At 48.9% G+C, this 70,462-nt stretch overlaps 3 protein-coding genes and 2 long non-coding RNA genes across 12 annotated transcripts; 1 reads left to right on the top strand and 4 right to left on the bottom strand.

The window, feature by feature from the left end:
• Nucleotides 1-2,916: 2,916 nt before the first annotated feature.
• Nucleotides 2,917-14,212, bottom strand: tmem116 (transmembrane protein 116). Of its 4 annotated transcripts, none has more exons than XM_035378969.1 (11): nucleotides 13,888-14,212; nucleotides 12,525-12,571; nucleotides 12,356-12,419; nucleotides 10,439-10,567; nucleotides 5,866-5,970; nucleotides 5,707-5,756; nucleotides 5,009-5,092; nucleotides 4,319-4,454; nucleotides 3,872-4,016; nucleotides 3,482-3,561; nucleotides 2,917-3,153 (listed from the first exon to the last, which is right to left on the bottom strand). In XM_035378969.1, exons 1-11 carry the CDS (start codon nucleotides 13,948-13,950, stop codon nucleotides 2,986-2,988), a joined length of 1,071 nt encoding a protein of 356 aa, XP_035234860.1. In that variant the 5' UTR covers nucleotides 13,951-14,212; the 3' UTR covers nucleotides 2,917-2,985. The 4 variants fall into 4 exon arrangements, with proteins under 4 accessions (XP_035234860.1, XP_035234861.1, XP_035234859.1 ...); XM_035378970.1 differs by lacking the exon at nucleotides 13,888-14,212 and adding an exon at nucleotides 12,701-13,105; XM_035378968.1 differs by lacking the exon at nucleotides 13,888-14,212 and adding an exon at nucleotides 12,915-13,105.
• Nucleotides 14,213-16,825: 2,613 nt separating this feature from the next.
• Nucleotides 16,826-36,876, bottom strand: LOC118206788 (N-alpha-acetyltransferase 25, NatB auxiliary subunit-like). Its single transcript, XM_035379862.1, is given in 25 exon segments — nucleotides 16,826-19,162; nucleotides 21,618-21,764; nucleotides 22,379-22,489; nucleotides 22,726-22,823; nucleotides 23,945-24,010; nucleotides 24,148-24,271; nucleotides 24,678-24,921; nucleotides 25,135-25,260; nucleotides 27,191-27,342; nucleotides 27,512-27,611; nucleotides 28,087-28,267; nucleotides 28,548-28,637; nucleotides 28,915-29,074; nucleotides 29,076-29,129; nucleotides 29,517-29,629; nucleotides 29,857-30,029; nucleotides 30,265-30,354; nucleotides 30,877-30,988; nucleotides 31,290-31,368; nucleotides 31,643-31,750; nucleotides 32,093-32,167; nucleotides 32,835-32,953; nucleotides 33,212-33,350; nucleotides 34,007-34,092; nucleotides 36,783-36,876. Coding segments are annotated over 25 exon segments (2,928 nt in total). The 5' UTR covers nucleotides 36,841-36,876; the 3' UTR covers nucleotides 16,826-19,039.
• Nucleotides 36,877-37,900: 1,024 nt separating this feature from the next.
• Nucleotides 37,901-40,594, bottom strand: zgc:153044 (uncharacterized protein LOC751678 homolog). 4 transcript variants are annotated; one of them, XM_035435957.1, is made up of 4 exons: nucleotides 40,510-40,592; nucleotides 40,026-40,136; nucleotides 39,225-39,371; nucleotides 37,901-38,580 (listed from the first exon to the last, which is right to left on the bottom strand). In XM_035435957.1, the coding sequence occupies exon 4, from the start codon at nucleotides 38,514-38,516 to the stop codon at nucleotides 37,938-37,940; it is 579 nt and encodes a 192-aa protein (XP_035291848.1). In that variant the 5' UTR covers nucleotides 38,517-38,580; nucleotides 39,225-39,371; nucleotides 40,026-40,136; nucleotides 40,510-40,592; the 3' UTR covers nucleotides 37,901-37,937. The 4 variants fall into 4 exon arrangements, with proteins under 4 accessions (XP_035291848.1, XP_035291851.1, XP_035291852.1 ...); XM_035435960.1 differs by lacking the exon at nucleotides 39,225-39,371 and having other exon boundaries at nucleotides 40,510-40,594; XM_035435961.1 differs by lacking the exons at nucleotides 39,225-39,371; nucleotides 40,026-40,136 and having other exon boundaries at nucleotides 40,510-40,575.
• A 5,644-nt stretch (nucleotides 40,595-46,238) lies between these two features.
• LOC118206803 lies at nucleotides 46,239-50,541 on the top strand. The gene is made up of 4 exons (XR_004761251.1): nucleotides 46,239-46,428; nucleotides 47,574-47,713; nucleotides 48,656-48,779; nucleotides 50,009-50,541. It is a non-coding gene; the product is annotated as an uncharacterized LOC118206803 (long non-coding RNA).
• A 4,225-nt stretch (nucleotides 50,542-54,766) lies between these two features.
• On the bottom strand, nucleotides 54,767-57,636 carry LOC118206804. 2 transcript variants are annotated; one of them, XR_004761253.1, is made up of 4 exons: nucleotides 56,754-57,636; nucleotides 56,626-56,689; nucleotides 56,500-56,563; nucleotides 54,767-56,450 (listed from the first exon to the last, which is right to left on the bottom strand). It is a non-coding gene; the product is annotated as an uncharacterized LOC118206804 (long non-coding RNA). The 2 variants fall into 2 exon arrangements; XR_004761252.1 differs by having other exon boundaries at nucleotides 54,767-56,514; nucleotides 56,641-56,689.
• Between the last annotated feature and the right edge of the window lie 12,826 nt (nucleotides 57,637-70,462).

Genomic DNA, 70,462 nt, shown 5'->3' with positions numbered 1-70,462 from the left:
TCAGCAACCCCTACACTGGGTCGTATGTCAGATGAGGGAACTTAGTGGATGAGACACAGAAGCGATGGAGCACGTTCCCTGTTGCCTGTGAGTCTGGGCGAGGTGCTGGCATGGGATACCAGGCTGAGCACTTTTTGCTCAAGGGTACAACGGCAGTGGCTAAGCTCCAGAGGCCAAGTCCCATAACCGCAGGCGTGATTTCTCTGATGTGTATAACGTCAGAAACGAACGCCTTGCAGGTTACCAGTGCACACGTAGCAGCATGGATGATAATAAGACTTCCTGCATAGCAGGAACAGTAGCCAGCGGGTGGCGCACTAGCATTACATCACTGTCATAAAGCTATGGCTTGTAATGGTCTTTCCGATAGACATTACAATAGAGTCATGAGACAGACCGCACTACCACCTCCCAACTCAATCAACCCGAGCTGCGCGGTGGAAGACCGATCGTGAACGACTGGAAAGTACACAGATGCTATTTTCATAACCTCGTGCAAAATGTTCCCCAAAATATGACTTCACCCCCCCCCCCCAGGAGAGTCCTCAAGTGAACGTTCTAATGCCGATGTAACAATCACTGCTGGTAATTGGGAGCGAAGCTCCAGAACACTTGGGTTATAATTGAAAAACAAACAAACAAAAAAAATTTCAAAAGAACCTAGTCTTCAAACTAAGAGACTAATTACTAATCACAAACTAATTTCATACGAGCACTGGCGACTGTGCTGTCACCCTGATGGGTGTTGCTGGGACATGTTTCTGAAGTGGCTCCATGACGCTTGGTGTGGCTAATCTGTGGCCAGACTCAGACTAAGCAGGATGTGACCTCGTTGACCCTCCGTCTCATCAGCAGTCAGGTGAGGCAATCGCGGTTCTCCCTTTCATCCTCTCCCCTGTTGCCGAGAGGAATGGAGGTGTAGTCGCTGAATGTTATCGCCTTTAGGATCGCTGGGTGAGATTCTGCAAACGCAGGCCCATTGTGCATGGAATTGGAAAATGAAAGTGTGTCACGTTCAAAGATAGAGATACAGTATTCTCACGCGTCTGTCAGCGTTTGATTTCATCAGCTGCGGCATACCAAATGCGAGAGATCGCAGCCGCGTCTCCAGTCGAGTTCATTGGCTCGAATGGAATCACCATTACGTTTGCCGTGAGATAAATGTGCGAGAGCGGGATTAAAAATGGAGATTATATTTAATGTAGTATTTAATGACCTACCCAAAAGCACAATACAACGTTCAAATGGAGCCCTAGCCTCGTATTCCAAGAACAATACGTGAAATTAATTTGTTGTTAATAAAAATATAGAATGCACTGGAAGGTCTAATTTAATATTTGGGAACTGGGCTCGAGTGTCAGAGGTTGCTGGTTCGACTCCCAGTTAGGGCCACTGCTGTTGTGTCCTTGAGCAAGGTACTCAACCAGAACTACTTCAGTGAATATCCAGCTGTATCACTGGATTGTATGTAAAAATTTTGTTCTGTGTAAACTGCTGTGGACAAGGACATCGGCTTCATGTCACAATGCACTTTCAAAACACTCATTATCAGTCAAAAAAGGACATTTCATTCTTAGAAAAGCAATGACAAAATTTTATTTTGGTGGTTTAAAAACGTCAATAAATGTGCCACCACTGTATCATATTTGTGAGATGGCTGCTGCTGCAAAAGATTCAATTCATTCATTGTCTCGTCAAATAAAGTAATTAAATTAAAAACAAAATGGCAAGTAACAACTTGAGAGTGCAGTTCATGCAGTCTCTACATAACAGTCAGATGGAAGGACAAACACAAACAATGTTAAATCAAGCACATCACTGTGACTGAACTAGGACAATAGCGGTCTGTCCACAGTCATATTCAGCACACATTTGGAAACACGAATCAAAGACATTCAGTTTATTTATGAATTTTTTTTTTTTTTTGTATGGCAACGATACAGGTCAGTTTTCTGAAAACGGGTCAAAGTGGCAGCTTGTGCTAAACTGGGTTAGCGACCACGGTCTGGGGGCAAACAAAAAAGCTTGCATCCCTTCCCAAATTGCTCTACCACAACGAGGCGGGACGACCCAGTTCCCTCCTCCGTCCTGCTGTGACCGAGGCCCAAATTTTAAAGGGTCACGGACTCTGAAAGCACGCACTCGAGCGCATAGCAGCGTGCGCGGGCGTACGCTAGTGGTAGCTAGCAAGGCAAAGTCTTGTGCTGCTCAGGCTAGCAAGGCTAGCAATGCTAGCGGTAGCCGGCAAGGCCTGCGCAATATTAGAAATAACGTGGGCTGTGGTTCCTCTTTTGTGTCAACACACAGGCGTGTTGACACATCTAAGGGATGTCCAGAAACAATCAGTAAAAAGTCCCTTGCAATCACAGAGGGGGAAAACTGAATCCCACTCTTCAAAAGAACCGTCTATTTAAAAAAAAATAAAAATAAAAATAAAAACTACGCAGGAATGGACCAGCTTCCTCTCCCCCCCCCCCCCCCCCCCCCATGTAACAAGACACTGTTCATATGCATCCTCGATTATAAACGTCTAAATAAAATAAAATAAAAAGTAATCATACAGCTTCTCGGTCTTACGATGACTATGAGACTAAAGCCCTCAGAGGCAGGCACCGCAATAACGAAGGTTTGGCACGGGTTGCCAGGTGCACTCTCATATCCTGTTTGCGCGGTGATTCTCTTTTTTTTTCCCTTTCTCTGTGATTCCCCCGCAGTCTGGCTCGGCTCCCGCCGGCGGTCGCCACGGTGATGTAGCAGTTTCCCTAGCGCCGCAGCCGGCGCCTAGGCGGTGCCGCCCCTTTAAGAAGAGGCTCCGCCCCTTTAAGAAGAGGCTCCGCCCTCTCAGACCTGTGGCAACCTAGCGAGTGGTCAGTCGCTCCCAGAGTCCTTTGGGAGGGGAAGGGGGGGGGGGGGGGGGGGGGGGATGCTGCGTGTTGCCGTGGCGTCGCCGTGGAGTTGGCGTGGCGTCGCCCTAGCGACCGCTCCCTAGGAGCGCAGGGTGGAGTAGGCGCTCTTCTGCGCGCGCAGCAGCGGCGTCTGCGTGTCGGCGTGCCGCACGTCGCCGCTGCTCGGCCGCCGGAGCCGCCGGAAGCGCCGCTGCGTCCAGCCGTACACCAGGCAGTTCAGCAGGCCCTGCGAGCCCGAGGTGAGCGCCTGGGGGAGGGGCAGGGCAGGGGCACAGCGGCCAATCAGAGACCCAGCAACACAGCGGCCACTCAGAGACCCAGCAACACAGCGGCCACTCAGAGACCAAGCAACACAGCGGCCAATCACATGCACACAAATACCACACACACACACACACACACACACACACACAAATACCACACGCACACCACTCACACACACACAAATACCACACGCACACCACACACACACACAAATACCACACGCACACCACATAGACAAATACCACGCGAATGCGCACGCACACGCACGCACAAGCACGCACGCACGCACGCACGCACACACACGCACGCACCTGTAATATGTAGAGCGCGTAGCCCAGGGCTCCTTGCACTGCGTCTCGGTCACTGAGGATGATGATGGCGAGGATGATGGCTGAGAGAAAGGGGAACGAGGCAGAGTCATTCTCAAGTGGCGGACAATCCAAAACAGGAAGTGTGGAAGCAGGGGCGGGAGGCCGAGCGTGCGGGAGAGCCTCTGGCCTTTCTGCTTCCTGTCACAGAAATCAGAAACATTCCCCGGCCACATGTGAGGAGAACTAAGGAAACACTCTCTACGGCAAGGCCCTTGAACTCCAGGGGGTGGGGGCATGGGGGTAAAGGGTTGAGGGTATGAGGGTGGGGTTAAGGGGTGGGGGTATGAGGGGCGGGGTTAGGGGGTACGGGGATGGGGCTAGGGGCAGTACCTGGGCCCCAGCAGAAGAAGAAGGCGGAGGGGTACAGCAGCATGCGCCTCTCCAGGAACCGCAGCACCTCCCACTGCCGCTCGCCCAGGAACCCGTTGGAGGTGGCACAGCGCTTGTACAGGGCCCGCGCCTTTCCCATGAGCACCTGGGAACGGAGCACACGCACGCCGCACACCGAGAGGTTAGCCACGCCCAGTGCCGGGAACACCCAGGGGCTTTTTTAAAAAAAAGGCCAATGTTTAGTTCTTCATTTACAGCAACACTTAGCGGAGTGATTTACACAGCTTCCAAACTGATTTATTATGCTATCACACGGCTGGGTAGTCATAAAAATCAACGAAGCTTCCGAAACTTTGCTCACGGGTACAACGGCTGTGCCTCAGCTGGGACCTGAACCCGCAGCCCCAGAGCCCGCAAGCCCGGCTCCCTGACCGCCGCGGCACTCACCACGATGCCCAGGAAGGTGAGGAGGAACGCGGAGAGGAAGATGGCGGTGCCGTAGACGTAGATGCCGTAGCAGGCGCCACTGACCGTCCGGTTGCCAGGGGAGGGGTACAGCGGGCCGGTGTGCATCAGGAGACACCTGCGCAGGCGGGACGGCCGGGGGAGAAAAGGACCAATCAGAACACACCGCTCAAACAGATCAGAAAACCCCGCGTGGTGATTCGTCCGAACGCTTCACGCACGTAGTCCCGCCCACTCTCAGTGAGTTAAAAAGACATGTCACTGGAGGCGGGGCGGAGGGGCGGGGGGGTTGGGATGTTCCTCCCCCAAATTTTCATACAGACAGTTCGTGCTGCAGCAGAGGAAATCCCCAATCATTTCTCGGCCGCAGTAATGGCTGATTTGCATGGGGTTCACTTGGGTCCTGGGAGTTTAAAATTAAATGACTGTCGATTTGAAACGCATTCCCAAAGACCACGGAGAGCGTCAGTCCCCTAGCATGTAGAAGGCGGAGCGTATGGGCCTTGGCGAGGCATGACAGGGTCCGCATTGTCCTGCAGGATTCGGTGCGGCACATTTGATGGTACAGTGACAGCTGTGTTGCTGTGTGGAGTGCTTTAACGGCACGCAGCGGCCTGTGTTCACACGGGACCGACAGAAACAGACACAGAGGGACGTCGGGGACGGACGTACTTGTAGGGCCGGCTGAAATTGGTGTAGCAGTGCTCCAAGTTCACCACGGCAAACACCGGCACCATCAGCATCACTGGTAGCAGACTGTGGGGGAAGGGGGGGGGGTCACAGAGGTCACATGGAAGACAGAGGTCACAAAGGTCAGACAGAACGGGAAATGAGTGCACCGAGATTCTCATTAAGGAGCAACGCCGAACAGACAGGGCTCAGATACCGTGTCTGAAACACTTTAACCCTTTAGACACCAGTAAAATTCCTGCAGATTACTGACATTAAAAAAAGAAACATTCTTTTGAAGTATTCAGAACAACATTTCCTATGATTCTATATTTTGTTAACATGTTTCACTGAAAATTCTCAGGCATTTTTTGCGGTAGAATTTTACAATTATATCAGCATTACTTTTTAAACATATATAATATTTAAAATTATTAATCCAGGTCCAAAGCAGAGAGATCATATATTCAAGTCTTTGTTATCATTTGGTCAATCAGCTCTGCCATTAACAACTTGTTCTTTCATACATTCATTTGTTTGATGCTTTACAAAATGCCATTGATATTCAAGCTATATTGTGACACAAAACCTAAATAAACACAGTAGTTTGTCGTATAATAATTTGGCTTGTGTGGAAGGAGTGTGGGCATCACAGCACGTGAATCAACACAAGGGTTGCCATGGACGACCATGATGCTCACCATGACAGGACGGCTACGACGCTTCTGAACGAACTCGCCCTCCTGGGAATCTGAAACCGACCAGGATTCGACCGTGTTAACCAGCAGAAGTGAACCATGTTAGGCAGCAGGATTTAAAGAGGAGTATGCTACAGTGTTTTAATAAAAACAGAGGCCTACCTGAGTGTTGTAGCCACCCTGATGACCGTGGTACTTCTCCTTCAGGCCCGTGTAGAGAACCCAGATGTAGTTCAGCGTGTAGAAGAACGAGGACAAGTAGAATATCTGGGGGGGGGGAGAGATAAAGGTAGGTGAGCTGTGAGCAAAGACAGTGGACTGAACAAGATGATCAACTCAGCTCATCAACGGGAGCGTACCAGCGCGGGGAGACTTTCACACAAGAATGGAGAGACACAGCTGCCATGCTGCAGCAAACAGGACTTTCAACAGTGCACTGTGGGAAGACTTAATTCTGCTGGTCCGTCTTTTGTGTTCGCACACCTATACCAACACCTAGCAGCAGGTATCTCAAACCTCCTCTAACCTTCCAGCGATTAGAGACGTTTTTTTTGCTGCCGATCGACACTCACAGCTCACCTCTAATCGGCACATCTAATATCCTGACTGACAGGTGTCACTAAAGATCCTGAGTGACAGGTGTCTCTGAGTGCTGAGGTTGGGTTGAAGTCAGTACACAAGGGTGCTCTCCTAACTGAGAGGTAAACACGTCCACATATGTTTTTGGCAAGAATTACAGGCACCAGGAAAATTGCCATTAGCACACGTGTTTCGAACCAGTATGAACTGCCAAGCTGACAAACATTTCCCACAACGTTGTGGAAGTGTTTAGAGTGTACACAACGTAGACTGACTTGACACAGGCAACCTGAAAAGCACACATGCCACACGAACTCCCCGTCCCTCTCCGAACCTCCCCCTCACTATCCATCTTCCGCCGCGGCCTGAAGACTCATCTCTTCAGACTATACCTAGAATAACCACCACCATGCTGTATATTAAAAAAAAAAAAAAAAAAAAAAAAAACCCTTTTTCCTGTCACTTGTTACATGTTGCCCCATCCCTGCACGTCTTGGTAAATTGTATTTGTCCTAATACTGTAGCTTATTCTTCTGCCTAGTTTGGCTTTGCAGATGTTAGACCAGGATAGTGTTCATTGTTCTCGGCTAGAAATAGCTGTACAAAATAAGTAATTGTACCTTACTGAACCTATGTTTAGCAGTTGTCTACGATCATGAAAATGCACTTTTTGTACGTCGCTTTGGATAAAAGCGTCTGCCAAATGAATGTAATGTAATGTAATGTAATGAGCCGTCAGCACAAATGTCCAGGCTATCGTAACTCCTTTGTTGCGACGTGAAATGGCACCAACACAGTGGCGCCTGAAAGCCACAGCTTGAGCAAACGTGTGTGTGTCTATTTCTGCAGGGACTGGAGGGTGTGGACGGCTAAAACCCTGAGTCATTCCAAAATGGCGTTTGCTGGTAAAATACCAGCAAGCAGTGGAGCGTGGCAGTGCACTAGCATATAAAGAAAACACGACTTTTAACCTACATTACAGGCATTTAAGAGATGCTCTAATCCAGCGTGACTTACACTACTTTTTTATTTATTTATTTATTTTTTTAGATAACATTTACATTGTATCCATTTACACAGCTGGATGTACTGAAGCAATGCAGGTTAAGTTCCTTGCTCAAGGGTAATCGAACTTGTGACCTTTCGGGTTACGAACGCCGTACCCATTACACTACACTGCCACACCACGGGCTAACCTAAAGGCTGCAGGTTTGACTCCCAGGCAAGACACTACCATTGAGGTGCCGAACCTGAGCTTGTTCCGCGTACACCCCGCTGTATAAAGGGTTATTGTGTAAAAACGTTATTCTGGGCTGAGAGTGGCCACTGAAAGCCAGTACTGGGCTCTTCTCCCCGCAGGTCTTTCACTGAATCGCGGCCGCAAACGGGAACGCAAACGAACGCAGGTTTTCGTGACTCGGGGGAAGGGAAGTCGGCCTCGAAGGTTTGGTGCCAGGCCTCGCCCTTTTCCTCTGGAGCCACCAGCCCTCCAAGGTGGATTTTCTGGAACAGGACATCCTGCCCCCGAGGCCAGCCATCCAGACCAGCAGGGGGCGCTGTAGGGGAAACCGCACAGGCCCTGGGGGGGACCTGTGACCTCCTGCCAGACCAGGCATGGACAGCCTCCTCTAACCGTTTTGCGAGATGACGACATCCCCCCACCCCCCACCCCCCTCCACCAGTGTATTTTTTGGCTTTATTCAGAGGGTGTCTCCCTTTCTTTCCAGTTCTTCCGGAGTGTTCTTCAGCATCGCTGCCACACTCTGCGCGACTTTTTTCAGGGTTCCCTCTCCATTGTTCTGGTCACGCCTGGAGGCCGAGACCTCAGCCGACAGACGGCCGCGGGCCAGCCGGAAAATTACGAAACGTTCCGCAATCTAATCCATGAATTCCATATCGCTGATAATTCGGTGTGTGGCAGGCGGCTGGTGAAACAGCAATGCCTTATATTTCTGTACTTCTGCATGACCTGCAGTACACTTTCACATTCTGCCACTTCTGACGAAATGTGCTTTTCTGCGTCCGTCTTCTGTGACCATGAACGCTCTGTACAACTTGAACCAAAGCACTATGTCCAGGTCTCAAAAGCCGGGCTGCAGGTGATCATTCCTCACCTTTGCTAAAAAAAAAAACAGCAGGTTACACACAACTCCGAATAAAGGTTTGGAGAACTGCACCACACACACGCGCACATGCAGACGCACACGCACACACACCACACACACACACGCGCACACACGCGCGTCACTCTCGGTTTCTGCGTGGGTTCAGGCGCTGGCTGTGGGACGTTTCTCGTTGCTCACGCTCCGGTGGGTTCAGATTTGAGTGCGCACGCAGACGCTGCTTTCGGTCCATCGGCCCCGGCGAAACCAGAAAGCCACTCGAGCGCACACGAGGTGAGCGAGGGCAAACGGGAGCACAGGTTACAGGAGAGGCCACGACGGGTAGCGCTCTCGGATCTATCGCACGCCTGAGAGAAGACTGCAGCGGCAGGCGAGGACTCGACCGGACATGCCGCATACCAGCAGCGTATCACAGCAGCTCACCTGGAAACCTGGGCTTCTACCCTACAGGTTGCAGGTTCCACTCCCAGGTGACTATACCCCCCAAAGGGAATACTTAAAAAACTTCACTGAGAGGGCTTGGAAGGAAACACGGCATCACTGAAAATACAGTCTCTGTGATTTTTGTCCCTCGCAGGCACCGGTACAGCACAGGGACCTCCAGCAGGGCTGCCTCGGAGTTGCAGGGCCACATGTTTCCTGTGAGACACGCGGGTGCGCTGGCCAAACAGGTGAGACTGGAATCACCGGCATTCCCCCTGTGGACGTGTCAGTCATCACCATGACGACGCATGTCCTTCTTGGCTGACTTCAGAAGGAGCATGTGCTCGGTGATGTCAGCACTAATAAACACACCACTAATAAACACGCCCGTTCTACGAAAACACCACATGATGAGTACGGACCGCAGTTTAGCAGATGCTCTTATCCATGCTGATTTGCGTAGTTTATATCTCCAAAATGTTTCCTCCCCCCCATTATCCCCTCGTTCGCATGTCCCGCAGTACAGTGGGTGACTGCTACCAATTTGGCTTCAAGCTGAAGAGCTGCTGTCCAAAATCCACTCTCTCCCTACTCATCATTGGGGGGGATGGGGGGGCGGGGGAGTCAACCTCATGAGCCCCCATGTGCCCTAATCAGGTAGTAACATCAGGGAGATAGAAATCTTCTGATCAAGTCAAAAAATCAGTCTGCTAGTATTTTTGCGTTACATTTCAGAAAGTTTACAAACTTAACAAGGCAGCCAAAAGACAGATACGTTCACAGACAGCAACGTCCGGCAGCTTTGTTTAGAAACCTTCAGACAGACAGACACAGTACCATAGCAACACAGAGATTACAGTCAGTCAGACACACACAAAGAGAGAACCATGGCTACACAGAGATTACAGTCAGACACAGAGAGAGAAAGAGAGAAAGAGAGAGAGAGAGAGAGAGAGAGAGAAAGAGAGAGAAAGAGAGAGAGAGAGAGAGCACTATGGCCGTTCGGAGATTGAAGTCACATTAAACCAGAAATTTTTACCCCGAGGCCGAATTGCACCGGCTCACTAAATCTGCTGAATAACTCGTCATCGAAAGCAGATGTGACTGCGCTGTGAAGCGTGATCCAGGCAGCGCTGAATTCTGGGCTGGACCCGGGACGCTTTCCAAACCGACCTAGACAGAAAGCCTCGAGAACGTGAGGCACAGCCTCTCCCAAAATTACAGGAAAGGCTCTGCACAGCAACACGTCCTATTTAGGCAACTATGCAACATCATTCCACTCTTGATGCAAAGAGCTAATCTAAAGGGGCAGATTGTAGGACTTCAAGCCCTAAACTCACACACCTGATCACGCACCTGACATTTTACCTGAGACTAAAGGATATGATCCCACCTACAGTCATGAGAAAGGTTCACTGATCTGGCTGTGTGTGTCGATGGGCCCACCTGCACAGGTAAGAGGGGACTCACCTGTTGGACGGTGTGCGGACAGTACTGAACATGTTGTGGAGCCCACCTGCACAGGTAAGAGGGGACTCACCTGTTGGACGGTGTGCGGACAGTACTGTACATGTTGTGGAGCCCACCTGCACAGGTAAGAGGGGACTCACCTGTTGGATGGTGTTCAGGTTGTAGCAGGTGGCATGTCCCTCACAGACATGGGAGAAGAGCACTGCTCCGACCAGCCAGCTGAAGCTGAGCAGCAGGTCCGTCACACTCAGCAGGAACAGGGGCTGCACCTGAGGAACAGAAGGTTCCGGAACGATCAGCCAGACCATGCAGACCAAAGTAATCTTACACCAACACCAACACCACCAACAACACCAACACCAACACCATCACCGACAACAACACCAACACAGACAACACCAACACCAACACCACCAACAACACCAACATCAACACCAACACCAACACCACCAACAACACCAACACCAACACCAACACCACCAACAACACCAACACCACCAACAACACCGACAACAACACCAACACAGACAACACCAACACCACCAACACCAACAACTCCAACAACAACACCACCAACTCCAACACCAATGACAACAACACCAACACCAACAACAACACCACCACCAACAACAGCACCAACTCCAACACCAATGACAACAACACCAACACCAACAACAACACCACCACCAACAACAGCACCAACTCCAACACCAATGACAACAACACCAACACCAACAACAACACCACCACCAACAACAGCACCAACTCCAACACCAATGACAATGACACCAATACCAACACCACAACACCAACCAACGCTTTGCATACACTTCATATACAGCTTTTTCTTGGTTACATACACCACTGTGTGTGTATCAGAGACGTGACTCATTCAGAAAAAGTCACCATAAGGAAAGCCAAAGGAAAGTGTGTGTTTTACCATATGTGGACAATAACACTGTTGTGCCATAGTCTCTGAATCCAGGAAAGTAACACTCCCTCATCCTGTAGGGTGTCGAATATCCTAATATTTATTTCCTTAAAATATTACAGTAATTGGTTGACATAGGTCGTTGTTTTTAAAAAATTTTTTTTTTTTTTTTTTACACACACAGTATCTGTAGTAAAACACAGACAGATCCGTGGGAATCAAAAGGAAGTGTTCAAATGTTGCCTGCGCGACATTTTACATTCCTTCCAACACAAACTCAGAACGCGATGTCATTGGATAGATCACGCTCTTTCAGCAAACGCCCTCACCTGGAGCTACTTATGTACCGTATGGGACAAAGACGAGAGCGCTGATTACCATGAGGACAGAGCCAGACGTGGCCAGCAACATCCCCAGACCAGCCGGTGTGTGTGGAGTTGCACACTTATGATCGACAGAGACTTTAGCGCACCGCTACTCAGCTGCAGGCCCTGCCGGCCACAGTGTTAATTCAACTCTAACAGTGTTAATTCAACTCTAACACTGCTAATTCAACTCTAACAGTGTTCATTCAACTCTAACACTGCTAATTCATCTCTAACAGCGTTCACTCAACCCTAACACTGTTCATTCAACTCTAACAGTGTTAATTCAACTCTAACGGTGTTCATTCAGTTTTAATATCAAAACAGATAACATTTGTATCCCACTCTTGAATGTGGGACCAAATGTTATCTGTTAAGAGTTGAATTAACACTGTCAGAGCTGAATTAACACTGCACATTTTTACTGTGTATTCACTAATGAACTTACTTCATGAACAAAGGTGGTAAAATAATTAGTCAAATCTGGTGGTGTAGTGCATAGTAGGAGTGAATACACAGTAAAATGTCCAATGTTAATTCAGCGCTGACAGTGTTAATTGTCATCTCCAAAAGAAAATGATTACGGAGAATTAAAATAATGTGTGTAAAAAAAAGAAGAAGTGCATTCAATAGCTCGCAGGTGACAGGTGAGTTTGAGCCTGTATTTTTCTGTCAGTAACACAGGTAGAGATTCTCACTCCTACTGCTGTAATTCTGACAAAGCAAAACACGGCAGGACAAACCACCTTTCTTTCACATACCTCAGGTGTCCTTATCAGGTTCTGGATGGCTGCATAGACAATTATGGAGCCTGAACCCAGAATACTGTAAATCAACAAATGGGTGTTAAATCAATGTTTTAAAAAATATATATATTATTCAACACAAAAACAACAACAACAAAAATAATAATTATTATTATCATTATACCTTAGGACTGCCATAATTAGCTGTATCCATCGTACTTGAGTATATACCTTTTGACAAGAGGAGAAAAAATGTTTTCAGGCATACTTTCATCAGAATGTCAACACCCAAACATTATTAAGTCATTTAAACCTGCACTTAAACCTGCATATCAACAAAGACTGGCGTAGGCTACTCACCAGTCACATGAGAACGATCCGTCTGTTGTTGTGATTTGCAAGGAAAACTTAAAAAACTTTATATTTTATATTTCACCGAATCGATTCGACACTTGTGGGAACTGCTAGACTATCGTTAGCGTTATCACGCACATGCATCCACACTTGCAATGATACGAACCAACTAATCAAATCAGACAACAAGCAGCGAAAGTCAACGGTCATCATCACTCACGTACTTCATCACATCATCGCTAGCTCCCCAGCGGTGGAACGAACTCCCTGTCCCTCTTTGAACCTTTCCCTCACTGCCCATTCTCCGCCGTGGCCTCAAGACTCAGCCTTTTCAGACTATACCCGGACTAACTACCAAAGATCAGTTCAGATCAATGATCAGATCAAGTTGCATCCTGTCTCGTTGCGAATCATTGATCTGAACTTGTCTTAAGACCCCGCTAGCCCCTCCCTCCCGTCGCCACTGATTATGAACACGTGTCTTCATCATAGGTGAATAAATAAAAAAATTTTAAAAAGTAAAGGAGGAAATACAGCTATGAAGAAAACGTATTCCATTCTAAATAAATACGCTTTTCTAAATATATACAGTTTGTCTTTGACAGGCCAACTGACTAAACAGAAAATGACTGTTGTGCACTTCGGGCCACGAATAAAAACCAGGAGGAAAACAACGAATTCCAAAGATGCGCTATATGATGCTAAGATCTAAACTTTTTTTTTAGTTACGTTAAGTTTTATAAATTCATTTATTTATTCTTGCATTTATTGCTTCACCAAAAGCTGGAAAAATAAACGTGGAAATCGAGGAATATGAAAATTAAAATCCGATATTTTTAAAAATATAAACTAATGTCTCCGTACACTGGCCGTGCGAGCCTTTGTCTCGCATTTGAATGCACGCGCTGATGACTCGATTAGACCATATGCTGGATGACTGAATGCATATATGTATATATATGAGAAAAATTCGTTTAAAGCCAGTCTAAAACTGGGATGACTGGATAAAGAAGCTCAATGTATTTAAAATAACTTATAAATAATTCACATTATATAACATTACATAACAGGAGTGCTTATCCAGAGTCCACACGCATTTAACGTATTTAACATTAATTCAGACGTGAAATTACAATATAATTTCATTTAGGCTAAACTTATGAATATTAATTAATATTAATTGTTATACTCACACTTGTCCAATCTTCAGCCGCCGTAGTGTTTTGTTCAGGATTGTTTGAAAACAATGATAGCATCGCTGAGGTCAAGATGCAGCGCGACTTATATTTTTAAATACGAATGCTATTGCAACGTCGGACTTGGTGCATGAAGCGGACATACAAAATTCACAGAACGGTTTCGTGATTTATTCTTTCTCCCAGGAACTTGTATGGTAAAAAAAAAAACCAACTGAATTAAGTTAACTTGCAATAGACGATCCCCGAGCAAGCGCTTGAACACGCAGGCGATCTCAGGCTCTCCCTCGCGCGGTTACAGTTCAGATACAGTAGTGCTTCGGTCGTGAGTCACTCTTCAGAAATTAAGTGCTGGAGAAGCGCGGTTGCTCCGCCCATCCGACATCGGGAGGTGGAAACCCCGGGGGATTTCTGCCAAGGATTGTATACGCGCAAAGATATAGCCCAGTTGAAGCGCTATCGGTGAGTCGAAATGTAGGCCTACTCCAGTTTAATGCTCTAACGCGCATATTACATTGCATTACAGGCATTTAACAGACGTTCTTATCCAGAGCGTCTTGCACAGCATCCTACATTGCTTTTACATTGCATCCATTTATAGAGCTGGATATATACTGAAGCAATGCAGGTCAAGTACCTTGCCCAAGGGTACAACGGCAGTTTCCGGGCATATGTAATTATATATGCACTGCCCGCAATAGTGTTTGGGACAAAGACATTTTTTATTTTATTTTTGCTTTGGCTCTGTGCTCCACAATTTTAGATTTGTAATCAAACGATTGTGTGATGTTCCCAGGCACGGGGGCATTGCTGCAGGAGGTGTCAGTGATAAGTGACAGTATTTCCCTCCCCCCGAAAAACGCGAGTGTGGGGGGGTAAGCGTGCTTTTAACACTGCGCAGCATTGTGTACAGGCTCTGACGCATGTGTAGGGCACCCCTCCCCCTTTCTCACACAGCCAATCAGAGAGCTCCGTGCCACCCCTCTCCAGCACGCCCAGCAGCCCCATTATTTTTTGAAATGCCCCATAATGCCCTGGGGCAAAGGAGAAAAGGCCGCCTGTTCAAGCCGTCCTGCTGAGCGCCCCCCCCCCCCCCACCCCGATACCGTACCCCAACATGACCCCCGTAACCGCCACCGCTTCAGGACCCTGTCACAGCAAGGTGGGGGTCATGGGAAGAGGTCATTACCCCCCCCCCCCCCCATTAAAGAGTGCACAGATTGGCACAGCTGGGATCAAACCCAGCATGTGGGCACCAAACCCAGCTTGTGGGCACCAGTCATGACAGCCCAAGTCATGCCACGCAGGCCCTGATGTGTCTCTGACGCCAGGACGCTCCGCTCCGCTCCATTCCCGGAGGCCTGTTCTGTCCATGCCAGGTTTTCTTCCAGCCTGCCGTTCATCACGTCAGTTTGCATGAGTTTCTATTGAATAATTAAGGGCAGAAGTTGGCTCAGAGCGCAGACATGGACCAGCATGCCTGCTTTAGACCTCTGTGCTGTAATGCACTGATTTTAGGTCAACCGTGCAGAAGCACTGAGGAAAGAAACAAAAACCAAAAAAAAAAAATACGAAAGTTCCAAAAATATAACACAGTCAGGTCCATACGTATTTGGACAGTGACACAATTTTCATCATTTTGGCTGTGTACGCCACCACAATGGATTTGAAATGAAACAATCAAGATGCGATTCAAGTGTAGACTTTCAGCTTTCATTTAAGGGTTTTGTCAAAAATATTGTATGAACAATGCAGGAATTTTTATACATAGCCCCCCCCCAATTTTAGGGGCTCAAAAGTAATTGGACAAACTAACATAATCATAAATTAAATTGTCATTTTTAATACTTGGTTGCAAATTCTTTGCAGTCAATGACTGCCTGAAGTCTTGCTTCACAGATGAGGTGGCATGCTTTGGATGAGCAGGTTCCTTCCCTTCTCATCATTCTGGTGCAAGTTGACCTTCGTCTCATCTGTCCACAGGATGTTGTTCCAGAACTGTACAGGCTTTCTAAGATGTTTTTTTTGGCAAACTCAAATCTGGTGTAAGAAATCTCTGATGCCAATGTCTGCTGCCACACATTCCCTTGATCTTATCATTATTACAACACGGTTGGTGCAACGGTAGCATAGCGACCGGGAGCGAGAGATTGGGAACCACCCGAGTTAACAGACCTGCTAATCCAATCGCAGCAGGACGGCCGGCGCACTACGGCCTAATTGTTAGGGGTCACAAAACTGACTACATCCTTCCTAGTATGTGTATGTCAACACTCCTGATCAAAGCTTGGAAAATGAATAAGCAGCAGCCACTGGAAAGGTTCGTGGTTCAGTCGGACTCTGCTGAATCCTAAGTGTCATTCGTGCGCTTTGTCACTGCCGGTAGTGAACGTAAACTTTGTATATTTTCATCGCGTTCGAGAGACGTCCTTTTTTTCCTTACACTGGTCTTCCTGTTTTTGAGGAAGACGGCTAAAATAATAACTTCATTAACAAAAAAGTACAAAATCACTATTCGGGCACTAATAAGTACTTTTTACAAACAAAAAAAGGTACAAGTGAATTATGTATGGCTGGCTAGGGGTAAAAATGAATGTACTTACAGGGTACCACCCCAGTGACAAGTGCGTGTACCTCTGATGCCCTTTTCCATACCTTTTCTCTGAGTGTACCTGTGGCAGGTGGCACGGTGCACAGGTGAGAGGCTCACCTGTTTAACTGAGGACCCAGGAGGCAGACTGACTCAACATGCAGGTAATCAGGGCACACAATCCACTGAACACACGAACACGCCACAAAGCAACAGGGAAATAGCACAGGTGCGAAAACAAAATGCACGACGGGAATTCATCTTTTTTTTTTTTTTTTTTTTTTTTCCAAAGGGCTTTATTAAAAAAAAAAAAAACTCCTTTCAACATTCCAGTGTTTTGTTTCGTTTTTTGTTTTCCGTTTTTCTTAACAAAAAGAAAAAAGAAAAGGGTTCAGAGCTCCAGACCAGATGACAAACGCCAGCACAGATTGTCCACCGTTCTCATTATTTTCAGTGTATTTTTAATTTTTTTTCCTCACTCCGTTCCGTTTAGTCAGGTTTGTTTGTCCTTCTGACCAAAGAGCCAGCTCGGGGTGCTATCCAATCGTGGCATTTCGGGGGCACAGAGAGGCCCCTTAGAGGGGGAGAAAAAAACCAAACAAAAAAACCTCAGCGCTCAGAGAAGGAAACAGATATTGTTCATACGCACCATTGTTCACAGTTTCCAACCTCTTTTTTCCATTTCAATTAAAAAATAAACAAATCTAAATCCTATGACTAAAAAAACAAAAAGAAAACTGCATAAATTAAGGGGGTTTTGCAGAGTGCAGAGAGATACACAGCGATATGGAGAATGGAAAGAGCACAGCGTCTTTCAGAGTCCTGCAGGGTCTCGTTTGTAAACAGCAGTACCTCCGACTCTCGTGGTATGGTATGGCTTCTATGACGACACACAATTGCATTCCTAAAGTTCGTAAAATGGCATAGCTACACAAAGCCATTATTTGGTATATATTTATACACAAGAAAGAAAAAAAAGGTAAAGTTTTTCGACACTGAAAAGATGAAATGATTGGAAGTAAATTATACAACCTAACCATTCAACTCTGATACGGACCAGGCATGCTCTGATAATGGTACTCCCAAAAAAAAAAAAAAAAAAGATTATAAAAAACATGATTTAAAAATATATAATTTAGGGTAGACTAAATTAGGACTCATCTCATCTTCCTAATGCTCCTCAGCACCTTGGGGATATTGAAAAAGGGATTGGACAGACACAGGGAAACCGGTGAGGAGCTCAACCAATCACAGAGCACATTGGTAGCAACAAACAGAACAACAGCGATGGTGATTGGTGGATGCCTTCTGGCTACACTGCCCAGACATCATGAGAGACCCTGGAAGTGTAGCCAGAAAGCATCCACCAATCACTGTGGGCGATGTTCCGCTCCTTATTGTCAATGTTCCCCATGACTGGTCACAAAAAAGTGCTCCATCTCCACGCCCCCCCTGCACCCCCACCCCATCAGGATACAAGCTGAAATCTGGTGAAATAGAATCCTCCTCCCAAAGTCCATCAAAGTCAACAGAACAAATCACACAAAAAAAAAGTCCCGCCCTCACGAGCAGCGAGCTGTACGGACGTCCCGGCCAAGAAGGGCACCTCCCTCTCCGACTGCTGCAGGAGGGAGAAACAAACGAGGGGACAAACGCTCCCTCGGTTTTAACGTTCTCCCTCCCAACTGGGAAAGTACTTCCACTGTAACACGCTGACACAGGCAGCGCAGTCACCCTACGGCTGTGTCCGTTCGGCCGGCTCACGAGCGCACCTCCGCCCCCAAGACGAATTCGAAGCCGGCTCTTTCGTTCCACAGCCTCACACTGACGGGGGGGAGACCGCGGAAGTGCGAAGAACACAGCCCTGCGAAAGATGTGCAGGAGCTGTATTCACAAAGCATCCTCATCTGAGATGCTTTGTGAATACAGGGCTCGGCCGTTGGAGGTATTTAGGAGTGCCGCTGCATTAAACAAACTGAAAGAATGTCTGAGTCTACCCACAACCCACTGCAGCTTACCCACAATCCTCTGCATGGCTAATGTTAGCAGGGAGGACCAAACTGAACAGATGGGTTTTATCTACAGCTGAGTAACAGTGTCAAGGTAACCAAGGGTGACAGAGGAAATAAAAACAAAAAAAGGAGAGAAAAATACTTTTTTTCCAAGCTGTTTAGTAGTTATTTTCTCTGTAGTGAAATATGTACAATAATTTATCTGAGCAGTTATTCTAAAATTGCTTATTTACGTAGGTTCTCTATGTATGTTTTGTTTACATATTGTGTCATCTTTTTCCTCTCTAATGTACAACTCATCAAGTCTTTAACACAGCTGTGTGGGGGAAGAGCTGGGAATTATGCAAGTGTGTATGTGCCTGTGTGTATGAGAGAGACAGAAAGAGAGAGAGAAAGAGGAATTGAGAATTGGTGACAGAGGAGAGAATTGAAAAAGACACAAGGGAGATTGATGTAAAAAGACAGTGCAGGGGTTTGGGGTTCAGGGTTCAGAGTTTGGGATTCAGGGGTTTGCGATTCAGGGGTTTGCGATTTAGGGCTGGGGGCCTCAGATCTTGAGGTTGCGCAGGGTGTCCGTCCTCTTCCTCAGCAGCTCCTTCACTTCTTGCAAAGAGCGCAGGTAACTGCTCTGCACCTTCTCCATGGCCACGCCCACCATCTTCCCCTCGTCCTGCCGCAGACAGACAGACAGACAGACAGACAACGTAAAGAGCCAATCAGCTCGGCAGGGCGTAGGGTAGCGCACTATGGGATTCTCGCGGTCGGGATCACATTCTGCTGCCCAAAACAAGAGGATCAAGAGCTAGAGCTTCAGCAAACGCATAAAACAAAACCATAAGACACACCACGTCCGCCCAACCCCACAGGAGAAGAACGCAAAAACATGCATTAATTCCCCTGAACCACACCTCAGACAGGACTTAACCCCTAGCTAAGATAAGAGGCGCTTCACTAGAAACTGGTTTCTTTTTGCGTGATGTAGGTCAAGTGTATCCCTGGCAGGGCACCCAGAAATTCCTCCAGATACCAAGCACCGCGAGTACTTTCCCTTCACCGAGCACTTGACCCGGGAATGTCTACGCGGCCGTGCCCACAGTCAGCTGACTTCCTGTAAAAGCAGGACGCGGAGGAACCACACCACAGCAACGAGGAAGTCATTCAATTCCATCTCGGGACGAGGACAGGAAGTCCCAGGTGAGCACCGCTCTGCTTCTGCTATCAACAGCAAGAGGTTAAGACTGGGGAACCCAAAGGCTCAGGGGCTTAGACTGAGGGCCCAAAACTTAGCTTAGGGGCCCAAAGCTTAGACTGAGGGCCCAAAGCTAAGACTAGGGGCCCAAAGCTCAGGGGCTTAGACTAGGATGACCCTCCCTGCCTCTCCCAGCCCCCTCCTGCTCCTGCAGGGATGACGTCAACGCAGAGCTATTCTAGAGTTTGCGAACAAACAGCAGGATTTTATCCAGTATTGTCTAGTGATTGGCTACTTCCATCAGTCTCAAGGTTTAAGAATTTCAAATGAATTTACACCGATTAGTGTTGATCTTGAGGACTACAGTTACGGATCTAAAATTATGGGCAAACCAAGCAGAAGCTTTCAAGTTTGACTCCAACCTCGATCTGCGTCCGGAACTTTGCGCTGGCTAAACAGTGACCAGTCCGGTTTTCATAAAACTGTACCATCCCCCACAAACCATACGGGGGAAACAGCGAGGGACTCGCTGACCACTGTTTGAATGTGCCAGGGCCCACAGGCCACCAGGAACTTTATTTCAGTAAAAAAACACGGACAAACAATAAGTGAAACTGTGTTTTCACAGGCATGACGCGTTTTTGGACACGTGCCAAGGTAAGCCAAGCAGGTTTGGTTCAGCCACTTAAAAACGTGAGTCGCCCAAAACCGCTTCAGAAAACCAACTGCAGGAGGTTTTTAAAGCCCGACCTCTAAAAGGAACTAGTATAATAAGATTACCCCATGCTTTATGTCTTACCATGCACAGACAAAGCATTCTTACAGAGAGCATCCTATGTATGCTCCTTCACTTTCTGTGTACATTCAATGTACATTATCACAATCTTATGCACATATTCATCAGCACTCCTGCACTTTATATGTTTAATATTTAAATATTTAATACTCCTATTCTCGTTGTCCATATCCCCCATCTGTACATCTGGCTGGTACTGCTGCTAATGTTTAATATTATGTACATTTTTGATATTTTTTGATATTTTTGCCGTCTTGCTTCTACATAGTTGCTGCATGCCATGTCATAAGAATTTCTTTGCTCAGAATGACCTTGTGTTATACTGTGCACTTGACAAATAAAAACGCTTTGACTTTGACTCATGATTAGGCCCTGGTGGTGGGCCTGGCTATGAACTGACCAATCATGGCACGTCGTAGTCACCACAGGAAGGCAGGCTACACAGCAGACTGGATGAAGAACACTGTGGACGGTTCTCTACTTTTTGCCCCAAACTGTGTTTACACAGCTGGAGATTCAAAAACAGAGGAGAGACGGTATTGTGCTTTGATGCCCATCTGGGGGGGGGGGGGGGGGGTGGGGGGGATCTCATCTCATATAACAAAATCACACGCCAACAACAGGATGTGACAGAATACTCGTCACTATGGACTCCTCACTTAACCTCTTCACTGAGACTAACAGCTTCCTGTCCTGCATACTGACGCCCGTCTGTCCACGTCTGTCGTAACGTTCACACCGGCGTCGCCAGGGCCGGGAATTCTGGGTAAACCCGGCTGCTGAATAACGTGATTATGAATATCGGTGATCAGTCGCAGACAGCTGTCCCCGGTGTCAGGGGAGTTTCCCGCTCAAACCACTCATGACCTTTCAATGACCCTTTTATGGACAAATGTGAGACTTCAAAAAGGATTTATTACTACTGCAATAAGTCAGAGCTACTTTTTTTATGCGAAACTACGTTGAGTCACGCAACTTTAAAAAAATAAAAATTGTTTCTTCAAATTTACCAGAACACCATCTCCAGTTTTTTCAGTCACACTTTTGCTTTTTTTGGTCTTGGCCACTGTAATTCATCAGGGCCAGAATTATAATAGCGGATATAACAGTATGGGACTGCAGCGCCCTCTGGTGGCTCACCTGGGTGACTGCAGGCTCCTGCAGGGAGAGCGAGCTCAGTTTGAGAGCGGTGAGAGAGGCCTCCTGCTCCTTTATGTGGTCCAGAGCGCGGGACAGGACACCCGCCATGCTGCTCGCAAACTCCTGGAACCCGCTGAACACCGGCGGCTGCGGTGGGGGGTTGGGGGGGGGGGCACACGTAAGCCAGCATTTCTCACTACACATATTTAACATATTTTATCATAAGGAAACGTAACTCCAGACTACAGCCGGGATCTGAGACTTTAGCCCCAGAGCAGGTAAGAGCTCATTTTTATTTTTAATGCACCCCGGTGTTTTTACAGGAGCAGCTGGAGATAACCTCTTCGGCTGAATGCACAGGCAGAAGGACTGCACCTGCTTACACACGACAGCACGCACACACACACACACGCGCGCACGCACGCACGCACGCACGCACGCACGCACGCACACACACACACACACACACACGCGCGCACGCACGCACACACACTCTCACGTAGACACACACACACACACACACACGCACACACACTCTCACGTAGACACACACGCACGCACGCACACACACTCTCACATAGACACACGCACGCTCGCACGCACGCACGCACACACTCTCACGTAGACACACACGCATGTACGCACACGCACACACGCACGCACGCACACACACACTCTCTCTCTCACGCACACACACACGCGCACGCACACAGACACACGCACACACACACACACACACAGACACACACACGCACGCGCACCGTGGCCGTGTTAGTCTCCTTTTTCTTCTTCTTCTTCTTCTGCAGGCTGGACTTGAGCGGCCGGAGGACACTGCTGCAGTAGCTGGAGACCCACAGGACCACACACACACTCTGAGAGAGAGAGAGAGAGAGGAGGGGGGGAGAGAGAGGGGAGGGGGGGAGAGAGAGGGGGAGAGAGAGAGAGGGAAGGGGAGAGAGATGGAGAGAGGGGAAGAGAGAAAGGGGGAGAGGTAAAGGGGGGGAGGAGAGAGATGGATGTTATAGACGCCACAGCTGAGTTACATCTCTGATGTGCTATGGGGGGTAAGCTCCTTAGTGGGGGGGGGGGGGTTGGGGGGGAAGCTCACCTCGGTAAAGTAGACCAGGTTTTCTAACAGCGAGGGCTGTGCTTGGCACTGAGTATCTGCAGCCTCCAGAAGCTCCCCCTTGCACTTATTCAGCATCTCTGTTACAGCCAGAGGGGGAAAACACAATCAAACAGCCTCTAATCTCCACTACAGTAAAATACACAATCAAACAGCCTCTAATCTCCACTACAGTAAAATACACAATCAAACAGCCTCTAATCTCCACCACAGTAAAACACACAAACAGCCTCTAATCTCCACTACAGTAAAACACACAAACAGCCTCTAATCTCCACTACAGTAAAATACACAATCAAACAGCCTCTAATCTCCACCACAGTAAAACACACAAACAGCCTCTAATCTCCACTACAGTAAAACACACAAACAGCCTCTAATCTCCACTACAGTAAAACACACAATCAAACAGCCTCTAATCTCCACTACAGTAAAACACACAAACAGCCTCTAATCTCCACTACAGTAAAATACACAATCAAACAGCCTCTAATCTCCACTACAGTAAAACACACAATCAAACAGCCTCTAATCTCCGCTACAGTAAAACACACAAACAGCCTCTAATCTCCACTACAGTAAAACACACAATCAAACAGCCTCTAATCTCCACCACAGTAAAACACACAATCAGCCTCTAATCTCCACTACAGTAAAACACACAATCAAACAGCCTCTAATCTCCACTACAGTAAAATACACAATCAAACAGCCTCTAATCTCCACTACAGTAAAATACACAAACAGCCTCTAATCTCCACTACAGTAAAATACACAATCAAACAGCCTCTAATCTCCACCACAGTAAAATACACAATCAAACAGCCTCTAATCTCCACTACAGTAAAATACACAATCAAACAGCCTCTAATCTCCACCACAGTAAAATACACAATCAAACAGCCTCTAATCTCCACTACAGTAAAATACACAATCAAACAGCCTCTAATCTCCGCTACAGTAAAACACACAAACAGCCTCTAATCTCCACTACAGTAAAACACACAATCAAACAGCCTCTAATCTCCACTACAGTAAAATACACAATCAAACAGCCTCTAATCTCCACTACAGTAAAATACACAATCAAACAGCCTCTAATCTCCACTACAGTAAAATACACAAACAGCCTCTAAAATACACTAAATTCCTAGCCAGGCTGAGTCAGGCGTTCTCTGGCCGGAGTACTGCAGTCGCTCACCTTGTAACTGTTCCGTTAAAGACGTCAAACCGTCCCGGATTTGCGTCTGGACCTCGGCCGACTCTTCTGAAAGAGAGAGAGAGAGAGAGAGAGAGAGAGAGCAGAGGTGAGAACAGTGCTGGCTCAGAGAGGACATCCCCTAAAAGCTGAAAGGAAACAGGTAACCCCCACCCCCCCCAGGTAACCCCCCACCCCCGGCTCACCCAGGCCGCTGGTGTCCAGCTCCTGCAGGTGGGCGGCCAGGTGGAAGGCGGAGGCCTGGCATTGACACGCCCCACTGGAGAGGGCGGGGCCAAGACGCGAGGAGGGCGGGCCCAGGAACGGGTACTGGGGGGAGGGGGAGGGGGAGGAAGCAAGAGGGCACAGAGGTCAACTGGCTGAACTGAAATGGAATTGATTTCACTCGTCCACAAAATCACCCTGATCATTAAACCCCCCCCACCGATTAGGTGTACAGGTGAGTCTGCCCCCCCACAGGTGAGGTGTACAGGTGAGTCTGCCCCCCCACAGGTGCGGTGTACAGGTGAGTCTGCCCCCCCACAGGTGCGGTGTACAGGTGAATCTGCCCTCCCACAGGTGCGGTGTACAGGTGAGTCTGCCCCCCCACAGGTGCGGTGTACAGGTGAGTCTGCCCCCCCACAGGTGCGGTGTACAGGTGAGTCTGCCCCCCCACAGGTGCGGTGTACAGGTGAGTCTGCCCCCCCACAGGTGGGGTGTACAGGTGAGCCCGTACCTGCAGACCCCTCTCCACAAACCGGCCTGCGTCCGTTAGGGTGGTGTCCAGCTCGGCCAGCAGGGGGCGAAAGACGTCCGGTTTGGTGGTCAGCCCGTTCTCCGCCGTCTTCTCAGAGTTCCTGGGGGCGGGGTGGTGGCCCAGATTGGCCAGGGAGCTGACCAATCGCAGCGTGAGGGAGCGTAACCGTAGCCACAGAGACTCCTCCTCCAAGGACTGCAACCTCTGCTCCTCAGACAGCTGCCTAAAGAGAGAGAGAGAGAGAGAGAGAGAGAGAGAGAGAGAGAAACAAACACAAGATCACAGCAGTAATTATACAGACAGTCAGACAAACACCTCACACACCACAGAAACACCTCACACACACACACTTCACACACCACGCACACACACACACACACACCCCTTGTTTCCCAGCCCGGAGCTCAGAGATTGGGGGTACTGTAGCCGGTCGTACCGGGTTTTGGGGTCCCAGCTGGTGAGCACCGTCAGGTCCCGGTTGTCCCTCAGTTCCCCCCACGGGATGTCCTGTTCCTCGGGGCACAGGCCCAGAGACCGCACACTGTCCTGCAGGCTGGACGATCTGAGCAGGGGACACACACACAGCTCCCTGGAGCCCTTCCACACATTCGGAAAAACTGTGAACAGCTATCAGCTACAGGTGTGCACAGTGAACAGGTATCAGCTACAGGTGTGCACAGTGAACAGGTATCAGCTACAGGTGTGCACAGTGAACAGGTATCAGCTACAGGATACAGGTGTGTACAGTGAACAGGTATCACCTACAGGTGTGTACAGTGAACAGGTATCAGCTACAGGTGTGCACAGTGAACAGGTATCAGCTACAGGTGTGCACAGTGAACAGGTATCAGCTACAGGATACAGGTGTGCACAGTGAACAGGTATCAGCTACAGGTGTGCACAGTGAACAGGTATCAGCTACAGGATACAGGTGTGTACAGTGAACAGGTATCACCTACAGGTGTGTACAGTGAACAGGTATCAGCTACAGGTGTGCACAGTGAACAGGTATCAGCTACAGGTGTGTACAGTGAACAGGTATCAGCTACAGAATACAGGTGTGTACAGTGAACAGGTATCAGCTACAGGTGTGCACAGTGAACAGGTATCAGCTACAGGTGTGCACAGTGAACAGGTATCAGCTACAGGTGTGCAGTGAACAGGTATCAGCTACAGGTGTGTACAGTGAACAAGTGTAAGTTACAGGATACAGGTGTGTACAGCTACAGGTGTGCACAGTGAACAGGTATCAGCTACAGGTGTGCACAGTGAACAGGTATCAGCTACAGAATACAGGTGTGTACAGTGAACAGGTATCAGCTACAGGTGTGCACAGTGAACAGGTATCAGCTACAGGTGTGCACAGTGAACAGGTATCAGCTACAGGTGTGCAGTGAACAGGTATCAGCTACAGGTGTGTACAGTGAACAAGTGTAAGTTACAGGATACAGGTGTGTACAGCTACAGGTGTGCACAGTGAACAGGTATCAGCTACAGGTGTGTACAGTGAACAGGTATCAGCTACAGAATACAGGTGTGTACAGTGAACAGGTATCAGCTACAGGTGTGCACAGTGAACAGGTATCAGCTACAGGTGTGCACAGTGAACAGGTATCAGCTACAGGTGTGCAGTGAACAGGTATCAGCTACAGGTGTGTACAGTGAACAAGTGTAAGTTACAGGATACAGGTGTGTACAGCGACAGGCGTGTACAGGGAACAGGTGTCTGCCGCAGGTGTTCAGGTGCGTACAGTGAACAGGTGTCAGCTGCAGATGTTCAGGTGCGTACAGTGAACAGGTGTCGGCCGCAGGTGCTCAGGTGCGTACAGTGAACAGGTGTCAGCCGCAGGTGTTCAGGTGTGTACAGTGAACAGGTGTCGGCCGCAGGTGTTCAGGTGCGTACAGTGAACAGGTGTCAGCCGCAGGTGTTCAGGTGCGTACAGTGAACAGGTGTCGGCCGCAGGTGTTCAGGTGCGTACAGTGAACAGGTGTCAGCCGCAGGTGTTCAGGTGCGTACAGTGAACAGGTGTCGGCCGCAGGTGTTCAGGTGCGTACAGTGAACAGGTGTCGGCCGCAGGTGTTCAGGTGCGTACAGTGAACAGGTGTCGGCCGCAGGTGTTCAGGTGCGTACAGTGAACAGGTGTCGGCCGCAGGTGTTCAGGTGCGTACAGTGAACAGGTGTCAGCCGCAGGTGTTCAGGTGCGTACAGTGAACAGGTGTCAGCCGCAGGTGTTCAGGTGCGTACAGTGAACAGGTGTCAGCCGCAGGTGTTCAGGTGCGTACAGTGAACAGGTGCCTGCCGCAGGTGTTCAGGTGCGTACAGTGAACAGGTGTCAGCCACAGGTGTTCAGGTGCGTACAGTGAACAGGTGCCTGCCGCAGGTGTTCAGGTGCATACAGTGAACAGGTGTCGGCCGCAGGTGTTCAGGTGCGTACAGTGAACAGGTGTCGGCCGCAGGTGTTCAGGTGCGCAGGGTAAGACTCCAGACTCACATGTCGGCCTCCAGGAGCAGGTCCAGCAGCATGCTCTCGGTGCGCACCTGGGCGAAGTGCAGCGAGCGGTTCAGTCTGGTCCGGAAGCCGATGAACTCGGGGATCTTCTCAAACGCACCGTACTTGTACGCCTGGATGATGTACTCTGAGGTCTGGGACACACGAGCGGGCGCTCAGAACAGGGCGGGCCGGGGGGCGGGGCACATTCACCGGCAGCATGAAGCCAGCTTAACAACAGCCCTTTCAGAGTTCACCATCACTACTCAGAACGACTAAACACAAATTATGGAGGACGGGGAGGGGGGGGGGACGACGACTCACATCTTTCTGGTTCGAGTGGAAAAACCTGAGGGAGAAGTTACAGGACTGGGCGGCGGCGGCGAACTGGCCCAAAGACACCGCGTAGCGGGTCAGCAGGTACCTGTGGGGGGGGGGGGGGGGGGGGGGGGGGAATCACAGCCCTCAGAAATCACATGGAACACCTGGCTACATCACCAGAAACTCTGCATGAAACAGGTGGTCAGTAATCCCCTCTAGCTTTAAGGAAAAAGGAAATGTATCCTTTTACTGTAAGGCGGTTGGTTTATGCAAACGGTATGGAATGACCCTGGTGGTAGGAGGGCGGGGTAATCTTGCAGCAGAGTTTAAAGCCTTAACTCTCTAAGATGTGGCGGCACGAGTTAAGCTGGATCAACCAAGATAACAATTAGCAGCATCTGCCAGCTACGAGCTTGAGTGCAGGGTTGCCAGACAAGGGGATTTTTTTTAAAAACAATGAGGGTTTTGAAAAAATTAACTGGAGAATGATCCAGACTACAGTTGTACGGGAGCAAAGAACAAACGGGGGTTTTTAAAAGGAGAAGGTGTGCAGGAGTTTGGGGGACCGCCCCTCTCACCCGATGGTGTCGTGCTGGACGTGCTTGGCGTCCAGGCCGGAGTACAGGTCGACCACGGGTTCGAAGGCGCCCAGGCGGCAGAAGAGCAGGATGAGCAGCAGCTTGAACTGGGCGTTGGAGGGGCTGTTCACCAGGCCTTCCTCCAGGAGCCCCAAACACTGCCAGAGCACAGCCGGGTCTCCTGTACACACACACACACACGTGCATGAGCACGCACACACACACACATGCATGAGCGCACACACACACACACACAGACCAGAGAGAGGTGGGCGGGACCGAGAGACAGAGGTGGGAGGGGACTAGAGAGAGGTGGGCGGGGCCCAGGGACAGAGGTGGGCAGGACCCAGAGAGAGAGGTGGGCGGGGACCAGAGAGAGGTGGATGGGGACTAGAGAGAGGTGGGTGGGGACCAGAGAGAGGTGGGTGGGTCTCAGGGACAGAGCTGGGCGGGGCACTCACCTGTCTCCGCCCACAGGTCGATGTAGACGTGCGCAGCCATCAGGCAGTACATGTCAGAGAACTGCAGCTCCGTCTTCAGACACGCCCTTCCTGTGGGGACACACCCACGGCACGGTGAGAAGCCAAGCATCTGCGCCACGGCAACAATGTCCAACGGCAACGTCTGCGCCACGGCAACAGTGTCCAATGGCAATGTCTGCGCCACGGCAACAGTGTCCAATGGCAACGTCTGCGCCACGGCAACAGTGTCCAAGGGCAACGTCTGCACCATGGCAACGGTGTCCAATGGCAATGTCTGCGCCACGGCAACGGTGTCCAATGGCAACGGCACAAGGGGAGGGGTGTGGGGGGGGGCTCCCGCTCTTACCGAACTGCAGTCCGTGCCGGTACCGGTCCTTGAGCTCCTGGATGAGGGCCAGTTTCCCGGAAGGTTCCAGGGCGTGCTGGAGGCCCAGGGCGCGGCTCAGCTGTGCCACACACAGGTGCCTCTGCAGCGCGCGCGTGTCACCTGGGACGGCCACGCCCCCCCGGCTCCTCCCCCGGAGACAAGAGAGGCACCGTCTCCATCAGCCGGTTAATGAACTGCAGCGGGGGAGAGAGGGATGAGAGGGGAGTGAGAGAGAGGGGGAGAGAGGGGAGAGGGGGGAGTGAGAGAGAGATGAGAGGGGAGAGAGGGATGAGGGGGAGAGAGGGGAGAGAGAGGGACGAAGCAGGGGAGAGAGAGGGATGAGAGGGGAGAGAGAGGGAGGTATGAAGGAGGAAAGAGGGATGAACGAGACAGAGAGCGGAATGAAGGAGAGAGAGGGTGAGAGGGAGATAAATAGGGGAGGGGAAGAGAAAGATAAAGGAGAGGAGAAAGAAAGGCATACAGGAAGATAGAAAGAAAAGAAAAAAAAGGGAAAGAAGAGAAAGACAAAAGGAGCGCACACACATGCGCGCACGCACACACGCACACACGCACACACACACCTGCATGTGCTGCTCTGGGTTGAGCAGCTCCAGGTAGATCTTCAGGTCGGTGATGCAGCAGGGCTTCTCCCCAAACTTCACAAAATACTGGAACATCAGCTCTAGAGGATCACCTGGGGGGGGGGGGGGCAGATGGGGGGGGGGGGGGGGGTCAGTGGCTGATAAACCATAAATCTGAATTTTAAGCGTAACGGCGTAAAGTAACTAGGGTAAGTTTAAATGTAAACACAACGCAACTGCAAATTTAATCAAATGTAACTGCAGCATAAATCCAATGCAATGCGCGATGCGCAGATGTGATGTCAGCGTAATGTGAAGCTCGGGCAGAAGGGGGCGGTACCGAGCTGCTGTTCCTCGGGACAGCCCCGCCCCCGCAGCCGGCCAATCAGCTCGAGCCGCGCCAGGTACGGCCCCCGGAGCGGTCGCGACTCCTTCGCCTCCTCTGCCGACACGCGCTCCTCCACGAAGCGGATAGCGTGAGCCACCGCGTACTGCACCTCCCCCTCCACACAGCTACGAGAGGAGAGAGAGAGAGAACCACTGAGAACTGCACCTCCCCCTCCACACAGCTACGAGAGGAGAGAGAGAGAGAACCACTGAGTACTGCACCTCCCCCTCTACACAGCTACGAGAGAGAGAGAGAGAGTGAGAGAGGGAGAGAGAGAGAGAGAGAAACGGGGAGGGAGGGAGGGAGAGGTAGAGCGGGGGGGGAGAGAGGGAGGAAGAGGGAAGGAGGTAGAGAACTTACTGCTCTCCTTCGTCAGGTGGTGTCCAGCCCTGGTCCATGATGTAGAAGAGAGAGTCATAGTACGACAGGTAGAACTGCCAATCATCTGGGCTGCAGAGAAACAGGGAGCCTGTGAGTGTGAGCGTGTGTGAGCGTGTGAGTGTGTGTGTGTGTGTGTGTGTGAGTGTGAGTGTGAGTGTGAGAGTGAGTGTGAGTGAGTGTGTGAGTGTGTGTGTGTGAGTGTGTGTGTGAGTGTGACTGTGTGTGTGTGAGTGTGAGTGAGTGAGTGTGAGTGAGTGTGTGTGTGTGTGTGAGTGTGAGTGAGTGAGTGTGAGTGAGTGTGTGTGTGTGTGTGTGTGTGAGTGTGTGTGTGAGTGAGTGAGTTTGTGTGTGTGTGAGTGTGTGTGTGTGTGTGAGTGTGAGTGTGTGAGTGTGTGTGTGTGTGTGTGTGAGTGTGTGTGTGAGTGTGACTGTGTGTGTGTGAGTGTGAGTGAGTGAGTGTGAGTGAGTGTGTGTGTGTGTGTGTGTGAGTGTGAGTGTGTGAGTGTGTGAGTGTGTGAGTGTGTGTGTGTGTGAGTGAGTTTGTGTGTGTGTGAGTGTGAGTGTGAGTGTGTGAGTGTGTGTGTTTCTCACTTCTTCAGCAGTAGTCTGAGAGACAGGGCGTTACACTCTGGCCAGCGCTCCAGCCGTCTGTACAGCATCAGAGACTTACTCTCCCGGCCCTGCAGCTCACTGGTCAACATCTCTGTGGGGGGGGGGGGGGGGGAGAGCACACACACACACACACACACAGAAACAGGGTCACCTCCTGCACCAGTAATAGTCCTTACAATGCTGATGGTCCTCAGTATGAGTCATCAGCAGAGCTCAAACATCACAGGGTTTTTTAAGCTCTTCACACACCCAAAAATGCCTGTGATCACGGACACACATCTAGGGAAAAAAACTGTAACTGTAAGACTGAAGAAAAGCACTTCTGCACGCGACGAACTTGCGAGCTCGTGCGCTAACTCATGATGCTAAAACACGTCGGCGTTCACTCTTACCCCCGAGCTGGCCTCTCACCAACTCCAGCGCCTCCACGTACTTCCCCAAACGCTCCAGGATCATGAAGTACAGCTGCACCTGCGTGAGCAGGTGTGGAGGACAGGTTAGCATGTGTGAGGGAGAGGTTGGCGTGTGTGGAGGAGAGGTCAGCGTGTGTGTGGAGAAGAGTTAGTGTGTGTCCTACCCTCTTCTCCATACAAAAGAAACGTGAGGGGTGAAGTTGTGTCTGCAACATCTCAGAAAAAGTCATACTAGCCCGGAGGCCAGAATGCACCTGTTTCAGCAAACCGACCCCCACCCAGGTTTCGCCCAGTGAATTGGGACGTTGAGATTCCGGGACGAAGACCCTCACCTCCGCCTCTGCCTCCATCTTGTCCTCCTTCACCATCTTCTCCACCATCCTCTCGGCCAGGGGCAGGAACATGGTCTGAGAGAGCTTCTCATCCTGAGCGGATATGGCCTACGCGCGCACAGGCACATCAGTGCTAATTAATGCTAATCGATTTAGCCTACGCGCGCACAGACACATCAGTGCTAATTAATGCTAATCGATTTAGCCTACGCACGCACAGACACATCAGTGCTAATTAATGCTAATCGATTTAGCCTACGCGCGCACAGGCGCATCAATGCTGATTAATGCTAATCGATTTAGCCTACGTGCGCACAGGCACATCAGTGCTAATTAATGCTAATCGCTTTAGCGCACACTCGTGCTAACCGCTCTGCCAGTACCGTTATAAGCCGTCGTGCCACTAAACACTATCATGCCATCCGTGAACCGTGTCGCAGTCAAACTCACCTGCATCACTAGGCTCATGACCGACCAGAAGTAATACGGATTCTTGGGTACGATCTTATAAAGTGCCATTCCGACCTGTCGACATGGCAACACAAAAACAAAAACACATTTTAGGAGTCACCCAACAAAAACGTACATGAAATATCAGTATGGCTAGCACTGGCCATGTCCACGAACTCTTCATTTAGCACAAATGGTTCCGTTTCACCGACCAGGCGTCCCACGATTACGGCAAATAGGACCCTTCGGATTTGGCCTGCTTGTCTACAGTGTCATCGTATAAAAAGTGAGTGGTAATGCTTTGCACTACAGCTCGTTAGAGAGAGAAGGCAGTGGGTGATGTGTGTTAAGTGGCAGGGACAGAGTTGGGCGGGGGCTCAGAGAAGGCGGTGGGTGATGTGTGTTAAGTGGCAGGGGCAGAGTCGGGCAGGGGCTCATTGAAGGCGGTGGGTGATGTGTGTTAAGTGGCAGGGGCAGAGTCGGGCAGGGGCTCAGAGAAGGCGGTGGGTGATGTGTGTTAAGTGGCAGGGGCAGAGTCGGGCAGGGGCTCATTGAAGGCGGTGGGTGATGTGTGTTAAGTGGCAGGGGCAGAGTCGGGCAGGGGCTCAGAGAAGGCGGTGGGTGATGTGTGTTAAGTGGCAGGGGCAGAGTCGGGCAGGGGCTCATTGAAGGCGGTGGGTGATGTGTGTTAAGTGGTGATGTGTGTTAAGTGGCGGGGACAGAGTCGGGCGGGGGCTCAGACCTGCTGCATCTTCTTGTACTCGCCGACGCGGGCGTAGGCCATGAACAGGTGAGAGTGGTACTCCTCGCTGCTGGGCACTTTACGCACTGCGGACTCGTACAGCTTGGTGACCAGCTCGGCTGCAGGGGAGAGGACAGGCTGAGGAACGGGTGTGAACTCACCTGGCATGCCTGAGCAGGGACACACCCCACACACCTGAGCCCTGACACGCCCCACACACCTGAGCCCTGACACACCCCCAAACCTGAGTCCTGATATGACCCCACACCTGAGTCCTGACATGCTCCACACCTGACAGGGACTGAACACTTTGGACAGGATTGCAACTGAACACTGTGGACAGGACAGGGACTGAACACAGCAGGACTGTGACTCACGCCTGTGCATCTCCCGATACAGGATGGTGAGGGCCTGCAAGGAGTTGTCATCCGTGGGTTCGAGTGTTGCCACTTCCTGTGCCAGGGAGAAGGCCTCTTCCTGTTTGCCCGTGCGCTGCAGGCCAATGGCCTTCAGGACCTGATGACCAACAAGGGAGCATGCTCAGTTCCCAAAAGCACAATCAGACAGAGCATGCTCAGAGTTACCCAGAGCACAACCACAGACAGAGCATGCTCAGTTCCCAAAAGCACATCCACAGACAGAGCATGCTCAGTTCCCCAAAGCACATCCACAGACAGAGCATGCTCAGTTCCCCAAAGCACATCCACAGACAGAGCATGCTCAGTTCCCCAAAGCACATCCACAGACAGAGCATGCTCAGTTCCCCAAAGCACATCCACAGACAGAGCATGCTCAGAGTTACCCAAAGCACAACCACAGACAGAGCACACAGTGTTTCTCATGGCACAATCACAGACGCCAGGCACAAAGCATCGTTTTTTCCTGCACTGCACAAACTGACTCTCGCAGAGCAGAAGCAAACAGCCAATGAGAGCATCTCAGTGGAATCCCGGGGCTTTGTGCACTTTGGGGCTCACTGGGGTAATGAGCGGAAACAAGACCTTGTGGAACACCTGACGTGTGTGCGGAATACTTTGGATATAACTCGCCCATTTCTCTTGTGGTTATCGTCTACGCTGAGACCAAGCAGCTTTGCAACGTAGCAGAAATTCAGTCAAACAGACAGAGCGTTGTCTGAGCTAATCCAATGTGATCAAGAACAGCGAACCCACCTTAGCGCAGTGCAGGTCCTTGTGCTTCTTCAGCAGTTTATCGGCCTGTTGGACCGCCATCTTGTTATTGCCATTGTCCAAGTAATCTGTGGAGGAATGCATGTTAGCATGTCAGCTACAACGCCGTGTTGCTGAAGGTTAGCATGTCGGCTACAATACTGCACTGCTGCAGGTTAGCATGTCAGCTACAACGCTGTGTTGCTGAAGGTTAGCATGTCAGCTACAATACTGCACTGCTGCAGGTTAGCATGTCAGCTACAACGCTGTGTTGCTGAAGGTTAGCATGTCAGCTACGATACTGCACTGCTGCAGGTTAGCATGTCAGCTACAATACTGCGCTGCTGCAGGTTAGCATGTCAGCTACAACGCTGCGCTGCCCTGTGTTATCATGTCAGCTACGATACTGCACTGCTGCGTGTTAGCATGTCAGCTACAACGCTGCGCTGTTGCATGTTAGGATGTCAGCTATGATGCTGCGACACAGCATGTTAGCATGCTAGCTCCAATACCTAACTGTGTGAAAGAACACCTCAAAAAACAAAGCCAAATCAAAAATAAAGGGCCAATATTCATAAAGCAAGAGGAAATGGTCTGGATTCATAAAGCATCAGAGCAGAAGCACTGATCCAGGACCTGTTTTTCCCTTTAACTCATAATGAACATGGCTGGGCTATGACAGCTGTAAACTGGTCACGTGGTCTTTAAATCCTATGACAGGTTAAGTTCAGGCATGTCGACCTGTTTTTAGAAACCTCGCTGGTCCGACCCCCTTGTCCCCGAGCGCGGAGGAATCCCAGCCAGACGCACCGACAGCGTCGTCCTCTCCGGCAGCTGGACTACAAAATTAACCGCGCCAGACGGCTGACTATTCGATCACCGTCACGACAGCATCTTTTCTGTACCAGCCGGAAATAACCGAGTGCCTGGGCTCGCAAATCACCGCGCTCTTGTCAATCTCACACCACCTGTGTTGCTTCGCTCTTGTCGTCCGAAGGCCGTCAGACTGAACGAACGAGACGCCGAACGACGTACAACAACTGACAACACAAAAACACACCTGCCAAGTGCCAGCCGCACCGTTTTGCATATAAATAAATCGTCGTTGGCTACAATAAACCGTCCTCTGTCGGGTTCAAAAACCCCAGTGAGCGAGCTTTGTACCACGTTAAACCAGCTTCACGTTGCACTGGCGGTATGGCTTTTGCAGTTCAAACTCTGGCAGTTTTATGATGGGTGGACAAAGCCATTTTACTGAAAGAATGCTCTCGCGTAGATCCACATGCACCTGCGAGATGAAAAGCAGTGGCTTAACCCGGTCTGCCCCTCTCGCATTCTTCAAATACAAGCCGAATGAAAGCCGATATTCTCAATGCAGTTTAATGCCCTATATTACGAGTGGGTGGTGACACTGTTTCAAAATATGTCATCACAAACACCTCAGATGTGGTTCTCAAAGGATATATCAGCTCGGAGACAGATCAAGTGCATTCGCTTAAAGTGGACAGAAGTGACGTGGACAACACGTGTCACAGCGAAACGGCCAAAACATGCACACTTACAATTCGTGGAAGATGTATATAACATGACTACAAACCGCGTCAGCGAAAAAGCTGAATAACGATGCAAAGAAAACGGTGTCATCGAAGTTAGCAATATGAACGCATATAGCTCATATTAAGTGCAACTAAAAACTAACCACGCTGCCATGTGACGATAGAGAGACGTCTGGATAAACTGGGGAGATGAACATGGAACATAAATAACGAGATCACACTGATGAGCAAATCTTATTCTCATAATGAGAGCAAATGTTTAACTAATCTTCCGGTCATTAGAGCACTGTTACTGGGCGTAACGTCACGGAGCTGTGATTGTAGCCAACGCGTTAGATGACGCCTGCAATCAGGCACTGTTTTATGAATGATCGGAACGAGAGCGGTGCCATGCTGCAACAAAAGCCAAGCCATAATCCTGACATCACATAGCTAAAATCTCACTTGTTCTGACAGCGACAGTTGCTGGGGAGACTGTCAAGATAATGACAGCTACTTTGTCCACTAGCTTATCTTAGCACTAGCTAAATAATAGATCTGTTTATTTATCCAATTCAAATTCAAATTCAAATCCAAAACGATTGGCATGGATCCGAATATAGAGATTAAAACTCTTATTGTCCTTAGCTAATTCAGTTGTTCGCGGGCTAGCCAACAAGCCAGCTACATTTATTTCAAGGACTTATAGGAGCATTAGCGGACGGCGGTCACTATCTCGGATGACAACCAGGATAGGGTCCTGTTCCCCAAAATAGCCCAGTCTCTGTCACCCGTGGAAGGGATGCAATCACTTAAATCACCAAATTAGCTAAACCGCTGAATAACTAACGTTAGCTTGTTAGCTGGCTAAGATTACATCCAAACCAAGCTCATTGACTTGACATCAGGCACATGACTGCTCGCCAGCTAATTCTACTAACATCATCCAGCGGGATGTTGCAAACAAACAGGATGCACTACAGGGCACTCTGAATGACAAACAACCAGTGAACTCTTCGCCCATCGACATCGGCAAACCGAGTGAAGCTGCACTGTCATTCGGCTCTGCCATCTAACCCGAGTCCGAGGCTGAAGCGTAGGCCCTCGTATTCCACCGCCACTTAACGCAGAGTGGAAAGAGGCTCCCCGGTAAAAGCTACGCCGTAACCGCCAGCCACCTCGCTTACCGCAAACCCCACCCGTCTAAACAGACGTTCAATTTTCTGCCGGCTAAGAATATTTACCGTAGATAGGTCTTAGCCGTCTGTCGTTGGGATCTTGCACATGGCCCCTCGCCGCCATGTTGGATAAATACGGATTGCCTTCTGAGCACGCGCCGACGGGAGACGCCGGTAAGAATTAAAGAGCCCGCGAGGGCAGCTCATTTAAACACGTTTTCAACGTGTAAAAATGGTAAGTTACTTACGCATATAAAGCTCTGTCTAGAAGTCATTCATTCAAACTGCCAAAATCTAGGCCTGCTATTAAAAGTATTGATATCAAAATTACGCCAAGTTATAATAAACAATATTGGCTATCTTACCTCGCACAAATTAACAAGCTGTATTCCAAAGCAATGCCATCTGAAGACAATGTGGTCATTCAAACTTCGTGTCACATACAAGTGTCAAATAACAAAATAACGTCTTTGACGTACAGTATCTATGCCTCCCTCCTGGAGATTGTTGTTGATCTCTGGATGTAAATATAATCAAATTAAAGCTGACAGTCTGCACTTTAACCTCATTTTGATTATTTCCTTTCAAATGCAATGTACGGGAGTAGAGCCAAAACAACAACAACAACAACAACAAAATGTCAGTGTCAAAATACGGAGTGCACACAATCAGTAGCACAAACAGATGCTGTTCAGAGAATGTGTGCGTTTAGGAGCCAGGTGCAAGACTGGAAAAACTGAACAGTTGTCCCCACCTCATGAGCTGTGTGCTGGAAATGAGTGCTAACATGAGACACCATGAACAATACCAAACCAAATCTGTAAAGGGAAACAAACAAACTTTATTGTATCAATATTTTTTTTTTTTAAGTTACACAAGGTGATAAGAACATTTCAGAATTAAAGTTCTGCTATCAGTATGTATTAAAACGTGGAATATCAAAATAACACAAAATAATCAGTTAAAAAAATTCAACAGGACATATGACATGGAAGGTTTTTTTTCATCTGGCGAATGTTTACAGGAATGCCATGTGAAACAGTCTAACCAATCACAACAATGTATGAAGCAATCAGGGAATTACATGAGATTCCATTTAGGAAAATGTCAATTTAGATGGACAATTTTCCATATAGGCCACCTGTATATACAGATGATTCACTCTTGCTGCATATTGGTATTGGGGGGGGGGGGGTGTATTAGCAAAAGTAGGCTGCCTTTTTAACATGGAATCAAATTTCTTGTTTCTTTTTCATATACATCCGGAATCTCTCCTACGGGAGACGATATCATCCGCACAGTGCCAGATCCGTGAAGTTTGTACTCGTAGTCAATGAGCTGTTTCCAGAACCCACTGTTGGGTCTGATAATGGGCCGGCGTGATCTGACCCAGTCGTGAGCATCCACCAGCGTCATGCTGCGGTGCTTCATGAGGTACGCCAGGCACAGCGTGGCAGAGCGGCTAATGCCGGCGTTGCAGTGAACCAGGACCCGTCCCTGCTGCTCGTGAACCCGGTGAATTTTGTCCGCCACACCGTCGAAATGATCGCTCAGCTGGGACAAGGGCGAGTCGGCCACCGGCACCCTAACGTACTCCACCGCCGGGATCGGAATGTTCGTGACGTTCTCGGTGGCGTTAATGATGCAGGTGATTTTAAACCCGCGAACCATTGAGCTATCGTTCGCAGCCTTTCCACTGCTGAGGTAGAGATGTTCGGTGATTTTCCCCAAGCCAGCAACCCTTGGCGTGATTTGGAGGCGAGGGGCATCGTTGACATCGGGAACTTTGTCAGCGTCCATTCAATTAGCTAGCTAGCTGGCGTTAGCTATACTTGCAATGGGGTAGCTCGTCACTCAAGTCATTCTGTAGGAAACAAGAGAGATTTTCCCCCAATTACAATGGAGTAGCCAAACAGCTGACTGGCTAGTTGGACTAATCAAACCTGGCTAACACTGGCACGCTCATTCATGAGTAGCAAGTGGCAGAATGTCAATTTCAGCTGGACAGGTTTGACAGAATTCAGGAACTTGACAGATTTACTGACCAAACTGACATCTATTGACCGAACTGGTAGTCAATTGGATCAACTGGAGCAGCTACGACGCGACAGCGCTCACTATGGCCTTACAATCATAATAACAACGTTATTTTACGTTTAACGTTATTGGGTTACGCTGCAACTTCCTAATAATCAGTATTAATGAGAACATCCCGTACAATTACTGTTTTACAGATAAGGCTGGACTGTAATCTTTAGTTAACACTCTAGTTTATGTTAACGTTAGCAAACTGTCAGTGGCTAAACATTTATGAATATAGCTAGGCTAAATTATAGCTAGACCTAACCTGGTTAGCGATACGTATTTTACAAACACTAATCGATTTATAGGCGGTATTTTGCCGGTATGTTTCCATGTAGGCAAATATAGTAAAGTTTTAACGTTCCAGTTTTTAAAAAATTGACCAACAAATGGACAGTTTTTTAAAAACACCATTACAAACTGTACCCAATGTGTGACTTCCTGGTTGTCCGGACATCTACGGCAGTTACTTGCATCCAAAAAAAATGCGTTTTGGTTAAGCTGAGCTTCTTCTGCGGAGGTTTTATGATTTCGTGTATGGTGACTGCCACCTGCTGGAAGACGGCTAAATTGCTTTGGAAATAAAATACATAATTATACGCATCAATGCATAATCATAATCATTATCATGCATACACACATATATTTATAATTTATACGACGGGGAATAGCTAGATTGCTCACCTGTAATAAAATCTTTATCTTTTCCAGAGAATGCATTGTATGCTGAGATTAGTCACACCCACATAACCAGTTCTGCCACATAAGACAGCAGATGATGCTGGAAGACCCCCCCAGTACACATTTAGTCTTCCTCCAGGATGTCGGTGGAGCTCGTGAAACTGGGGTACAGGCCCCTGCGGGTTTCAAACTATGCCCTCGATTGGCTGCTCTGTGCAGGAGATGTCATTAGCCCGCTGAGCTAATGAGTGAAATTCCCAGCTAAGGGAGCTAATCATGCTCTTATTGCTTCCCCAGCGGTGATGTCACCGTCAGTAATTACATGCCGATGAGCAACCTCAGTTTTGAACGCAGCCAGGCTTCAGAAATCACATACAGGATAATCTGCATTTGGGACCTGTCCCTCGTGAGTTGCGGTTTGAGTTGCCTGGCTGATACGTTTAACTGTGGGCAGGCACATCTCCTAAAATCATGCTTTACATCGGGTCATGGGTTAGGGTTAGGGTCAGGTTTACGTCGGGTCATGGGGTGACAGTCTCATCTGACCTCTTGGCAGCCTCAGTTGTGAAACTTCCATCGTCCGTAAGTGACATTCCTCTCCTGCTTTTTGAAGTGCCACACATTCTGGAGGAAGTGACATCACAATGTCAACAGCAACTGTTGTGAGAACACATAACTCGTCACAACATGTAAACGATGCGACACTCGATGAGACACTTTCTGAACAGCTCTCTTTAATAGCAAACTAAATCCTAATTTAAACAACCTGCCTCCCTTTTCCAAACTGAAAGAACAGCCCCTCAAAGTACATTTCGTTTGCCTTTTTAATGCAAATTCTGCCTTTTGGTCACCTGGCACAAAAATCCTCTTGTGCTCCTATTCCAAGGGTTGATGATTGGCTGAAGCCTTTTCCTAAACTTACCTACTTTGGGTAAACAGTCGGAACCGTGGGCACGCTCGAATCAGGGCTCCTGGTTGGTAGGTGATGCAGCGGTGATGCAGCGGTGTGCCCCCACAGGAGGCTGCCTACCTGCCCACTCTAACACAGCGACGATGCCACGCCCCTTCCTGGTCTCCTCCAGTCATGCGATCGGGATGGTAACCGGGCGTCGCCAAAGGAACCACCACCTCTCTCTTTCTGTAAGACGCACTGCGGTCAACTGGACTCAAGTATCACTGAATAAAATAAAAATGAAGGGGAAGGGAAAAGCCATTATATTTCAATTAGACTCAGATTTAAATCTAAATTAGATTTAAATTAGATTCAAGATGTTTGAAACAGCTTTTAAATATTCTATTAAGGAAGTAAACTTTCTGAAGAATTACGTGTAAAACATACTCAAGGTCAACAGTCGTCTATAATAATAATAATAATAATAATAATAATAATAATAATAATAATAATAGTACATAGACAAAACAGTACAATAAATACACAAATGGAATAGAAAGAAGGGGGGAAGGAAGAGGGGGAGGGGAGGGATACAGCCTGAGTACCTCCAAGAACAGCCAAGCAGGCACACCCCCCTCCCCCCCCCCCACATCCTTGGAGCACTTAAAGAACCTTATTCAAACCCAGCCCTGCTCCTGGAGCTCTACTGTCCTGGTAGGTTTTCATTTCAACCCTAATTTGGCACACCTAACTCTACTGATTAGACGTGCAATGAGATGTCTAGCTGTTGAATGAGGTGCGCTTTGTTAGAGTTGGTGCGTAAACCTACAGGACAGTATATCTCCAGGAACTGCTTTATGGGGTCACTTTACAGGTTATAAAAACGAAAAAGGAAAATTCTAATGAATGCTCCTGTTGTTTCTCAAGATAACAGGAAACGTGTTCTTGCACAGGACTGGATGCACTGATTCGCTAGCTGCTCAGCGTTTCCCATATTTCTCCCCAGTTTAATTCTTAGCCCTTCCCACGTCTCACAGGAAGCCCCTCAATGTCAGTGTAAAACACACAGTGTGTTCCTGAGAAGCTGTAGCTACGGATCGGACAGAAGTGGGCGGACAAGTGATCTGAGGTGAAGAGATCTGAGGTGAGGCTCAGACAGGAAGTAGAAGACCGTGGCAGGATGTATTGGCTCCAGGCCGTTGCCGGAAAGCTGTGGGGGTGGGGAGCGCATCAGGCATGGTTTCAGATTTAGATGTGACCCGTACCCACTCCCCAGCTGTGCAGAGGATTCACTTTGGGGGGGGGGTGGGGGGTGGGGGGTGGGAGTGGGAGGGAGGAGGGGGGGCTGGAAGATATTTGCTGTGACAGGCTGCCAGGGGGAAAGAAGGGAGCAGGAGAAAATGGAAGAAGATGAAGGAGAAAAAAGAAGATAATAAATTTGTCAATGTGTGGTGGCTATGGTAACAAAGCCACTCTGTTCTCAGAAGGAAATGGAATAAATAATTGCTGTTCTCTGAAGATTCGGAAGATGGGCTTTCAAAAGCTTAGCTGTGGTAATAGGATGTGTGTGTGCGTGTGTGTGTGTGTGCATGCTTGAGAGGAACAATGTGTGTTCAATGGAAGAAGAGAGACAGACAGACAGACAAAAACAGGACAACAGGATGAGAAGGAGGAGACGGTTAAATGACAAACAAAGGGAAGTCAATTTCGGGAAATGTTCTTTGCACACTCTTTTCCCAGAACAGGTTGTAAGATCAACAAAATGGCTGATGTAATTTCTCCAGCTCAACAACAGCAGTACAGACTACATGGATTGCAGGAGTCTGTTGGATTCTGCTATAACGCAGCACTTAATTAACCAACATGTTGACACCACAGTTAACTCATCTTGACTCAACTGGTTGTGAGATTTAAGTTAAAAACAAAAACACGTGATGGCTTTTGACTCTCTGAGACCAGGGTTGAGGGCCATTGGCTCGGAGGTGTGTGTTTAGTTCTCACGCACTCACCCTGGACCAGGGCCCAGATTTTAAATGAACGGCTTTCCGAATTAAGATCCTGAAGATGAGTGAGATCGCTGGGGGAGACGTGGCTGGTTCTCAGAATCGCCTCTCTTTTGGGTCAGTGTATTAGCAATGCTGAACACCAGGGCCATGCAGAGCCCGTTCATGGAGTCAGGTGCTCAAAGTGAGAAAAGGGCACATCAATCTAGAACAAGACCAGGTCAAAACCTAGGACATGGCTGGACCTAACACACTTCATCCGGCCGACCAATGGTGTAACTTCATCACTCAGTCACTCAGTCACTCAGTCACAGACATTCATGTTTGTAGGGCTCGCCCTGCTGGTGCGGTCCAGCCAAAAAATGATACTCAGTTATTTAACAGAATACATTTTACAGGAATGAATGAATAAAAATTCACACACACAGACACACACGTCTACAAAGCAGCTGTGCTACAATGCATTATGTTCTTGTTCACAATAACGGCACAAGTGATATTACTGTCTGTACCTCATACTCATTGATGACTAAGACAGCTACACGGAAAGAGACAGTAACGATCCTCTCTTCAGGCCAGTGCTCATTTCCTGCAGTTCCCATCCAGTGACCTACAGCGCAAAATGCTGAGCGGCGGGACCTCAAACCAACCTCCACGCAAGAATGCCCCCTGGAATTCCCCAGCGAATTGCAGATGAAGCAGGAATGTTCTCCACACTCTGCAATATCCGGAGGTGGAAGTTTGTGATGGATGGATTCCCCCCCCCCCCCCCCCCCCCCCCCCCCCCCTTCAGTTCGTCATACAACAACAACAAAAAAAACGTAGCATTGCAACCTGTACTCACAAAAGTTGGACTCATGCCACACAAAAAAACTGGAACATAAGGCTTTGGGACTGGGCTTGTGACTCAGAGGTTGCATGTTTGATTCCCAGCTGGGACACAGCCCTTGAACCCTGGGTGCTTAACCTGGAGTGCTTCAGTAAATATCCTAAAACTAACTTTCAAATAGGTTGAAATATTAGTTTTGCTGGAACAAACAGCTTTTGTCCATGCAAAACCCTTCAGTAAATATGACTGCAGGAGTCCTTCTGTCCTCACATTATGCATGAATTGTACAGCTGCTTTAACTGACACGTCAATCAAGCAAAAATGACCAAATGAGCACAATTTAAACCCAAAACCTGCACATCAGCACTCCGCCTTTTCAACATTCCCGTCATTATAGCCACCGCATTTAATGTGGCAGAAAATTGCTTGACTCTGGGAAGAAAGGTAATTTCGACAGGGTCAATCGTTCTAAAAATATACACAATTAAAATTATACGATAAAAATGCGTCGCCAGCGGTTGCAGACCGAACAGGACCGAGCTGAATTCAGTCTCCTTCAAATCCAATCCCCTCGCTAACCGCACCCTCATAAAATCTGAGATAATATTCTACGAGAACCATAGCACAGAGTGGGGGGGACTCCTCACCGCACCGAAGCGATTGATTCTCTCCCAGCTTCCGGCCAGGTTTCACCTTGCTGCCTGGTTGCCGGGGGAACGGAGCGTGATTAGTGTGGAAGCGACCGTTGGGTCGCGTAAGAATGAGCGGTCGACACCTGGGCTCGGCAAACGCGGCCTGAGAGGCGCGAGCAGGCATCTGCCGACGGGCTCATTTGTCATTCCTTCAAACGTCTTTTTGTTCTTTTTGTCTGCCTCTTTGTTGACTCTGCTGTTGAACAATCGTTATCAGACAGCTGCCCTGCAATGGCTCCCGTCTCATCTTCTCTCCCAAGCTGACAGCTTTTCAACGGTCCAATTTTCCCGGCGTAATTAGCCACGTGGATTCGATGCTGTCCCGCGGCGCTACACAACGCACCCGCATTCGATTGTCTCAATGTTACATTGAAAATGACCATTTAACGCCATGCGACATACACAATGGGAGTACCTTTGTAGTGGTGAGTGGTATCACCTCAGTCTCCCAAACCCAACACGAAAGGATCTTCTGGGGTGGTGGGTCCTCAGTGTGCGGTGGGTGGGGGGGCAAGCATTTAAAGGTCAACAATAACATCCAATTAAACAATCATTACAATCTCAAAATACATACTGTATCATCATAGTTTAGGGCAACCAGCCACAATAAGACTATACAATAACAATAAACAGAATGCAACTGTAAGAAACTAAAGATGGTATAGAAATTCAGCAGTAGCAAAATATCAAAACCAGAAATTACATTCGGTGAAACATACTCCTGCTGACCCATCTTTTAAGTCAGGACTTCAACACCGATTTCTTTCGGGTCTGTTGGAACCTTGTTGTGTCCTGGAAAATAACATCTTTAAAAAAAACAGTGGGAACCCTGACTGGGCTAGAAGATGAGCTTCGTCTCAGTCTTACTCTGGAGCATCAGACATCGTTATTCAAATGAATTACCTTATTTTTTTAAAAGACACAATGACAACAGAAATCCACTGTGCTGCACCTGCTGCGTGGAGTGCATAGGAACACCTCGAAGAGCTCAGCATATGCAAAATCAGCAACAGCCTCTCTCCAGGGTTGCCAGATGCATGATTTGTAAAAATTCCCCAGCCTCAGTTGATGCCTCATCAGAAAATTTCTGGATATTTCTGAGGAAACTCACTTATTTCAAAATAAAATAGAAAATGATTCTTTCGGTGTTTCAAACTAATTTTCTTTCATTTTTTTTTTTGCCTGGAGGTCAAACTAGCTTTTGTTTTAGTTGGCTAATATTGTGGCCCTTTTCTCTGATGTTGAGAGTTTGGGGAGTGTATTTCTTGGGTACTACCTTGATGTGCAACAAGACCTGAAAAAAGTAAACCTCAGTAGCATTCTCATCTAACAAAAATTTTTTTTATTTTTATTCTTTGTCGAATATCTACAATGGTCACAAGCTAGGTTGCGCACTGGGGGAAACCCCCCATTTCTATGGGGAGTTTTTTTTCTCTCTCTTGTTTCCTACAGAATGACTTGAATGACGCGCTACCCCATTGCAAGTATAGCTAACGCCAGCTAGCTAGCTAACTGAATGAACGCTGACAAAGTTCCCGATGTCAACGATGCCCCTCGCCTCCAAATCACGCCAAGACTTCTTTCCCATGCCATCATTAAAAGTTACCATCTTCCATAGGCTCCCATACATTTCATTCCCATTGCTTCCCAGTCATACTCATTCATTAAAAAAAAAACTCCCCATAGAAATGGGGGGTTTCCCCCAGTGCGCAACCTAGCTTGTGACCATTGTAGATATTCGACAAAGAATAAAAAAAAAAAAAATTTTTGTTAGATGAGAATGCTACTGAGGTTTACTTTTTTCAGGTCTTGTTGCACATCAAGGTAGTACCCAAGAAATACACTCCCCAAACTCTCAACATCAGAGAAAAGGGCCACAATATTAGCCAACTAAAACAAAAGCTAGTTTGACCTCCAGGCAAAAAAAAAAATGAAAGAAAATTAGTTTGAAACACCGAAAGAATCATTTTCTATTTTATTTTGAAATAAGTGAGTTTCCTCAGAAATATCCAAGGATACATTTTGTCAGATTGATCCCACATCTAGATGGAGGGCTTGGTAGCTAGTTTGGAACGTTACTTGCCATTAAAAATGTCAATCTATATTCACTATAATGTCAATATTTAAACTAAATATATAATAGTTTTAAAAAGATGGCCTGGATCTCACGTACATCAACCAGAAGGAAAATAAAAAATGCGACATTTCATTAACATTACCAACGCAAAATAATGTAGGTTATGCTATAATGTGGACACAGTATATTTAGTTTTAGCGCATGTGATTCTGCGACAGTACAAACAGGGGCATGGGGGATGGGGGTGGGGGAGGGAGTGCATATGCTGGGAGGAGTTTAGGCAACACCCAGCGATCCTCCCCACATCTCTCCATCTCTCTGCGGTCCAGCGGCACAGAGTTTCTGCACAGCTCGAGGCGCGAGACCTTGCGCAGCGCTTCGCCTTTGACATGGTCGCGAGTCTGGAATTGCGTTCGGCGCGGTAACATTGGCCGCGGAACAACGGAAGCGCGAGAGGTAAGGCGACCGTTAAATCCCATCAGACTCGCGCACACAGCAGCTTGTGCCACAAAGAATCTGAACAAAAAACCATGGATGTATTTGATGGAAATTATGATCAATACTGGTTCCATTTAAAATAGCTTTTCAAACGCGAACCACTGTGTAAAGGAAGACATCGGCTGTGCAAATAGTGTATAATTTAATAGCTTACGTTTTGGTGGACTTGCAGTACATAGCAGACAGAAAACAGTGCGCAATTTGTTTATGTAGCTTTCTAACTGAAATTGGAATAGGCTCTGTTAGGGACTATGCGGCGCGTCAGTTCGCTATTGTTGCTCGGGGTGTGGTGTTGTCATTAAATGCAATAAAAGGGCAGTGTGTAAATGATGTAGAAAGTGCTTCTGTTCTGGCTTTTTTGCCTACATTACGAATCCTTCACCGCAAGTTTCACTGAATTATGGTTACGGTGAATAGGACGATGGTTATGGTAAGAGAACGACGATAATGTCAATTGTATTTTATTATTATTATTATTATTATTATTATCAGGCTAGAGGTTACTACGCTATAGGCTATGTTGCAGTTATTCAAGATATTCGCAATGGAGAGGCTCAATTAAACTGAAATGCATGGGTAATCATATTATCGCAAGCAGGAATACGCGAAACAAGTATTATTCGCCATTATAATGCTGTGAATATGAAACGCGGTAGGGTGGACAGCGAGGCGAGGTTCCATTGGAGATATTGCGGCGTCCGCCGGTCGCGACGAGCGCTTATCTGATGAAACGCCGTTGCCTACTTCTGACAGCGGGATGCGAGAGGGAACCTTCACTAAAGGGGAACGGCTTCAAAAACCTGGAGAGGCAAGCCAGAGGACATGCGCACGCACGCACGCACGCGCACACGCAAACACACGGCCCCTCTTAAAATAACATGAATTATTTATTCCAAGCCATTTAACTCCCCGAACGAACTGTATCGAACCGGAGAATTCTGTTGTGAGTTGTCTGTTGAAGCAACATGCATTTATTTGTGGAGAAATAACATCCATATTGAATCTAGGCCATTATCTGGACAGTAATTCTCTGAGTTAATGAACTGCCAGCTCTCTTAAGGCTGAACGTGTTGCTAATTGAAAGGTGTTCCAAATACCTGCAGATCCGGGACGTCTTTTTGAGCGGAGTCCGGGGGGAGAAGCCGCTCCGTGCCCAAATCCCGCACCCAGGGGTCTTCCGCACGGACACGATCAGGAACGCCGCCGGGAAGCTGATCTCTGGACCGCTGGACCGCTGACCCGTGTGAGAGCTCCAGTTCTTCTCTCTGTAGATGACCCGTGTGAGAGCTCCAGTTCTTCTCTCTGTAGATGACCTGTGTGGGACTAAAACCCCAGAGGAGAGTGTCCTGGTGCTTTAATGTCATTATGCAAAACAAAATGGCCACTGTTAAATCAACTCTAACAGAGTGTATACGAGTCCAACAGGGACCATAATGTACTCTGTGAGAGTTGAGTTAACACTCAACGTTTTGTTGTGTGGCCAGGGAGGATATGTATGTCAGCATTAGAGATGGCAGCGCCTGTCACTCAGAATAAAGGGAAAATACAAAGGGAGAGAAAAAGGAGCTGTCGTTGAGTCATGTAAATGTCAGATTAACATAGCATTGTTGGGCACTGGTGTGTGTGTGTGTGTGTGCTGTGCTGTGCGTGTGTGGGGGGATGTGTCTGTGTGGGGGGGTGGGGGGATGTGTGTGTGTGTGGGGGGGGTGGGAGGGTATGTGTGTGTGTGTGCGTGTGGGTGGGAGTGTGTATGTGTGTGCGTGAGTGTGTGTGTGTGTGTGGGGGGGGTGGGAGGGTATGTGTGCGTGCGTGCTTGTGGGTGGGGGTGTGTGTGTGTGTGCGTGCGTGTGTGTGTGTGTGTGTGTGGGGGGGTGGGAGGGTATGTGTGGGTGGGGGTGTGTGTGTGTGTGCGTGCGTGTGGGTGGGGGTGTGTATGTATGTGCGTGCGTGTGGGGGTGGTGTCTATGTGTCTATACTGGTATTTGGAATCACAGCACTCCCTGTCGTCTGGTTGAGGTGGCCTGTTTGACCTCCACGCCCGCCTCCTGGCTGAACCCCTGTTGGAGGCTGTCCTCAGGTGTGCCCAGGTGTCTCCAGGTGTGCCCAGGTGTGCCAGGGTTGGGAGAGGAGTCAATGAGGTTGCGTTCCAGTTCCTGCTGCTCTCTTTTACTCTGTTACTCATCAGGAGAGCCCAGGGGCATGCTGGGATACCGGGGTCCATATCAGGATGCCTGCAGCATCTCACGTCACCATGGTGATGACCTCCCTCCCACACGGAGCCTGGACCTGTGGGAGCATGCCCAGAAGAGGTGGGACATACAAACTCATCAACAAACTAACACCCTTTATGCTGTATTGCACTAAGCTTCACAGCAGAAACGCATGCAGACTCTATGTAGGGCAGTGATCTCAAATTCCCATCCTGGAGGGCTGGAGCATGTGTGGATCTTGCTGGTTTCAGCACTTGAGTGCTTCATTTAAGACACTGATTGGGTAAAAAGTCTCCACACTTTGTTCCCAAGGCCTAAATTGGCTGCTGATTTTAAAGAAAATCACAAAAACCTGTAGAGACTTTGGCCCTCCAGGACTGGAGTTAAACCAGCAGTCATAACGCCCCCTCCAGCACTGGAGTCACTTCAGAGGGCCGAATTGCTTTGCATGATCCAGTTTGTAGTGAATCTTTGATCTCGGCTGGTTTAAAAAAACATTTCTCCTCACTCAGAGGGGGGTTCTGTCCCATTACTCACGCAGTGGGGGGTTTCTTTGCTGGCCTGTCGGAGGGAGAACGGGGGGGGGGGGGGGTGCAAATCATTTCAGTTCCCTGCCACCCGAGGGAACCAGCAGCAAACGGACCGGCGTGAAATCAGATTAGCCACTAATCCGCTTTTCTACGCCTCTCAAAGTCTCATATCTGACTGGGCGGGTCGCAGCGGTCTTAAAAAAGAAAAGTGCCCATCAGGACAGCTCCCGCTGGCAGACAGACAGGCAGACAGACAGACAGACAGACAGGCAGGCAGGCAGGCAGGCAGGCAGACAGGCAGGCAGACAGACAGACAGACAGGGTTATCCAAAATTTAGAGAGTTCTGCTCAGGGCTGGTCTCCTGGAACCAGCTGATTTCACAGATTACCTCTCCTCTCTATCTCCCCCTTTCTCGCTTAATCTCCTTCTCCCTCCCTCCCTCGCTCCCTCCCTCCCTCCCTCCCTCTCCCTCTCCCCCTCAGTAAAGCATGAGGCTTACTGAGTCTTTAGACTTTTCCCATCACTCGTTTCCTTAGATAAGGAGAGTACCTGTCTGTTTCCGTGACGACTCAGACCGCCCTACAGGACTCTGTCTGTCTGACTGTCATCCTCAGTTGAGGACTGCCCCCCCCCCCCCCCCCCCCACCCCCCCGCGGGCCGTCAGACTGCCTCTGTGTTGAGCCCTGTGTTTGTCAAGCAGCCAGAATCAGCCAGTAACCGAGGATTCGGCTCGGTCTGTGGGTCTGTGAGTCCCCGCCTACGCGACTGTCAAAGTGTCCACTCCCCACCCCACACAGGGCCCCATCTGCAGAGACGAGGAGGAGGAGTGTGCCATCCCCCACGCCGGGACTGTCACCATCATCATCATCACCTGGGAAGAGGAAGGCCTGGAGTGGCAGCTGAGGAAGAGAAGCAACGAAGATCTCCCTGCCAGCAGCAGAGTGTGTCTGTGTGTATAGGGTTATAGCGTACACACACACACACACGTACACGCACGAACCTACCCACATAGACACACATGCCCACATACACAGCAAACAGGAATGGACAAACACAACCATTCACGCACACAGGCAGACACAGACACACACACACACACACGCACACGCACACACACACTCACGCACACACACACACACACACACACACACACACACACACGCACTCAGGGAAGCTAACAGGACGTGTAGGCGGTGCAGCGTGGGAGCCTGAAGCCATGCTGGTGGGCACGCTCGCGGTGGTGGAGCCTGTGCAGATAGAGTTTCCAGGTGAGCGAGCCTCGCTCTGATCAGTAGTCACGGTGATGCCACATCAAAGCGCCTTGGCAGGCCTTCCTGGCTCCACGGCCGGAGCCCGAGGCTGACAGACAGACAGCTCCCACTCACACAGCCCAGGGACACGCCTCTCCCATCTTCAGCGCAGGTCATGCGTCCCCCCCATCAGCAAGGGCTGCTGGGAAAAAAACACACCCTGCAGGAGAGAGCTGGCTCTGGCAGTGGGGATCGAATCTGAAGTTTGGGGGCTCGATGTTGGAGACTGCAGGGAAACTGGCGTCAGAGTCAGAGGCAGGAACTGAGACGTGTGAGTGCTGATCTAGGATCAGTTTAACGTTTCAGCTCATAGTGGGGCGAGACTGGCGTACAGATGGGAAACACGACCCTGGATCAATGCTTTTACTCCAAAGTGTTTTAGAAACGCGGGCCCAAACTGCAGTCTGAGGGAAAACAGCTGGATGGACAGGACGTGGGCGTGGCTGTAAGCAGTGGATCAGTGCTGGGGTGAGAGGAAGCCTGAAGCTGGTTTAGTTAGCATGAAGCTTTAGCATGTCATGCTGAAGCTGGTTTAGTTAGCGCAAAGCTTTAGCAGGTCATGCTGAAGCTGGTTTAGTTAGCATGAAGCTTTAGCATGTCATGCTGAAGCTGGTTTAGTTAGCATGACGCTTTAGCATGTCATGCTGAAGCTGGTTTAGTTAGCATAAAGCTTTAGCATGTCATGCTGAAGCTGGTTTAGTTAGCATGACGCTTTAGCATGTCATGCTGAAGCTGGTTTAGTTAGCATGACGCTTTAGCATGTCATGCTGAAGCTAGTTTAGTTAGCATGACGCTTTAGCATGTCATGCTGAAGCTGGTTTGGTTAGCATGGCGCTTTAACATGTCATGCTGAAGCTGGTTTAGTTAGGGTTAGTGCTGGGAGGTAAGGGTGGTGAGTGTAAGGTTTCCCTGATGGTGAGCCTTCTCTGAAGCTTTTCAGATCAGATAACTTGGTTTTTTGGGGAACGGAAGCGTCTTTGACTTGAATATTAGAGACGTCTTTTATAGATTAATTTAGACTCTCTCATTCATTAAAATGTCTTCTGTATGTTAGGACCGTGTTTTACGATTTGACCTTGAACTGGAAAATGGATCACTGAGTTTGAGACAGCGGTCTGGATTCAATTAATACATGTCCTTTTGATTTGATTGAATTGGCTGACAGTTATTTTCTTTTATGAAAATTAATTTTCATACATTCTGGTGAACACTGACCTCACACTGTGACTATCGAGAGAAACATGGAGAGAATTAACATTTTTGATTCATAATTACTGAATTAAGGAGAAATGTTTGCTGTTGAATTCAGGCCATTGTAACATTTTGGATAAGCACAATCGGATTAAAATCTTCAGGATACAATTGGGTTGAACTGATCTCAAAACCATAAGATGCTTTAGTGAATGAGAGAGTGTCTGTGTGTAATACAACACCTCTTTGGTGCTGCATCATGTTCACCGTGAAACGTGTGAAAATCTCCTTCCTGCAAAATTAACACTAACCCCTTTTCCTTGCTAGCGTTTTGCCCTGCTAAAACACTAACTAAACCACTAACAGACTAACAGGTGATGGTGATCTTGTCCGCCTAAAAACTGTCAGTGATTTTACCCATTAGCCGTTCTGTGTTTACGGGTGAGACAAGCCCACTCAGGTCACAGCACATCCCATCGGCTGCTTTCTTCTAAGGAGGCTGAACTGGGACAAACTGCGCAGTCATCTCTGATGTGCTACATGCTAACAGCCGCACAGCATTGTCACTGGCTCCTTGTTATGGTGTCGCAGTGTCGCAGCAGTGCATCGTGTGTTGCGCTAACGTTGTGGGAACGTTACCCTGGGGCTTCTCTCCCGGGTTAATAGCGATCTGCTCAGTGTGGTGTGAACTGCATGCAGGACACGGTCCTATAGGTTGAAAAGCTCAGTGGTTTAAAGACTAACAAAACACCAGTAGACCTGGTTACTAACATCTACTAACAAGAAATTAACCAACTAATCTGGGTCTGTGGCAAGCCTGCTAAACAAGTGTCCCCCATTGGTGTATGTATCTCTCTCTGCTGTGAAGGTCCTTCTCTACCTCCCAACTGTCCTGCTGCTGCTAGTGTCTGTCAACGCGCGTGTATTCGCACATAAAAGACTACGTCTGTGCATGGGCCTGTGTGTATGTGTGTGTATACGTGTGTGTTTGTGTGTATACGTGTGTCTTTGTGTATCTGTGTGTGTATGTGTGTGTTTATGCACACGTGCATGTGTTTGTGTGCATTTGTGTGTGCGTGTGTGTGTGCATGTGTGTGTGTGTGTGTGTGTGTGTAGGTGTCCAAATGCTGCTCTCCTCACATACACGTGCTGGAGCCAATCAGCAGCCTGGCATTCTGTGCCAGCAGACTTACTAACAGATTCTAACATTTTACTAACGTTTTCTAACGGTTTTTGCTACTAACCTTTGATTGGTCGGTTCTCTTGTGTGGGCTGGGCTTCAGCAGAATTCCACAACGAGCAACACTTGGTATCAGAGGTGTCAGATTTCACAAACTGACAGCTGTTCTTAAAAAAAAACCTCACAATACAAAGCCTGAGATTAATAATGCATTGTAAGGCACGACACAAAAACAGGAGCTTAGTCACATACACCAGATGTGTGTGTGTGTGTGTGGGTGGGGGGGGGGGGGGGGGGGGGGAGAGCCATGCCCCCCACCTGTCGTGTTTCACAGTTCCATGTTAGAGTTCAGGTTGTGCAGGTGTGCATCAGATCTGGGTCAAATGTGTGCCTGAAATACTTTTGTGTTTCCGGTACATATTTGAATGTGCAAAATGTCTACGCTGATCAACAAACCTGCACTATGACATGAAAGAAGAATTTTTTTCCTATTTAGCAGGATCTTTATTTTAAAATGGTCGGTTATGGCAGGGCTGTTATTAGACTCAGGTCTGATCTGTGCCCTCTGTACTTTTAGTGTGACAGCGAAAGGCCAAAGAGGACAGGCTGTCTCCCTCAGATACTCACCTGTCCGATGGGTATGTCACGGACACACCTGGTTAATATTCATGATTTTGATTGATTTTGATAGGGGCAATAAAAATTAGACACTGATGCTCACGGGATGCAGTATCGCTAAGTACCAGCAGCCGAGGATAATCTTTTGTGGCTTTATGGGGCTGTCTTAATGCCTTTTAGGAAGGAGATGTCACTTTCATTTGCTTACTCTGGTGATTACTGTAAAGATGGTGGAGGAGCTTGTGTGATGCATGTTGTGTAGTGGAAGTCGGACGGAGAGGGGCTTGCTCAAAGTGTAGCCAGATCGCAGTTTGTCAAGGGACTTACTGGACCGAGCAATTTTCAGACATGAGTATTCACACTGATATTCCAAACAGCGTGTGGACATTAAGAAAAGTTATTCAGTCTGGTAAAGTCCCAATCAAATGTCAAATCAGCTTCATTAATATGCACATCGAAGCACTGTGTGGAGAAGGGTTGTGCTTTATTAATTATTTTTTCACAAAATTGACTTATTGCCTAGTCAGGCATTTTTACCTGAATATCTTCCTGGCCATAATTGCTAATCAATTATCCCCTCAAAAAAAATGATGTTCAAAAAAAGTTAGCTCACCAGTGACAAAGCTGGAAAACAAATTCTACTGATTCCCTTCCAAACAAGATCACAATTTTCTCTGCACAGTGTTATTTTTACCATGGACAGACATTTGGGGAACTTACCTCTCTCTGTGCTGCCTGCTGCTCTCCGTTACTAACTAAGCCTAACCCTAACCCTAACTAACTAACTAACCCTAACCCTAACTCTAACTAGCTCCTGATAATATGGCCGCCTTCTGGACTAACAGACTCACTTCCTGTTTCTGCTTGAAAAAACCTGTTGTCATGGTGACGGGGGGGCGTGGTCTTTTTTTTGGGGGGGGGGGGGGTCTTTTTTGCTTCAGCTGTACAGCTGCAGAATGTCACCATCTTCCATTACAGCTAACCAAAAACACTGCCTTGCTCTAACCGTCTGACGTTGTCCTGCCCTGCTAAATGAATGTAATGAATGTAATGCCCAGCCCTGAGGTGTGGGGGAGACACTAACACTAACACACGGGTGAAAAGCCCAACACTAACCAATGGATTGCATTGATATTGCGCCTTTCATCTCATGGTCTCAAAAGGGGGGAAACTGACCTCAACCACCACCAATGTGTAGTGCCCACCTGGGAGATACAGCCATTTTGAGCCAGAATGCTTGGGGGGGGGGGCAGTTATTGAAGCAGTTAAATGGGGGGAGAAATAGGTAGCAGGTTCAGAAAGCTGCATGGAAATTTTGCGGGGACACCAGGTGACCCCTCCTTTACACAAGTCACTTACTAACTACTGACTCACCTGCCTGGTACTGACCATGAGGGACACCGCCACTGCTGCCCAGTCATGTGGCCCGAGGATGGCGCCCTCTACCTGAAGGGAGGAGAAGGCAACGCCCGGCTTTGGGGGAAATCTCTCATTCCCCACTGTCTTTCAGTCTTTATTAGCACGTTAGCCTTGTGATCAGACCTGGGCCAAAACAAATATCTAAAATACACAATGAACCTTTTATAGATGCTAGGAAACATTATTCCTTCATCTCTGATAATTAAAGAGACTCTTCTCCATACAGAGATTGTATGGAGCTCTATCGACCTCAACAACTAGATAACTGAGCTGTGTACAGAAGCAGACTCACATGAAATGGGGCTGCAGTCTCCTCACTTCTAATCTTAAGGGAAAATCGGATGAACTAATGTCTGAGCATGGGGGGGGGGATTCTGGGGGATCACATTGAAGGTTTTTGGGGAGCACGGCACACCCCTTTTAAAAAAAATGACTGGGGTCACAGTGAAGCTGGCCTGGCGGGTTATAGAGGCGCTGAGGTTTCAAAAAAACTCTGACATTCAATTTCAGAAAACAAATATTGGAGCAAAACCAATATCAGCCTCTCTGTGAACTTTTTCCAGTCATCTGTCATGAAATGATTGATTGACAGGCTGTAGACGATCAAGTTCTTGCTCCCTCCTTCGATTCTCCTTCAGAGTCCACCTCTAAATCACTAACCCCTAACTAAACTTTTCCAGCTAATGGCAGAATCTCTTACAATGGAAATTAATTTTTCTTCTGTCTTGAATGGCTTCTCATGCATCTCATACGTCTTGCTATTATGAGTTTTCAGAAATCCTCCCAGTCGTTTCTCATCAGTAGGAGCGGCTATAGGCCGTCTGGTCTCAGAAAGATGTTGCCGTCGCTGCCACCGTCAGACTATGCCTTTCGCAGCTGTGTCTAACCCTGCTAGAGCTGCCCGCGACACCTATACTAACACATTAACCTGCGACACACTCACCTGTGACACACTGCTTACAGCTCCCCGGAATCACCTGGGCTAACACACTAACCCACAACACACTCACCTGTGACACACTGCTTACAGCTCCCCGGAATCACTTGGACTAACACACTAACCCATGACACACTCACCTGTGACACACTGCTTACAGCTCCTCGGAATCACCTGGGCTAACACACTCACCTGTGACACACTAACGGCTCTCCAGAATCACCTGGACTAACACACTCACCTGTGACACACTAACAGCTCTCCAGAATCACCTGGGCTAACACACTCACTTGTGACACACTAACAGCTCTCCAGAATCACCTGGACTAACACACTCACCTGTGACACACTAACAGCTCTCCAGAATCACCTGGGCTAACACACTCACCTGTGACACACTAACAGCTCTCCAGAATCACCTGGACTAACACACTCACCTGTGACACACTAACAGCTCTCCAGAATCACCTGGACTAACACACTCACCTGCGACACACTAACAGCTCTCCAGAATCACCTGGACTAACACACTCACCTGTGACACACTAACAGCTCTCCAGAATCACCTGGACTAACACACTCACCTGTGCCACACTAACAGCTCTCCAGAATCACCTGGACTAACACACTCACCTGTGACACACTAACCTGCGACACACTAACAGCTCTCCAGAATCACCTGGGCTAACACACTCACCTGTGACACACTAACCTGCGACAAACTAACAGCTCTTCAGAATCACCTGGACTAACACTCACCTGTGACACACTAACAGCTCTCCAGAATCACCTGGACTAACACACTCACCTGTGACACACTAACCTGCGACACATTAACGGCTCTCCAGAATCACCTGGACTAACACACTCACCTGTGACACACTAACAGCTCTCCAGAATCACCTGGGCTAACACACTCACCTGTGACACACTAACAGCTCTCCAGAATCACCTGGACTAACACACTCACCTGTGACACACTAACAGCTCTCCAGAATCACCTGAACTAATGCAGCCTTTCCAAAGTGACTAACCTGACACTGACACACCTTTAGATCACTCCTGGACAGGTAACTGGGCTTGCAGGAAAATACAGCAGCCCCATCAACCAGTATCCATTTCCTGTGCATGATTAGAGAAAGTCCTCTGTGGTATTAACACTGTGTGCAGGCATGCCTGCATGTGTGCGTTTGTTCGGGGTGTGTGAGCTGCGTGCGTGTGTTTGTGTGTGTGAATAGTGGGTAAATATCAATTTTTACCAAATTCTTTAATGTCTCTAACACACACCATCCTGGCGTAGGTACAACTTATGAGTCAGTTTATACATGGGTACCTCTTTCCAATTAAGGTGTCATTGTGGTGTCAAAGGGTGGTTTTGAGTTTGGTTACCTCCTGCAGAGGTAACCAAACCAAAGTTAGTAGTGATATGGTGTGAAGGGTTCCTCCAACAGTCTGCGTTCTCTCTGTATTATAATGATGTCATACATTGCCTCGAAGTTGTATATACATTCAAGCTAACGTCTATCATTCAAGCTATCTCCAGAGCCTCCGGGTTAGTTCTGCCTCTCTTCTCTGTACTCCGCTACGTGTCTCTTCATTACTGTCTTTTTGTACATCGCATTCCCTATAAATTGTGGTATTAAGTGTGCAGTGCTACACCTGAGATGACTCTGCAAAGTGTTGCCTGTGAAATATTGTAGCGTCTCCACTGTGCGACTGTTTAATAAAATGCAGCATACTTTTTTTTATAAACGTCTGTGTCGTGGTGCTCATCGAAAAGGGTCTTCGTGGATGTGTGTAAATGATGTAGCCATCCAGAGGGGCTCCGTACGCCAATGGGAGAGGCCCGGATTAGAGCGAAGCGCCCCCCCCCCCCGCTTTTCTGCTCCACCGGTACCCGCAGGTAGTAATCGCGCTCTCCGCTCTCTGATTACGGTAATCATCGGCACGGCGTCAGCAGCATTATCGCCGCGGGCTCCCCGCTCCCGTTCGCTCACCCGCTGAAAGGCGTGTTGTTGTCATTCACTGCACTACAAAACGCTCTGAGAGGAAAAATCTGCGTACCACAACCTATCATAGGCTACAGCAGCATCTGTTGCAAGTTTTCCCCAATTAATTTCATTCTAACTTCTGCTTATTTCCCCCAATAATCATACATGTGAGCTACGTTTATTTTTATAATTTTACGAATGAACTGTAGCTAACTGGCGTATAGCCTACAGCTAATTCGCGGAAACCGGTGGGAAAAAAAACCCTGAATACACACCAACCCAACCATGGAATTAGCCACCCTTACTTTATGGGGCCTATCGCACCTAGTGTCCTATAAAGACTGATGCACATCGTACCTGACCCCGTAATTTCCTTATTGGATACATCATTTGCCAAAGACGTTGATTCCATTTCATTGCTCTCGATTAACCGGCTAAGGTGCGCCACCCCGGCAGGCTACTTAAGGGAGATGTCAGCTCCATTCACCGCCGTAATCACTCGGCTGCGTCAATTATCAAGCTCAATTAAACCGACCGGCCGTGCACCCTGGACCCATCGTAATTTATTTTGCGACAACAGCCTGGCAATATAACGCGCACGGGCCCAGACCTTACTACTGTTTATTGTTGTCAGAGGCCGAGTGGATGTTACAGAACACCGAGCCCGCAAACATGCGTACACAAACCCGTCAGATAAACAAACGCGCGCGCAGAGAGAGCTCGCAGCAGCCTGCCACAGGACCGGAGAAAGAAGGTTCTGTAGATCCCTAAATTGATCTTATATCGCCATCTAGTGGCCGGATACTGGAATTTCCCCTTTCGTTGATCTGCTGACGGCGATAACACATTCAGCAGGATCAGACTGCGAAGAGATATGAGCCCTCTGAAACTCACGGGGAACCATCAGCAGTCTGGACTTGTTCCATCTTACTGTGCACACATATCTTTCTTTGGCACCTATACCATCTTCACTCAAAACATCCAACGAGGTCCGCTGTTTCTTTAAAGTTGCCAGTGCACTGCAATGATGCTTGGATCTTTTTTAGTATTTTTTAGTGGCTAAATACAGCTGTTGTGATTTCCAAGCCGGCCTCTAGGGGGCAGTATGACGCCATGCAAAGTCGAGTTTGCGCCCTTATGAGCGCAGCATCTCTGTCTGTTACCCTCTCCAGGCTGCCCTCAGCCACTCACAGCAACCAATCACAGCGGGGGAAAATTGGACCGGCGAGCGACCTCTGACCCCCAGCCGCCAAAGGTCACGGCTGGCCAGACTGCGTCGGTGGATTTCTTGGTCTTGGACTTGGCCACGAGTCGCAGGGAAACTGCTTAACTGTGTTTCTGGAAGCAGAAGCATTTGGGATCTCAGGTTTCTCCACTGATAGGCCAGAAAGGCCCGAAAAGGGCCGTCCGCCATTGAGCAGCCTGTTAGCGCCACGCGGCTCTTTCAGACTCAGGTAGACGGAAACCAGAAGGCCTTCCGCCCCACCAAAACACCCCCTCCCCCCAAACAAAAAAAATCCCTGTGGCCTCGGGTGCCTGCAAATTTGTCCCATGTTCCCTTTCAACATTACAGTGTTCCACATGCCCCCCCCCCCTGTCCTCGCCCCACCTCCACCACAACCACTAAACACCCCCCCCCCTCCCCTCAATGTTTTCTTTGGTATGTTTTTAATATGAAACTTTTATTTTCCTGTTGCCATCTTGACCAGGACTCCCTGGCAGAAAAGATATTGTATCTCAATGGGACCTTCCTGGTTAAATAAAGGATAATAAATAAAATAAATAATAATAATGTGTCTCTTTGCAACTTGGTAACAGCTGGGGGTTGTCCAGGAAACCAAGAAGGCAAATCTAAGACCGGAATGTCGTTTTAAAAAAAAGATCCAAAATGGAAAGTGGGCTCATGGTCGTTATCTGCTTTCACCTCAGGAACGAATCTCCCGCCGTCATTTCGTGAAGAAGTTCAGCCGAAACTTCGGCTCGGGCGAACGGCGGGGCTAATCGAAGAATTAAGAGCAGAAGTTGGCGTGAAATTGAAAAAGGAACATGGCTGTCCTCACGCGCCGCTGTCACTGGCGCTGACTAATCGCCTGCCTCCCGCCATTAACCCCGGCAGCGGCGGCCAATGGGATCGGCTCTGTGACCTTTGACCTTTCAGGCAGGGGCTGATGGGATACGACGGGGCGGGGAGACCTCGCGGGCACCCCGGAGCTAACGCGGGAGAAGAGGCTGTCCTGTCACCATGGCGATATGATGAATATTCATCCCCGGGCCCGGTCATTGGCCCTGCTAACCGCGGCCGCCATCGAGCACTTAATTAGCTCCAGCTAGCCAGCTGACGAGAGGAGGCCGTTTCCATTTCCCTTTCCTCTAGTTGATAAAAAGAGCTCAGAAGTTTGCCTGGGCTGTTGGCTCATTTGTGCCAGCACTGCAAAGGGAGGGTAAGGATGCCATCGCCCCCTTCAGGCACAGGGGAGAAGTGTAATATCAAAGGTATTGAAGGTAGAGTATTTCATACCAAATGGGCCGGTTTTAGCGCTTAACTGGTAAAGAAAAGATATTCCGCTAGATGGTGACTCGCAGACTTTGCATTTCAGAGAACATACACAGCGAGCAAATGCACACCGAGCCACTGACACCATTATACTCTTTATTTTCCCCCGCCTTTCTCTCTCTTTCTCCCTCTCTCGTTCTCTCTCTCCCCCTGTCTCTCTCACTCTCAATCTCCCTCTTTCCTTCTCCACCTCTCTCCTCCCTCTCTCTCTCTCTCTCTGCAAGTGCTGCCAGGTTTCCTAATGCTGTCTCTGCAGCACTGTTGCCATGACTACGCTAGGGGGGAGGGGTCAAAGGTCGGCTGTCTGCATTTCGCATACTTAGGAAAAGCAAGACCAGGAAAGAGAACAGCCTCCGGAGAAATGCAAGAAAGAGGGAGAGGAAAAGAGAGAGAGCAGAAAAAAAGAGACAGAAAGGGGGGGGGGGGGGTTGCTGGTGAAAGTGACTCTTGCTCTCTCTCTCTAGCAGGGGAGTAAGTTACCTTGAGTAAGATAGACCGGTATCAAAAGAAAGGAAACCCCATATGACAAAATCAGTAATACAATATCACATAATCTCAACATAGCATAATCTCCCCAGACCTGGGACAAATCACTATTTAAAATAATCCGTCCCTCCAGACATACTTTAGAAAAAAGACCCAGAGACAAAAATCTTAGTATTTTCGCTCATTTTCAGAGCAATGTTTTTCTTCCCTATGATTGTGAATTTTGGTGAGTGACATGCTTTTTTCGAAAATTCTTGGGTAGGAGTATATTACCATTTTTTCCAGCATCTGGAGAGTTACTGATTTGAGCAAAGACTGGACAGCTGCAATCTGGGTTCCCTCATTTTTGTACACCCTGTTCTGAGTGTTTTCAGTGCATGTCTTTTACGTAACAGAAATAAGGGCTACTGTACAGAAGCGTCACCTGATATTGCTGTCAGTGTGCCTGTCTGAAAAACCTGAGGAAGGACGCAGAAATATTTTGCTCATGCGTTCGCCTCCGAGCCGTTTCTCAGGAAGATACAGCTCTGAATGGAGGAGACGTCCGACAACAACAGCCGGAACCCGAGAGTGATTTAGGTGGGGGGGGGAGGGCTCCTTCTTTGGGCAACGCCCCTCCCACCTCTTACCCCCCACTGTCAAAGAATTCCCATTAGATGCTGTAGTTAAGAATCAAAGATTATGGAAGGAACACAGGAGCTGAGTATCTGGTGTGTCTATAGAATCTGTGGTATTAATGTGCAGTGCTGCACTCTTCTATGACATCATAAACATTCTCACATTCTGTTAATTTACTGCACGTTACCCTTCTATGACATCACAAACATTCTTACATTCTGTTAATTTACTGCACGTTACCCTTCTATGACATCACAAACATTCTTACATTCTGTTAATTTACTGCACGTTACCCTTCTATGACATCACAAACATTCTTACATTCTGTTAATTTACTGCACGTTACCCTTCTATGACATCACAAACATTCTTACACTCCGTTCCGTACACTTCTGTACTGTAATATTTCACATTAACCCCCCGTAGTCTAAAAATCAGAGAGGATGGAATTAACACAGGAGCCGAGTATCTGGTGTGTCTATAGAATCTATGGACTTAGCCAGCCTTGCTCCTGTTACTGTCCTAACTTCTTGACATGCATATCCTTCAACACTGTCAGGATTGCTCAGTGCACGGATGGGCAAAACAAGAATAGCAGTTACTATGTAACTGAACATGGCTGTTCCTCAAGTAATAATGAGGCAACTGGTCCCAACACAACAAGGACATAACTGGTTGAAACTGTTCCACACAAAACAACGTTGTGGTAACGTTACCACTGTGTGTCATGTAATATAATGTCATGTAAAATGATCACACAGGTATGTGCAGAGGATCCAGCCAGCTGTGATACAAACACGGGGAACGTTTGAGGGGATATGATATTCGCACACTGCTCACATTGTGTTACCATACAGGGGATCAAATGGTCTGTTTGGAGGGGGGGGGGGGCTGTTCAACATTATGTTCAACATGGACACACAGAGACATGTGCTCAAAGAGTATACCAGACACCCCCCCCCGCCCCCCCCGCCCCACCCCCCCACAGGATTCCTCCCCCCCTCCCGAAGTCACCATAAAGAGGCAACCGAGAACAAGGTTCTGCTTTTCATTTCAGACCAACGGGATCCAGATGGGGAGGGGGGGGGGGGATTACCATAGGTAGGGCCTGTCTGGCTGAGTCCTGGGTCTTCATGGGTCAGCGCTAATTCACAACAGATCTGGCAACCCAGCCCACCCCGACAACCCCCACCGCCCCCCTCCTCCCCTCCCTCGCCGAAATTTGACAGCAGTCCAACAAACGTTCTTTTTGTCTTTTTTGTTCCAGCGGGTCCGCAGAGCCCAAACTCGTCCGGGCTACTGCAGCACTGCAGAGCTCTCACAGTGTGCGTCAAACACGGCCTTCAAAATGGCCTCCAGACCCCACTTCGTTCCGACCGTTAAGAGTATTTATTTAGTAAGGTCACCTGACAGAACCTTCGTGGGCATTAGGAGAGTACGGCACAGAACAGACGCGGCACCAGATCTACCCAAACCCGAGGGAGGAGGAACAGCCCAATCACCGAATTCTGGAGCAGAGGATTGTGGGTCCACACGGAACAAAAGCAAAGGGCCGTGTGCAGAAGCCTCTTGAACACAAAATGGCCGGTCTGCGTAAGAAAAACATTCACCTGTTCTGATTATTACAAAAACTGGCAGGTGACTGAGAAGGAGGAATGTACTTGTGTGTGTGTGTGTGTGTGTGTGTGAGTGCGTGTTTGCGAGACAGCGTGTTTGCGAGACAGCGTGTGTGCATGCGCGTGTCTGTGTGTGTGTGTTTGTATTCGTGCGAGAGCGCGTGTGTGTGCGTGCGTGTGTGTGTGTGTGTGCGTGTGTGTGTGTGTGCGAGAGAGCGCGTGTGTGTGTGTGTGTATGTATTCGTGCGAGAGAGCGTGTGTGTGTGTGTGTTTGTATTCGTGTGAGAGAGCGTGTGTGTGTGTGTGCGTGCGAGAGAGCGTGTGTGTGTGTGTGTGTGTGTGCCAGAGAGCGTGTGTGTGTGTGTGTCTGTGTGTTTACGTGTGTGTTCAAGGCTGTGCATGATTTAAATCCGGACGAGAGTGAGCGAGAGAGACGGAGAGGGGAAGGGATGGACTCAGTAATCAGCGTGCAGATGAGTCTGTGGAGACAATCAGAGTTGGGTTCGGGGCGGTGACAGGCGTAATGCCTAAAATAAATAATGAAAAAAAAAAAACAAACCAAAAAAGAAAAAAAAAAAAAAAAGGGTTCAATGCGGTCACCGCCAGCATGAAGTTAACGATCAATTTACCGAGACTAGTTATGCAAATGAGGCAATTACCCAGCGGCTCTGAAGAAGCGCCGCGCTGAGCCGCTAACGCCTAGCGTTCGGGGACACGCTCGACGACGCCCCCCCCCCCCCCCCCCCCGAAGTCACGCGTGCACATGCGAGAGAAAAGGCTTCTTTAAAACGCAGGGTGACTGCGAAGACACGAACCCGGAATGTGAACGCGAGGAGAGCGGAACTGGGAATGTGAACGCGAGGAGAGCGGAACCCGGAATGTGAACGCGAGGAGAGCGGAACTGGGAATGTGACGGCCAATAAAATAAATTCTGCAGCGGGAAGTGAGAGAAGAAGAAAGAAGCAGAAATATGAAATATTGCATGAGGCAATGCAGCCATCTGTGGAACATTATTTACCTCAATACAGCAATAGGGAGCAAATGGTGTGTGGAGTGGAGTGTGTGGAGTGGAGTGGTGTGGGGAGTGGAGTGTGTGGTGTGGAGTGGTGTGGGGAGTGGAGTGTGTGGAGTGGAGTGGTGTGGGGAGTGGAGTGTGTGGAGTGGAGTGGTGTGGGGAGTGGAGTGTGTGGAGTAGAGTGTGGGGAGTGTGTGGAGTGGACTGGTGTGGGGAGTGGAGTGTGGGGAGTGTGGGGAGTGGAGTGTAGGGAGTGTGTGGAGTGGAGTGTGGTGAGTGTGGGGAGTGGAGTGTAGGGAGTGTGGGGAGTGGAGTGTGGGGAGTGTGGGGAGTGTGGAGTGAAGTGTGGGGAGTGTGGGGAGTGGAGTGTGTGGAGTGTGGGGTGTTAGGAATTGGGGTTAAGGTCTAGGGGCTAGGGGGTAGAGGATAGGGTACTCCACCTGAATAAATACCTGTGTCCGCAAACAGAACTCCAAACTCCCGTTTGGAGTGCCCCCCCAACCCCCGCCCGCTCCAGTCTTTCCCGGACCCAACCCCCCCACCACGTAATGCGCTACCGCTAAACTTCCCGGTGTTCCCTGACCCCCTGCTCACTTTACACGGACGTTCCCAAACATTCCCGCTCCGCGCATTCCCGCTTAGCGGCTCTGCAGCACTGTGGCGATCCTGCTGTGTGTGTGTGAGCGTGTGTGTGTGTGAGTGTGTGTGTGTGTGTGAGTGTGTGCGTGTGTGTGTGTGAGTGTGTGCGTGCGTGTGTGTGCCTGTGTGTGAGTGTGTGTACATGCATGTCTCTCCAGTGTAAAGGTTTGTGTCAGAGACCCTGAAAGGAGAACACAGCAGAGGAACAGGACCAGCTGTGTCAATAGCAACCCCCCCCCCCCTCAGCACCCCCATCCCCCCTCAGCCCCCCCCCACATACACTGTGGCTCCATAATCTGGCCTTGGGTCACAGAAATGCTGTCTTATGGGATAACAGCACCAGCACTGCTGTCAGCTAATCGGGTGGGGTGGAGGGGGGGGGGGGGGTGAGGGGTGTGTGTGTGTGTGTGTGTGTGTGTAGGGAGGGAGGGGGCTGAGTTAAGCAGGGAAATAGTCCCTTTCTACGCCTCTAATCATTGTGGCAGCGCTGGGCCCGACACAGTTTAAAATAGTACATCCTCTCTGCATCAAAGTCACTTCAAGGGCTGCGTGGAGATAGCTGGGAGCAGAGCTGTGTGTGTGTGTGTGTGTTTGAGTGTGTGTGTGTGCGTGTGTGTGTGTGTGTGAGTGTGTGTGTGTGTGTGTGTGTGTACCCGAAGCCTATCCAGTGCACAGTAACTCAGAAATCTTTCACTCCCTCTCTCCCCCTCCCTCTGATTCTCCTTCTCTCTCTCCCCATTGCCTCTCTCTTTCCCCTTGAATCCTCTCTCTCCCTCTCTCTGTCTCTCTCTTTCACCCGGTTGGATTTTCACCTCTTCCTCACTTCAGAAGTCCCCCCCCCCCCCCCAACCCAATAATTGGCACCATTTGCTGATCTGATCTGTATTTATTTCCCTGACTCTTCCCGGCGTGCCCCAGGGCCCCATTCCGGTGGATTCCGGTTTAACAGGCGATGGGGATTAAAATGGGGCCTGGATCAGAGCGCTTTCAGAGGGCCGCCCGGACGCGTCTCATCAGCACGACGGGTCCAGGGGCGAAGAGATGGGCACGGGGGGGAGGGGGGAGGGGGGTGGTGGGGATGGGGGGGGGCAATGGCGCGTGGCCAATAGCAGCCTGACGCTGGCGTGTGCTTCCCCCGGCCTCACTCTCCGGCCCGCCGTGCTTGCTAATCAAAACATAACGCTCACCAGCGCCTCATCAGACAGCACAAACTCTCTCTCTCTCTCTCTCTCCCCTCTCTCTCTATCTCTCTCTCTCTCTCTCTCTCTCTCTCTCTATCTCTCTATCTCTCTCACTCCAAACAGCTGAAGGGATGTTTCAGGAGCTGCTAGATCCACGACACAGAGGAGCGAGCTGCTCAGTGCTGGACTCGCGCTGAGCGGAGGAACACTGCACACACCGCAGAGAGTAGACTCCCAATGAACACACCCCAAAGATAGGAGAGAGGGAGAGAGAGAGGAGGAAGGGAGGGAGAGAGAGGAGGGAGGGAGGGAGAGGGAGAGAGAGAGTGAGAAAGAGAGAGGGAGAAACAGACAGAGATGGAGAGAGACAGGGAGAGAGAGGGAGAGATGGAGAGAGGGAGATGAGGGAGGGAGGCAGGGAGAGCGAGAGAGACAGAGAGGCAGGGAGGGTGGGAGAGAGAGAGAGATGGAGAGAGAGACAGAGAGAGGGAGAGAGGCAGGGAGGGTGGGAGAGAGAGAGAGATGGAGAGAGAGGCAGGGAGGGTGGGAGAGAGAGATGGAGAGAGAGACAGGGAGAGGGAGAGAGGCAGGGAGGGTGGGAGAGAGATGGAGAGAGAGACAGAGAGAGGGAGAGAGGCAGGGAGGGTGGGAGAGAGAGAGAGGGAGAGAGGCAGGGAGGGTGGGAGAGAGAGAGGGATCAGCCAGCGAATAACCCCATCATTTTAACTCCTCAGCCTTTAGATCACGTCTGAATGTGGAATTCTCTCAAACAGCTCGACCACAGCTCGTCAGACTCATGGAAACAGGCCGTCGATATTAGAAGGCCACGCAGCAGCTGCATATTAATAAATAATGCTAATGAGCGATTGAATTTCATTTCATAATTTTCTGCTCTGCCAGTTTAAGTTGGTTGATTTGCCTAATTAGGCTGATTTGCTTGTTTGTTTCCAATGCTGCTCTGTGAGTTGCTTCCATTCCATTAAAGCAAGAGAGTAGCATTATTTGTATATGCAATCTTTTAATCTCCAAAATAGCATGTTCCCCATTCATATTTGCAGTAACACATTTTAACTATTAAATATGATGCTACAACAGTATGTATTTATGTAAAATATTTAGCCATTTTGAGCCATTTTGAATATTTAGTAAAAACATTTCGTACATATTTCATAACATATATTTTACACATTTTAGTAAATGATACATTAATTACGTTTCACCACACCAATATTCATTAAATGTTTTTCATGTGAGTGATGATGTCATCATGCTGCAGGGACATGTAGTTCTCTGCTGTGTGAAGATGCAAATATCAGATCTGTTAAAATCTCTCACGGCAACAACATTTTTCCTGTGGGATTTTTGTTTCTGGTGCAATGCCATTGGTTCCGTAGACCCAGCAGTCACTCAATCCTTTAACACTGGAATCTCTGCCTCCCTCCTGAAACACAAAAGCTCAGCATTCAGGGAGTCTGTGGATGGAACCTGTGATGATACCTTGCTTTCCCAGAATGCACTGTGGGTTTTCCCGGGGTGCAATAGTACAGGGAATAGCAAGAGAGATGAATGTCAAATCTGGGGTCACAGAGTGAGTGACAGCAGGGACAAATAACAATGGAGGTCAGGGCCAACGACGAGTAGATCCCACTGATCTTTATATCATGGGACTGGCTAACCCTGCTCACTACCCGCACTACATCAGCCGATCAATATACGATGGAGATCAGTGAATCCGTTCGACAGCAGTGAGGCACTGAGCGGGGAGAGAGGGGGAAAATCTCCACGTTCCTTGGCAGCCCGCTGTCCTAAAATCAGTCTCCAGTGGAGCTGAATGAATAAGTTATAAAATCCTTCATAAAACGGCGTGTCAGCAGGCAAACATCTGCGCGCAATTTTACACATGCAAATTCTGCGCGGTTTATTCCGACATCGTGCTCCCCCCCCCCACCCCACACCCCCCCCCACTCTTAATGTGATATTCATATGCGTTAATACAAATGCCAAATGGTTGCTTTTGTAGCTTGGAATATATATTTTTAGAACATTAATTTTTCCACACGGGTGCACAATGCATTCAAGAAATTAAAAAGGGATTAATCTGAAATGGGTGGTACAAAAGTAGCAGGGACTTTTATCCTTTTTTTCTTTTTTTTGCTTGCCATTCCGATTGTAAAATGCTTCAAAGTAAATCTTTAATTTTATACAGACAAGCTGTGAGGGTCTCTGCTCTGCTGTCTCATCCCTGAAAAAGGAGATCTTTTTCCGGCCGCAAAAAGAAAAATGTTTTTTTTATGCTTTTAATCACATATTCTTCCGGTGTCAGACTTTTCTGCAGACTGATCTATCGCTTCTCAGCTTCATCGCTGCTGTACGAGGAACAGAGGGCCTGGGTGGCTTATGTGCATATGGTATGCATAGGGCTGGGAGGGAAGGGGGGGTGGGGGGGGGGGCAGAGGGGTGGGGGGGGTCCAGATCTGACTGTCGTAGGAGCATTCCAGATTTTTGAAACAGGAAATGGAAAAGACAAAAAAAAGAAGGAAATGTTGCTCCAGCGCGTTGAGGAAACGTTGTGCCAGCGCGTTGAGGAAACGTTGTGCCAGCGCGTTGAGGAAACGTTGTGCCAGCGCGTTGAGGAAACGTTGTGCCAGCGCGTTGAGGAAACGTTGCTCCAGCGCGTTGAGGAAACGTTGTGCCAGCGCGTTGAGGAAACGTTGTGCCAGCGCATTGAGGAAACGTTGTGTCAGCACGTTGAGGAAACGTTGTGCCAGCGCGTTGAGGAAACGTTGTGCCAGCACGTTGAGGAAACGTTGTGCCAGCGCGTTGAGGAAACGTTGTACCAGCGCGTTGAGGAAACGTTGTGCCAGTGCGTTACAGGTGTGCCATTTCCCTGCCCGTCCGTCGGCACCAGGTTGGCGGCACCGAATAAATTTTTTTTATCTCCTCGTGCATGATGCGGAGAGGTGAAAGGTCAACGCGTTCAGGATTGGGCCGTTATCCGCTGACCTGCCGTACCGCAGCACGTTAAAAAGCCGCTCCTCATCCGAGCCTCCTTGCCTGATTTCATCCAAGAAGCCACCAAACCCCCCCCCCCACCCTTCCGTCATAATTATCCCCCGCCCCCCGCCTCTAAAATTGCGGTAATTGTATAAATCGCGGTAAGTCACCCCCCCCCCCCCCCACCTCAGTCCACAGCCACAGCGTCTCGGTAAGCGGCGCGCGAGAGTCTTCGCTCGCTCATCGGACCCGGCGTCCTGCCGCTGAGCGACGGACGGTAATTAAAACGGAGCTCGTAACCTCTCCCCACCCGACGCTCCAGCACGGGGGCCTCCGGTCAGCACCATCTACATACAGATTAGAAGCTGTAATTGGAACAGAGACAGGGCTAGGAGAACGGAGAAGACGGTGAGGGGGTGGGGGGGGGGGACTGGGTGGAGGAAAGGGGGGGCGTAAAAGACCGAACTGCCTTTGAACCATTAGCTGGATTTTTAATTTATTTATTTTTTTGAGGGACACTTTGATTTCACCTCCCTCTAACGCCACGGAATTGAGTGGGACTGAAAATGGGGAGTGAATGGAAATAGTGGACTGATTTAACAACAAAAAAAAGCAGAATATCTGAAGAGGAAAACCAAAACCTTTCCGCTCCCTTGTCAGGACTCTCTCCCGAAAACTGCCCTCCTCAGCGTTTCTCACACCCGGCCTTAAGTGACCCTAATTAGCTCAGGCGAACCTCGTTACCCGGTCCCAGGTTCTCGTTTCCACACGCTCACACACACACGCTCACACACACACACACACACACAGTCACAGTTCACGCTCACGTCCCTGGAGAGCTGCAGGGGCTGCTGGCCCCTCAGCGGCCGATCGACCCGTTAGAGGTGTGTGTCTGATCAGGCCTCTAACTCTCCTCGCTCCGTCTACCGGCTCTGAATCAGTCCGTCATTTTAAACGGCGAAACCCCCCCCCCCCCCCCAAAAAAAACAAAAACCCAGCAGACCCCGTGGATCTCCAGGCCCAGAGAGCTCTGGCTCGGATGCCATGTCACTGTTGATATCCTCATCCTCATCCTCACACGTGTTCTTCGCGCCAGAGTCCGCCATTTTACTCCCGGGGGTTTTGGAGGGTGGACGCGCGCTCCTTCCTCTCCAGCTGCGGCGCGGGCCGTGGCTCCTTTTACAATCGACCTGAAACCCCCTCAGACGGATTTCGGGGGCAGTTGATTGGTGCAGACTCAGGCTTGGGGAAAAAAAGCTTTCGCATCTGTGAAATGATTCTGAAATTAGACGGGCGAATGTACTTGGGTTTGGGGCGGCAACAAAAACCTGAAAGGAGCATTTGATCGCTGTTTACGGCACCCAGCCCTCCTGCATGCTGCTCCTCCTGGAGACAAAATTACACTGAAGATGTAAAAGATGCAGAGTTTTTAAGTATTTTTCAGTTGTGTGTGTGTCTGCGTGTGTGTGCATATGTGTGTGTGTGTGTGTGTATATGTGTGT

The sequence above is a fragment of the Anguilla anguilla genome, chromosome 10 (assembly GCF_013347855.1).
Source record: "Anguilla anguilla isolate fAngAng1 chromosome 10, fAngAng1.pri, whole genome shotgun sequence".
Taxonomy (NCBI): domain Eukaryota; kingdom Metazoa; phylum Chordata; class Actinopteri; order Anguilliformes; family Anguillidae; genus Anguilla; species Anguilla anguilla.
The sequence above is the reverse complement of the archived record's forward strand: the minus strand, read 5'-3'. Positions and strand labels throughout refer to the sequence as shown.

Bases quoted from the DNA above. Each gene is read 5' to 3' on its own strand.
- tmem116 (XM_035378968.1), bottom strand. From the start codon at position 12,995: ATGGGCAGTGAGGGAAAGGTTCAAAGAGGGACAGGGAGTTCGTTCCAC. The intron at 12,420-12,524 runs GTATAATGATAA...GTTGATTTACAG, and splicing joins CTAATTATGGCAGTCCTAAG to TATTCTGGGTTCAGGCTCCA. The intron at 3,562-3,871 runs GTACTGCCCCTA...CCTTTCTCTCAG, and splicing joins CTTCTTCTGCTGGGGCCCAG to CCATCATCCTCGCCATCATC.
- zgc:153044 (XM_035435960.1), bottom strand. From the start codon at position 38,516: ATGGACGCTGACAAAGTTCCCGATGTCAACGATGCCCCTCGCCTCCAA.